Source organism: Lissotriton vulgaris, chromosome 2_2 (assembly GCF_964263255.1).
Source record: "Lissotriton vulgaris chromosome 2_2, aLisVul1.2, whole genome shotgun sequence".
Taxonomy (NCBI): domain Eukaryota; kingdom Metazoa; phylum Chordata; class Amphibia; order Caudata; family Salamandridae; genus Lissotriton; species Lissotriton vulgaris.
In genome coordinates this window covers 302,901,535-302,973,623 of record NC_141688.1, presented here as the reverse complement: position 1 = coordinate 302,973,623, position 72,089 = coordinate 302,901,535, and the positions used below count along the sequence as shown (strand labels likewise).

Genomic DNA, 72,089 nt, shown 5'->3' with positions numbered 1-72,089 from the left:
AAAAGGATCCTCAGTTGCCACAGTTGCCACAGTTTTTTCTCTGATTCTCACCGTTTGTTCTCCTTCTGAGACTTCCGATTCCTCAGTGTCCTCATTTGCAGGTGTTACATTCGTCTGTGCCATACGTTTTCTGGTGGCATCGAACTTTTTTGCGAATGTTAGGATTCTTCCCGTGAGGTAGTCTTGTTCGTCTCTGAGGAATTTAGATTGCTTTCTTTTTCGGATGGTTAGTTCATAGTCTTTAATCCTTTTGTTCATGGTATCCCTTAATTCTTCTTTTTCTTTGGAGTCTTTCTCTTTTGCTATTTGTTCTTCGATGTCTGCTATTTCTTTAAGACATTTCTCTCTGTCGCTCCATGCGTATTTGATCAGGATACGCACCATTCCTTTCGCGGACTCCACAGTATACTCTGCCCAGTCTTTGAGTAGGCCTGGATCCGGATTTTCATATGAAAAAAAAATAAAAATATATATATATATATATATATATATATATATATATATATATATTACCTACTGGCGGTCGCCAGTAGGTATATATAGTTAGGATTTTTTTCTTATGCGATTTTTGAAAATTCTATGTCGAATAACTTTGGCGTTTGTGGACGGAATTGGCTGAAATTTTCAGGAAAATGGCACAGTTTGTTTCTGAGCAGCCCCTGAACATTTGGGGGGGTTTCGTCAAGGGGGGGCCTAGAAAAAAGGGGGGTCCCAAAACACGTTTTTAACATTGAGTTTTCCATAGGGCGGTTGGACTCACTTTTAGCTCGAACGGCTGAATGGATTTACACGAAACTTGGCCAAATTGTAGATATGGTTTGTCCGACGTGCCTTTGCTATGTCTCAATATATGTGCTCCAGTGGATTTTGAGAAATTAATGTTTTAAAAAACAGATATATCTGTGACAGCGCTCCGGTTAGCGCTCCGGTTCGCGTACCTGACGCGTAATAGAACTTCGCGAAGCGAAGCTGATTGGCTCTCCGGTGTCTGTCAACATTCTAAACAGTCCAGACCGGCCGCCATCTTGTGTCTCGGTAGGATCGAGACACAAGATGTGGCAAAAACAAAGGGGGAAATGAGCATAAGGGGGCAGAGTACATTCTCCCTGACCCCCTAGGTTTGATGAGGGGGCTTTAAAAGGGCCTCGCGGAGTTAAAAAATAATAATTTTTATATCGTTTTTTTTTGCGGGGGGGAGCGCTCGGTACGCGCACCGGGAAGCGGTCCGGGAAGCGTAATTTTGGGAAAATAGGATGAAAGAATGTTCAAATATTGTATGTTTATTGATTGTTATTTTTTTTTATTATTATTTATTTTATTTAAGTACCAACATGTAGGTACAAATGCAGAGTCTAAAAATAAAAATACATTGTTTCCTTTGTAGATATCTTGCAGGTTGTTTCATAAGTTATTGTGGTATATGGAATTCATAGTGTAGTCTGTCAGGAAAGCAGAAACACAATGGAGGCAGGACATGATAAAGAGATGTTAAATACACATTGGAGATGATATAGTGAAAGAAAGGAAGTAACTATGAGCAAACTTAAGGTTGCACAGTATATTTAAAGTCTGATTTTACATTATAATCAATTTGCTACTAGTTTAAAAAATACATATAAAAATGAATAATGTCTCAAACAATTTTACAATTATTATATATAAATTTATTTTTCTGATTTGTTTTCAAAATTAAAAAGAACTTCTAATAATTCTTGGTCAGATTTTGTCTCATTTTCAATTAAGAAATCCACAGCTTCAACACATTGCAGAAGTTCTATGTCCATTGATTCATCAAAGAATTCTGATTCATTTTCTGTGTCTTGGTTGCATTCTGCAACAATTTCCACGTTATTTTTTTGCTCTCCTTCCATTTCTGTGCTGTAAAATGAATTTTAAAAAAATATATCAGTACAGATAGGGCACTGTTGGGTTTAAGTACAGACAGGTAGTTTGGTTTTTTAAACAGGGATTTTTTTCTTTGGGCAGTGTATGGTATCAGACTGGAAGTAGAAATATCAAAAAATGTATGTGATAACGTCTAAGTCAATTCCTAATTATACAAGACAAGCCTAACTCCATCCATAACTAAAACAGAGAAGTCTATCTTATTCTATAAGTATTACAGAGGGATAGAATATAACTATCAGAAAATGTTTTCCTAATTAACTTAAAGTACAGAACATACTTCAGTTTTTAAAATAACAACTTACCTTTCAAATAGAAGTTTAAGTTCTCAGTTGAAATGCACTTGATATGTACTTCAAGAAGTAGTAGTCAAAATGGCTGTGTTTCTCTCTCGTTCTTTATATATATTCAGGTACATAACCAATCAAATGTCATGAAATAATAGAAGATATTGAAAGTAGCATTTTGATTGGTTGACAATTCTAACACTTCATAAGTGTTTTGGTTAGGTAATTTTCCTCAGGATATTTAATCAGGCTTACAGCATAATTTTCTCAATGAAATTCCATCAAATTTGGGGAAATGGTAGGGACTGCTATGTAGTAGGGGCTATTCTATATTTGATGAAAGTGTCTGTAGTAGTTTTTCTGTAAATTACTTTCCCACCTTTTTTTATCGAGCGCTTACCGGTGCGCTCCCCGGTACGCGAACCGGCAGTGTTACGGGAGTCCTCCATTTTGAGTATTGGTAGAATTGAGACACAAAATGGAGGAGAAACAATGTTCGGAATGGGTAGAAGGGGGCACGGTAGACACTTTGTGGCCCTCTAGGTTTTCGGAGGGGGGATTAGGATGCTGATACATGCAAAAATAAAAAAAATAAAAAATTTAAAATTTCGCGGGGGGAGCGCCCGGTATGCGCACCAGTAAGCGAACCGGGGAGCATACTTTGGTGGAAAAAAAAAAGAATACATTTTACAGCTTTTGATATTTGCTATTAAAAAACCATTGAAATTCACTGAAAAAAACATAGGTTATAGACCATATATAGTTAGGAATTAGCATTTACAAAACCTTGAAAATTCACTGAAAAAATCATAGGTTATAGACCATATATAGTTAGGGATTAGCATTTTCAAAACCTTATTTTACTCGCACAAAACCATTGAAATTCGCATATATAGTTAGTTGCACTAACTATATATCGCGCGCCCGCAATCCACTGCTGATGATGTCACATATTACATCATTCATGACATGGTCAGTGACATCACTGATTACATCACTGATGACAACTCAAATGACATCACTGACAACATCACTGATGACAAATAAAATGACATCACTGATGACATCATCCAGTGACTGTATGTTTCTGTAAAGTTAAAATATGTCTTACATATTGAAGAATGAGTGGATGTATAAGTGTCTGGATGAAGGATTTAGTAGATGCATGACAGACTGTATGGGAGAGTGATTAAATGTGTCTCACTGAGTGCATGGGTTAGTGACTAAACTGTCTTAATTTGTGCAATATTATGTCTGTTGTTCTGTAAACTGCTGCATGTGTTGATCAGTAGCTATATGAGTAACTATATGGGTAATTGATTGGTTGCCCAAGTATTTGTATGGGAGAGTGAGTGTGTGTGTGTGGGTGGCTGGGAGGTGTGTGACTCTGTGCATAGATGTGTGAACAGTTGATTCACTAAATGTATGGGTTCAAAACTGCATGTGGAAACAGCTGTATGGGTGGTTGACTGTGTGTATGAGTGTATTGGTGAGTAAATGGATATCTCAGTGCTATATGTCAAAGTAAGTACATATGTAAAACACAGTACATGTGAGAGTTGACATATATAAATTACTGTGTATAATAGCTAGTGAATGTGTGAGTGGCTGCATGGATCATTGAAAACTTGTATCAGTGATTGTATAAGAGAGTAAATATGTGTTAGAATAAGTTTCAATAAGTAAGATGTGTATAACTGTATAGTTGAGGAAATGGAGGTGTGATTGATTCTTTGCATGACTGACTAGGTGTATGAGTAACTCTAAGGATGAGTGACAATCTGTGAGTGTCTGTTTACACTGAGTGTATCTACGGTTATAGTAGAGTCTGAACAGATTCATCGTATTATCACATGAATGACGTCATCAGTGATGTTAACAGTGATGTCATTTGAGTTGTCATCAGTGATGTCATCAGTGATGTCACTGACCATGTCATGAATGATGTAATATGTGACATCATCAGCAGTGGATTGCGGGTGCGCGATATATAGTTAGTGCAACTAACTATATATGCGAATTTCAATGGTTTTGTGCGAGTAAAATAAGGTTTTGAAAATGCTAATCCCTAACTATATATGGTGTATAACCTATGATTTTTTCAGTGAATTTTCAAGGTTTTGTAAATGCTAATTCCTAACTATATATGGTCTATAACCTATGTTTTTTTCAGTGAATATATATATATATATATAAATATATTACCTACTGGCGATAGCCAGTAGGTTATATATAGTTAGGACCTAGCTACCATAGGAAATTCTGAACATTCTATTGGAAATAACTTTGGCGCCGATTGAGGGATCTGCCAGTAATTTCCCTAAAATTTGCCTCGCTGCACTCCGCTCCTTCTCTGAAAGTTTTGGTGGAATTCGCCAAGCGGGGGCCGAGAGAAAAGGGGGGTACCAAAACGTGTTTTCCCATGTTAATTTCCATAGGGAAATTCTGACAAGGCTACAGCTCAAACAGCTGAATGGAATTACACCAGATTTGGCAAAATGGTAGGAACTGGTATGCAGCAGTGCCTTTTGTATGTTTGGTGAAAATCCCTCCAGTAGTTCTTGAGAAAATTGAACTTGAAATTTTTCAAATGGCATTTTCTATGGAACCTTTAGACACGGCTACAGCCCGAACGGCTGAACGGAATTACACCAAACTTGGCAAAATGGTAGGGACAGGTATGCAGTAGTGCCTTTTCTAAATTTGGTGAAAATCCCTCTAGTAGTTGTTGAGAAATTGAATTTAAGCAAATTATATATCTATATGCGCTCATCATTCTATTGGGAATAACGTTGGCGCCGATTGAGGAATCTGTGTGTAATTTTCCAGAATTTTGGCCAGCTCCGCTCCGCTCCTTCCCTGAAAGTTTCGGGGGATTCATCAAGCGGGGGCTGAAAGGGGGGTCCCAAAACGTGTTTTCTCCATGTTAATTTCCATAGGGACCTTTAGACACGGCTACAGCCCGAACGGCTGAATGGAATTACACAAAACTCTGCAAAATGGTAGGGCCTGGTATGCAGATGTGCCTTTGCTATGTTTGGTGAAAATCCCTCCAGTAGTTCTTGAGAAAATTTGAAATTTTTCAAATGGCATTTTCTATGGGACCTTCAGACACGGCTACAGCCCGAACGGCTGAACGGAATTACACCAAACTTGGAAAAATGGTAGGGACAGGTATGCAGTAGTGCCTTTTCTATATTTGTTGAAAATCCCTACAGTAGTCGTTGAGAAAATTGCATTTGGGCAAATTATATATCTATATGCGCTCACCATACGCGCACCGTACGCGTACGGTACGCGTACCGTACGCGTACATGCGCGTACCCTTACGTGCGCGAGCGAGTTTCTGATTGGCTGGCAGTCGACTGTCAACATTCCAAACTGTCCAAACCAGGAAGAGTTGGTCACCATCTTGTTTTTCAGAGAACTGAGGGACAAGAGAGGCCAAAACAAGAGTGGAAAACACAAAAGGGGGCAGGGTAGAGGCCCCCAACCCTCTAGCCCTTCTCATTGAAAAAAATCGTGGGGTACGCGCACCGTACGCCTACGGTACACGTACCGTGCGCGTATCCCGCGATTTAAAAAAAAAATGTTTTTGCACTTGGTGGTCCTTCTGGGACCCCCTGAGAAGGGCTAGGGGGTCAGGGGTCTCAGCCCTGCCCCCTTTTTGCGTTTTCCACTCTTGTTTTGTGCTCTCTTGTGCCTCACTTCTCCTGAGAAACAAGATGGCTGCTCAGGTGGTCCCAGAAGGATAATAACATATATAAACGTTATCCGCTAATAGAATTAGCATTGACAAAACCGTTGAAATTTATTGAAAAAAATATAGGTTTCACGTCTGATATAGTTAGGAATTAGCATTTAAAAAACCTTGCAAATTCACTGAAAAACATAGGTTTCAAGCCTTATATAGTTAGGAATTAGCATTTAAAAAACCTTACAAATTCACTTAAAAAACCATAGGTTTCAGGCCTTATATAGTTAGGAATTAGCATTTAAAAAACCTTGCAAATTCACTTAAAAAACCATAGGTTTCAGGCCTTATATAGTTAAGAATTAGCATTTTAAAAACCTTGCAAATTCACTTACAAAACCATAGGTTTCAGGCCTTATATAGTTAGGAATTAGCATTTTAAAAACATTGCAAATTCACTTACAAAACCATAGGTTTCAGGCCTTATATAGTTAGGAATTAGCATTTAAAAAACCATTGAAATTGCTCCTATATATATAGTTGTACTAACTATATTTCGCGCACCCGCAATTCACTGCTGATGATGTCACATATTACATCATTCATGACATGGTCAGTGACATCACTGATGACATCACTGATGACATCTCAAATGACATCACTGATGACATCTCATTTGACATCACTGATGACATCACCGATGACATCATCCAGTGACACACACACACAAATATATGATGTGATCAAGGGCAACCCCCCGAAACGCGTCATCTGCTAACGCTGCTGTAACCTTCATGAAATAAAGTACCTTTTGCCAGCATTCTTGGGATTCGTTGGTCTTTTCCTCGTGAGATTGCCGAGACATTGGTGATTAAGGAGTGACCTGTGCTGCTGATATATATATATATATATATATATATATATATATATATATATACATACATATATTACCTAATTCTATGTCTAATAACTTTGGCGTTTGTGGACGGAATCGGCTGAAATTTTCAGGAAAATGGCACATTTTGTTTCTGAGCAGCCCCTGAAAATTTGGGGGGGTTTCGTCAAGGGGGGGACGAGAAAAAAGGGGGGTCCCAAAACGCGTTTTTCCCATGTTAATTTCCGTAGGGCCTTTGGCCTCACTTTTAGCTCGAACGGCTGAATGGATTTGCACGAAACTTGGCAAAATTGTAGGGACTGTTAGCCCGATGTGCCTTTGCTAGGTCTCAATATATGTGCTCCAGTGGATTTTGAGAAATTATCGTTCAAAACAAGATATATATCTGTAACAGCGCTCCGGGCTGCGCTCCGGTCCGCTTACTTTTCGCGAAACGGAACTTTGCGATGCGAAGCTGATTGGCTCCCCGGTGTCTGTCAACATTCTAAACAGTCCGGAGCGGCCGCCATCTTATCTCTCGGTAGGATCGAGAGAGAAGAAGAGGTGAAAAACGAAGGGGGAATTTAATGAAAGGGGGCAAGGTATACCCCTCTTGACCCCCTAGGAATGTTGTTGGGGTTATTAAAGGGTCCCGTGGGGAAAATAAAATAAAAATTATTTTTCACGGTAGAAGCGCTTCACGGGCCGCGAACCGGGTCGCAAACTGGCAGCGAAACGGGAATTCGCCATTTTGTGTTTCGTTTTAATTAAATTACTAGGTATAAGGGGGTGCGGGAGACGTATCCTAATCCCTTATGTTTTCTGAGGGTGGCTGAGGAGGCTCATATATGTTGATACATGTCTTCCAGCGGCTGTGCGTGAGCTTTTTTTTTTTTGCTGCGTGACGTCTGTTAACGTTCGATTCGATGGAAATCAGGAAGTGTTGACCGCCAATTTGTCAGTGCGATAAAATATTTTGTTATAAATGAATCCTTATTGATAAACATTGTCTGCGCCATCTTGCCTTTTTTCCAATGCCACAATTTTGTCGTGCACGGCAGCCATTTTAGATGCCAGGCCGGTCCCAGGCTATCACCTAGCCCTGCGGATGTAGTTTATGGCCCCAGCTGTAGAGAATCCAGACATGCCAACCCTCCCGATTCAGGCGTGAGACTACTGATTTCAGTGCTAGTCTCCCGCCTCCCGATTTCTGCAAGCAAAAACCCGGGGGCATATTACCAACAACTAGCGATAATTTTTGTCTCTAACTTGTTTAGAGACAAAAATTATCGCCGCACATCGGCGATTTTTATCGCAGATAAACCTTGCTATTAGCAAGGTTTATCGCAAATGCGATAAAAAACGGCCGCAATGCATGAATATCGCTGAAAAGTCAGCGATATTCATGCATTATCGAGCAAATGCTCTTAGCCATGTTATCCACCTCCCATTGGATAACATGGCTAAGAACTGCTCAGGTCAGGTGTTAGCTTTTGGAGATATAAGCGCGAATATCTCCAAAAGTTGGTAATAGGAGATAGCGATGTTAGGGACTGTTTCCAGTCGCTAACATCTTGGCACGCCCACTTTGCATGTCATTAGTGATAAATATCACTGACATGCAAAGCGGGGCCCAAGATGGTTGCTATCTCCTTTTAGCTGTCACTAACTGGTGTTAGCGACAGCTTGGTAATAGGGAGATAATTTTATCTCCGCTTTCTTGGCTTTTAAAGCCAAAAAAGCGGAGATAAACCCCCTTGATAATATGCCCCACGATTCCTCGGGGGTTTCAGCTGACAAGGCTTGGTATTGTGTTACGTGGTAATTTTTCCAGGAAACGTCAGAGGGTCGATGCAAGGGTTCTAGAAGGGGTGATAAACCATTTAAGCCTCATGAACAAGCGCATGGTCTTTTAAAGATCTGTGAAGTACTCGGGGCGGCGGTGTGTGTGTGTCCTCTTTCAGGAGCGGGCGGGGGGGGGGCACTGCCAGCAACTTGCCAGGCCAGGCAGTGTTCAACACTTGCATCACCCTTTCTCTGCCTGCTATTGCGCTCCATGCTTCGGAAAGGTAAGAAAAAGAACGTGCATTTGAGTTTGAAATGTCCGATCCTGTAGCAGTACACTTGCAAAGCCCACACATGAAAATAACCCGATTCAAGGCCCCATTCACCCGATTTTTTAAAAATATATAGCACTCCAACAAAGTGGGATTATAAAACTTTATTAACTTTTAAATATAACGAACGGAACAAAAACTGTAACAAACATTTAAACATTTTTGACAAAAAAAAGCAACAATGGTCAGAAGCTGTCTTTTGTGCGAATAGTCTCAAGGCAGCACAACGTGCTGAGTTCTGGACGGCACCCAGGTGATGTCACCTGGGTGCCGCACTGGTTTTTGGGATCCTACAATGCAGCTCAGAAAAACAGCGTGGGGCATCCCGGGTGGTGCGGGGGGAGGCCTCGTCAGTAGCGGTCTGTTGTGCGAATAGTCCCAAGGCAGCAGAACGCGCTGAGATGTGGATGGCACCCAGGTGATGTCCAGTAAACTGCCGCACTGGTTTTGGTATCCTACAATGCTGCTCCGAAAATTGGCGTGGGGCGGCCCGGGGGGGGCGTGGGGGAGGCGGCGTGAACGGGCCTCCCCAAGTGGCGGCCATCCAGCTGAGTTGCGCCCGCTCTTGCGGCTACAGCGTCTCGCTCACCATGTAGTTGAGTTGCTAAAGTTTTTACTTTTAGTGACTGTTTTCGAATCAGTAAAAGGCAAGTGAAATAAAGCAGTCCAATTACATGACGGATAAAAGGTATAATATGTAGGAACGCAGTAAAGATAAATGGTCAAGGGCAGTTGTGTTTTTCATGTCTGCAACATAAAGTGATCGATAAGAATCTGATAATCAGGCGTATCGGCGACTAAGACAGCAGGCCGAATCTCTTTTACTCAACGGCTCCGTCATGGAACGAAGAAACGCCCTTTTTCTCGAAAAAAAGGAATATATTTTACTTGCAGGACAGTTGTAAATTTTCCGGGAAAGTACATTAGCCTGGAATATTATAACATATATGTTTAAAAAAAAATAATGTTCGAAACCAATAAAAAGCGTAATTTTTAGGTCATATGACCAAGCTTTTCATCATTAAAATAACAAAAGTAAAATGAACCAATGAAAAGTTTTATTAACAAGTCACATGACCTGTTATGCTTACGTTACGTGCTGCGCGCCGCGCCCCGGATCACTTCCGGGTGCGCTAACGCGGCGTGTCATATAACGCATTACGCGACAACGTAGGTCAAGAATATAGTCAAAATGTCTCCACCAACCAGCGTTCGGAACACAACCCCTTTCAGCAGTCCAAAAAGTTCTGTTAAATGACAACAGAGGGGACAGGCAACAAGAACCATCAGTCAAAGAGGGGAGGGCAAGTTCTTCTCTACCGGGTCATGTTGGGGCGCTACCGGAACTGATCGAATTGGTAGTCTACAGTGTTTCTGGATGTTTCAGACTAAAGCTGGCGTCAGCATGAGAGCACTACCATCTCGTAGCTCCGTCGTGGCCATTCCACGAGCAGACATGGCAGCCGCTCCCCACCAGAAGCCTGCGGGAGTCGGGGGCCCCCAAGACTTTTGTAGAATCTTCACGGCTGAGGGGACGCTTTCGAGAATGGGACCCAAGCCCTATCAGGGAAGCGTCCGAGTTCCAAGGTGTCCCAGGGCCATTTTAGTGGACCAGGCCCAAAACCGAAGAGCCGGCCGCCATTTTGAGAGTCCTGTGGCAGTCGCCTATCGCTGCACCACAAGAGCGGGAGCAACTCAACTACATGGTGAGCGAGACGCTGTAGTCACAAGAGCGGGCGGTAAACAGCTGAATGGCGGAAGAGGCACAGTGTAGCAAAAGCGGGCGGAATGGCAACTAAAACGGTAAAGGGGCGCCCCACTACAGCGTGTCTTCAGGTCAAACGGATTGTGGGACAAAGTCCAGAATAGAAGAGTCATCAAAAGGCAAAAAGTTCCGCCGGACCCCGGGAGCCGGCCGCCTATGTCGGGGGCGATCTCAGGCTACACCAGTGCTATAAGACTTGGGGAGGGGGTCGGAGCCAAGCGCCTTCTCCGAGTCCGTGCCATCACACCGCCCCTCGGGGGCCTCCGTCAAGCGGTTTAGGGAGGTACCATATAACATTGTTTTCAAATGCAGTCAGGTCCACAAACGACCCTCACTTACTTTGAGAATAGTGAAGCTGCAGTAGGTGGAAATAAGCTTCAGACAGTCTTACAAGCACTGCTTTTCTAAATTTTTTTTGATTTTTTTGTATTTTTGCACAGTTTTATATTTTTTTTTGTTTTTGATGGAGGGGAAACAACAAAGCACAGGCATTGAAAAAGGCTCAAACTCAGAACTCTGAACTATGGCACCCAACATCCAGGACTTGCCATCCGGATCTTGGCGCCTTGTGCTGCTTCCGACCTATTCACACATCGGTCCACTACTGACATCATCTCATAAACCAACGTAATGTAAATAGTTATTTAATAAAATGTTTTACCCTGTTACTTTGCTGGTGTGTTGTCTATATTTTTAATATTTGCATAGAGTTTATTGTTATTTTGGGCGGGGTGGGTGACGGAGCCGAGCTGTCTTGCAGCCCTCATGGTGTGGAGCTCAGTTCATCTCACTATTTTCGTATTTCTCATGAAGGGTTGTTCCTAATGTTTCTATTTTAGCGAGGTCAAAAAGAGATCCAATTAGTGGCCTACTGATTTTGCTCGATTACTTTTATTTTTTTACACGATTTTTCACGATTTTTCACTATCTGCAAAGACTAAACAGAGTATTGCGACTTTGTGCTTGTTTGTAAATAGAGAATGAACCAAAGAGAATCAATTGTAAAACAGTAAATGCTTGGATAACAATCAATCAAATGGAGAGACAATCAGGCACGACGGATTACAACGGGGGTAAAGGCCTGCGTTAACTACTCTTCACTATCTGCAAAGAGAGAGTACTACTAAGAGAAAAGAGGGGAGGGGGGCAGCGTTCAAAGCACATCAGCGTGCATAAACACGAAAAAGTTTTTACCTATCACGTACTTGACATTTTACAGCTTTTGATATTTGCTATTAAAAAACCAATGAAATTCACTGAAAAAACCATAGGTTATAGGCCATATATAGTTAGGAATTTGCATTTACAAAACCTTGAAAATTCACTGAAAAAACCATTGGTTATAGACCATATATAGTTAGGGATTAGCCTTTTCAAAACCTTATTTTACTCACACAAAACCATTGAAATGTCATATATAGTTAGTTCCACTAACTATATATCGCGCACCCGCAATCCACTGCTGATGATGTCACATATTACATCATTCATGACATGGTTAGTGACATCACTGATGACATCACTGATGACATCTCAAATGACATCACTGATGACATCTCAAATGACATCACTGATGACATCTCAAATGACATCACTGATAAAATCACTGATAACATCTCATTTGACATGACTGATCACATCACTGATGATATCATTCATGTGATAATACCATGAAGCTCTTCAGACTCTAATATAACCTTAGATACAATCAGTGTAAACAGACAGTCACAGACTGTCACTCATCCATGGAGTTACTCACACACCTAGTCAGTTATGCAAAAAATCAATCACACCTCCATTTTCTCAACTATACAGTTATACACACCTTACTTATTCAAACATATACTAACACATATTTACTTTACTCTCTTATACAATCCCTGATACATGTTCACAATGATCCATACAGCCACTCACACATTCACTGGCTCTTATGCACAGTTATTTATATATGTCAACTCTCACATGTACTGTGTTTTACATATGTACTTACTTTGACATGTAGCACTGAGATATCCATTCACTCACTAATACACTCATGCACAGTCAACCGCCCATACAGCTGTTTCCACATGCACTTTTGAACCCATACATATAGTGAATCAACTACTCACACATCTATGTACAGAGTCACACACCTCCCAGCCACCCATACACACACACACTCAGTTTCCCATACAAATACTTGGACAACCAATGAATAACCCATACAGTTACTCATATAGCTACTGATCAACATATGCAGCAGTTTGTAGAACAACAGATATAATGATGCACAAATTAAAACAGTTTAGTCACTAACCCATGCACTCAGTGAGACACATTTAATCACTCACTCATACAGTCAGTCATGCACCTACTAAATCCTTCATCCAGACACTTATACATCCACTCATTCTTCAATATGTAAGACATATTTTAACTTTACAGAAACATACAGTCACTGGATGTTGTCATCAGTGATGTCATTTGAGATGTCATCAGTGATGTCATCAGTGATGTCACTAACCATGTCATGAATGATGTAATATGTGACATCATCAGCAGTGGATTGCGGGTGCGCGATATATAGTTAGTGGAACTAACTATATATGAAATTTCAATGGTTTTGTGTGAGTAAAATAAGGTTTTGAAAAGGCTAATCCCTAACTATATATGGTCTATAACCAATGGTTTTTTCAGTGAATTTTCAAGGTTTTGTAAATGCAAATTCCTAACTATATATGGCCTATAACCTATGGTTTTTTCAGTGAATATATATATATATGAATCAAATTCATTTAATGTATATATATATATTTCTTTTTTATACATACACACACACACACACCCACACAAATATATATATATATATATCATATATATGTGTATATATATATATATATATATATATATATATATATATATATATATATATATATATATATATATATATATATATATATATATATATATATATATATATATATATACATATATATGAATCAAAGTCATTTCAAAATCAGTAAAATTGAATTACTAAATAATATTTCTATTTAGGCCGCTCTCAAAATGATGATGTAAAATTCGAGTACTGAAAAATATAAGCATCACGGGCTCTCCCTGGATATTTACCAACATTGTGGGGGTGTTGGGTGTAGTGGATAGATACAAGGTAAAGCGCTACATTAAATAACTTTGCAGAGCAGGCTCTTTGCTTAACTGTTGTACTGTATGAATCTACCTTAGCAGTGTCTGTACTCTCACGTGGTACTTGTAACACCCCAAGTATGAGTACCCCAGACATTCCTCCTCTAAGACTCAGAGCAGGCAGGTGGGTAGAAAGAAGCCCTGCAAGACAGACAGACATGGGCAGAAAGAAAAGTAGATTGATGGGGAACAGAAGTCAGGGACCAGTTCAGAGGATAAAGTGAACCCCCTCTTTTTTTATTCTTCTTCCTGCTTGGATGCTCATATCTGGGTCTCTCAGTCTGTCTGCTTGTCTATGGATCCATTCATCTATCCACACACCCTACTAATCCACCCATCCAAATCCATGTGCTCGTCCTACAGTCCATCCGTCTGTCCATCCATCCACACACCCTACTAATCCACCCTTCCAAATCCATGTGCTCGTCCTACAGTCCATCCGTCTGCCCATCCATCCACACATCCTACTCATCCACCCTTCCAAGTACATGTGCTCGTCCTTCAGTCCATCCGTCTGTCCATCCATCCACACACCCTATTCATCCACCCTTCCAACTCCATGTGCCCGTCCTTCAGTCCATACGTCTGTCCATCCAGCCACACACCCAATTTATCTACATAATCGCCTACCCACCTATTCAACTGTTTTTGTCCGTCCTTCCGTCCATCTGTCTATCTGTTCATCCAGCCACACACTCTGTTCATCAACCCACACTAACTCAACCATTCTTCCATTCCTGTAACCATCCATCTATTCATTCAACAGTCCGTGCAGCCATTAATCATGGACTCGACCGTCTCTCTCTGTCTGTACAATTCATGTCTATCTGCAGAAATTGAAAATGTTAATTACATTTTGTTTAGATGAATTCAATATCCCCCTCAGATACAGGACCTGTCAATCAGTTGCATTTCTTGCTTCACGGGCGATTTTCTCCGCTCCTCGTCGTTTGATGTCTCGAGGACTTTTGTTGCTGTTTGAGGAGCCAAACCCTGGGATGGGCGTCTGTGTCCAATCACAGACTCGCCCTCTATACAGAAGGAATAAACAGTGTGTGTGTGTGTTTAATAAAAGCTGTTATTACGGGGAAGGGTCTGTAACATCCAACATTTTACGCACTGCAAACCTGCCTATTATTTTATTGGCTTTCACTACTTCAGACGAGGTCCCGGGGCATATCTTCCAGCACAGACACACCTTGTGATCTACAGAAGCTCGTGTCATCCTTAGTCCTGAGACCGGATTGGAGGATGCTCACCCTCTTCAGGGTATATAATGGTTCAGTCTGAGGTCAATACAGCATCGACCTGAAGGACGAAACATTGTCTGCTGGTGACTTGAGCACTGCCCAGAACTGAGGATGGACGGGAGAGCATGGGCCCTGGTCGCAGTGTGTCTGCTGGGCACCTGCTGGAGCTCACCTGTACAGGTGAGACCTTTTCACTAGTGTTGTGTGCATGTTCAGTCGGGAGTCTAATTAACAGTGTCATATTGACCTGTGTGTAAGTGCAGGCTTACACATGTGTATCTCTATGAGTGCACCTGTACAGGTGAGAAGGGCATTAACAGTGTTATATTCACCTGTGTGTGAGTGCAGGCTCCCATTTGTGTATCACTGTGAGTGCACCTGTACAGGTGAAAGGGAAAGTAATAGTGTTATAATCACCTGTGTGTAAGTGCAGGCTCCCAGGTGTGTATCACTGTGAGTGCACCTGTACAGGTGAGAGGGGAAGCAAATATTATATTCAGTGGTGTGTAAGCGGAGGCTCTCAGATGTGTCTCTGTGGCTGTATCTGTACAGGTGAGAGGGGAAGTAACAGTATAATATATTTCGTGTGTGTAAGTGCAGGCACCCAGGTGTGTATCTCTGTGAGTGCACCTGTACAGGTCAGAAGAGAAGTAACAGTGTTATATTCACCTGTGAGTGAGTGCAGGCTCCCAGGTGTGTATCTCTGTGAGTGCACCTGTACAGGGGAGAAGAGAAGTAATAGTGTTATTTTCACCTGTGTGTAACTGCAGACTCTTAAATGTGTTTCTCCGTGAGAGCACCTGTAGAGGTGAGAAGGGCATTAACAGTGTTATAATTAACTGTGTGTATGTGAGGGCTCCCAGGTATGTATCACTGTGAATGCATCTGCACAGGTGAGAAGGAAAGAAACTGAGTTATTTTCACCTGTGTGTGAGTGCAGGCTTCCACCTGTGTATCTCTGTGAATGCACCTGTACAGGTGGGAAGGAAAGAAACAGAGTTATTTTCACCTGTGTGTGAGTGCAGGCTTCCACCTGTGTATCTCTGTGAATGCACCTGTACAGGTGAGAAGGGAAGAGACAGAGTAGTTATGCACACACTCCCTTATGTCTATTTTTGGGAATGTACCTGTCCAGGGGAGAAGGGAAGTAACAGTGTTATATTCACCTGTGTTTATGCACACACTCTCCTATATCTATTTTTTGGGAATGTACCTGTACAGGTGAGAGGGGAGGAAATAGTGTTATATTGACCTGTATTGAAGCTCAGACTCTTGGGTCTCTAATGCTGTGAATGTACCTGGACAGGTGAGAGGTGAACTATCAGTGTTACATTGACCTGTGCATAGACACAGGTGACTGGTGCAGTAATGGTGTTATGTAGAGCTCTGTGCATCTGTATGGGTGAGCCCATGCTAAACAGAGTTGGGTAGACCTGTGTGATGTTAAAGAATCCAAGGTGTGTATCACAAAGTATAGACCTGTAGAGGTGACCACTGTAGTACAGTGTGTTATAGACCTGGACACAGCTACAGCATCTCATTAGAGCGTCACTGTGTGTTTACCTATATAGGTGAGCTGAGGGACTCAATAAAAGAGTAAGACCTGGACGCATGTAAAGAATCACAGCTGTTTCTCATTGTGGGTGCACTTGTAGAAGCGAGCACTACAATAAGAGGGAGTTATAGATGTGCGCAGGTAAAGCCTCTGTCGTGCCTCACCCTGAGTGCCCCTGCACAGGTGAGAGACTCATTAATATTGTTATATAGGTCTATGTGCAGGTGAAGCCTCTCAGGAGAGCTGCACTGTGAGTGCACCTGTACCAGTGAGGGACAGTAACTATTTATGGAGACCTGCATCATATAAATACTCTCATGTGTGTTTAACCATGTGTATAGGTGAGAGGTGCAACAACTGAATTATATAGACCTGCAACTCATCTTGGTTGCAGAGCGTGGCAGTGATGAAGTTCTGGGCAGAAGGGCGTCACACCTATGTTCACCTGGTGTGTCCTGTAATGGCCAAAATGGCTGAAACTCTACAGTATTAAAATGATCTCCTCTACACCTGTCCTTGTAACTTCTACGTGGCACAAGTGCAGTTACATCTTCTGCAAAGTGTGCATAAATGTCAGCACCTTTCTGTTAGTGTGCAGATGGTGCTGGTGTACTTACTACTGGTTTCCCCACAATTATTTTTGCCTGCAGATCTCCTGTTTTTGCTTACTTTGTTTTTGCTGGCCTTAGGAATCTGCATACTTTACTACTGCAAACCAGTGCTAAAGCACTTGGGCTCTTTCCCTAAAACATTGCAACATTGGCTTATAACCAATCAGCATATTTAATTTACTTGTACGTCCCTAGTAAAGGGGCCCTACATTTGCCCAGGGCTTGTAATTTAAATACAATTAGTGGCCTGCAGCACTTGTTGTGCCACCCACTTAAGTAAAACTTTAACCATGTTTCAGACCTGACATTGCATTGAAGGGGAAAACCTTTTGCCAGGCCAAAACCTTCATGCCTAGGGTAGGCCCAGCATAGCCCAGAGGGCAGGGTGCAATGTATTTAAAAAGAAGGACATGTATTTCGATGTTTTATAGTCATGGTAATGAAACAATACACATTTCTTTTTCACCACTGCAAGGCCTATCTCTCCCATTAGATAACATTGGATTTTCCTTTTTACCATGTATTAGTGTTATTCCAAACGGGAGGAAATAACTAGTTCATGTTTGGTGTCTCTGAAATCACAATTGAAAATCCTAACTTAGGGTGAAGTCTTATTTTAAATTACATTTCTGTAAATGCCACCTTGTTGTAATTTTCTTGCCGTAGCCATTTGTTGCCTGCAGCCTGCCTCTGGGTACTCAACTGGATGGGGATTTGTGCTTTGTGTATTCCTACTAAACAGCCACCCACAATGGGAACTTAGGTGTGACTGGATGGGCCATCACTGGCAGGATGGAAGGGAGGAGCTCTGCACAGCCCCACATACACCTGAATACATACAAAGGGCTGTATACCCCCTGGAGTCAGGACCAGGAAGGCAGTGAGTGTGTGCACTTCAAAAGCATGCCTCTAGAAGCTTCTCCTCACTACAAAGGCACAACTGTGTTTAAAAGTAGAAACCCAGACACCAAATCTTCTGTACACTTCTGGACCTGTGGATACTCTGCCAGGAAGGAATGGTGTGCTGCTACAAGGACAGCCCTCTTGCCTGGGAAGGAAAACTGGACTTGCAACTTTATCTTGAATACAGGAACCCGGAGTGGCTCAAAGGGCTAGTCTGTGACCTCCTGATATGAGCCTAAGTGACATAAAAGGCTCCTGAACCAGCTCCTGGACCCAGCTACAGGTAGTTTGTGACCCTGTAGATGTGCCCCTCAGGTTCTGGACCATTGCGGTGGCTCAGTGGGCTTTTAAATCAAGTAGTTGGTGTCTTTCAGACTGCGAATGGTCCCGGGCTACTCCACTCACACTGAAATTCAGTGCAAGCCACCACCAGCCCGTCTCTCCACACAGCAGCATTGAGAGCCTAAGGAGATTTTCATGGTGAAGCTCCTGCCCGCTCGTGTGCGACACCCGACCTGATCTTAGCACCACATGGACTATCGCCTGTGATGCTCTCTTTGCTTCTTGTGACCCTTTCCAACCCAAACAGGACTCTTTGAACAAAAGTTGAGAAGGTAAAACTTCAGTTGACTGATCTGGGCCTGTATCCCACCCGCGCTCCTTCGCGGTTGGACTGAATTTTTGACTTTATGACTAGTCACAGTTGGCGTTTTGTGCTTAAGATGCTATTTTACAGTTTATTCTTTAAATAAAATCCATGACTCCAGTTTTACTGATTTGATTTTTGCCATTTTGGTCTTGATTTATTTATTAAGTTAAGTTCTGTTTTTCAAACCTGGTCTAGGATCTTTTTGTGCAGTGTTTTGAATATATTACTGTTTGAAGTGTGGCAGCAATACTTTACACATTGCCTCTAAGTTAAGCCTGGCTGGATAAGCTTCACTGCCCTGTGCCAAGTGACCAGGGGGATAAGCACAGATTAATTTGAGGTTTGCTTGTGTCTTAGCTTAACTAGGACTGCCAATTTCTAACATGCTTTGTAAACTTTGCAGATACACCTAAGCCTATCATCTGATCATTAATATAAGTTATTTTATGAATGCAAGATTTGTTTCTAATACATCCGAGACATTTTTTAAACATATCCTAATAATTAAACATTTAAAACCTTTTGTTCTTCAGGTATTCTTTGAAAAACCAGAGTCACATCATGGTAAGTAACATTATATTACTCATTACTGTGTAGGAAAAGTTTACGTGACCAACAGATTCAGTATTGATGGGGGATGGAAATGTGCCTTTTCTTCCAGATGCAGAACACCCTCCTGAAGCTGAGAGCTTGGACATCTTTGAGATCATCAGCAAAGAGAATGAGGGTAAGATAAAAACAGGGCATTCTGGGAGCCAGGGTAGGAGGTGCGCGCACATGGTGCCAGTTCCAAATGAGCCTTAGGACACACACATTTACCGTAGCTTGCCACACACATACACACAAATGTACAGTGCTGCAAACACACTCAGCCATAGGTACAGCAGAATAGTAGAGAGCATCTGAGTTTGAAAGCCATGTATCGCAACACGCCATCATAGCTCTGCTGCTGAGTAAGCTCATGTGCTTTATAAATCTATCATCTTTCTCCCAGTGCTCTTTCTGGTTCACCATGAGGTCTGCAGCCTGCTCAGTGCAAACCCTTTTAACCTCCTTGGGGCCATTGTTCCCTCTTTGTGCTCACACCAGAATGGCTGCCTCCCTGAGGGTCACAATGTTCTTCCTAAGTGTCTATAAGGTCTAGCTGTGTATGTGCCTCTACACCTAAGCAACACAACCACACCTTTATGCTCATATCAATGACACTTCATACTCTCTCCACTCACAAGTGCTGCTGTAACTTCCTACTTTGATTCTTCTCAATCCTGGGTCCCTCTATTTGGAAGACCCTCCAACTTTAAATCAGCTGGACCTCTGGTCTGACGCTTAGGAGAAGACATTGAAATTTGAAGCGGCCCATCCTATTGTTATGTTATTATGTTATGTTATTAAACTTATAAAGCACACTGCTACCTTGGGGTGTCCTGGCGCTGAGTCCTAGTTACCTGGGGAAGACCATGAGCTGGTTATTTGGAGAAGAGCCAGGTTTTCAACCCCTTCCGAAAGGAAATGAGATCTGAGGCATCTCTGAGGTGGAACGGCAGCTCATTCCAGGCTTTGGAGGCACAGTGAAGAAAGCTACGGCCTCCCCAGTTAGTTTTCGTAAACCTAGAAATCCATACTAGCTAAGACCCGGAGGATCGCAGAGCTCTGCCAGGGACATACCAGCTGAGCCTCTGTCTTAGAAACTCCGGCCCAATTCCATTCACTGCCTTAAAGACCACGATGAGCACCTTAAATCGTGATCTGAGTGGAATTGGGAGCCAGTGTAACCTCCTCAGCTCTCCTCTCACAGAGGCAAACCTAGCAGTGTCAGACAGTAGTCTGACTGCTGCGTTCTGCACCAATTGCTGCTTGTACACATGTTGTTTCTGTGCATTAGGATAAAGGCTGTTGCAGTAATCCAAGCAGGGCAGAACTAGAGCTGTGACAACCGTCCTGAGGTTGCTGTCTGAGAGGAAGAGCTTGATTTTTTTAAGTATCCTTAGAACCATAAAACAGGCAGAGGTTACCTGATTCACTTCGTCCCCCATGGTAAGTTTATTGTCCACCATGACTTTCAGATTCTTGGCTTTCGGAGAGGGTGTAGGACAGACTCCCAGCCCTTCCCTCCACCAATCCGGTGTCCAAACCTGGGGATTGTTGCCAAACTGTAACACCTCCGTTTTTGCTGAATTTAGCTTTAAACAATTAGATGCCATCCAGATGGAAATAGAGCACATATACTTCTGAAACCTGTCACTCACTTCTCTTTCCGCTCCCTGCGCCAGTGACAACACAATCTGATTGTCGTCCGCATACGAGGTAAGCTGAAACCCAAATGACCGGATGATGGTGGCCAGGGGGCCACATAGATATTAAAGAGTGTAGGTCTCAAAGAGGAGCCTGTGGCACCCAGGAGGGGAGTGAGAAAGGGTCAGAAATGCTCCCCTCCAGATCCACCGTCTGGGACCTATCAGTCAGAAACAAGTAAAACAGTTTCTGTGGTACACCCTTGATTCCGATTTCCGAGAGCCGATTCAGCAGGACCCCCATGGTGGACTGTATCAAAGGCCGCGGATAGGTCCAGGAGGATTAAGATGGTGTTTCCTCCTCTATCCACGGCCTCTCTGATTTCCTCAGTAGATTTGATCAATGCTAGCTCCGTACTGTGATACGTTCTAAACTCGAACTGTGAGGAGTCTAAAGAGTTGTTATCCAAAATGAGTTGTCTATTCATTTCTTTCTCCAGTACTTTCGCTGGCAGGGGGAGTCTGGAAATCGGGCGATAGTTGTTTGGTTCTTTGGGGTCCAGCAATTTGCTTCTTCAGCAGGGGAAGCACAAATGCCTTTTTTCAATCTCTGGGAAATATTCCGGTCTGAAAAATCGGATTTAGTAGGGGGGGTCAGAGCTTCTCCAATAGTATCAGGAATGGACTTAAGGATTCTAGGGGGGCAAGGGTCACTGGGAGCACCTGATTTTATAGTGAGTAACAATTTGATCTGGTCAGTCTTCTCAATGGAAGTAAAGTCATCCAGGGCGCCCTTGCTGGTCGGTGGACCCCCCTGATACCTTGGGACTAGAATCAATCTGTTCACTCGAGATCTGGCCAATCAGGGAGGAATAAATGATTTCATCTTTGGTTCTAAAATGATCCACTATCTTGTTGCATAGTTCTACCGTGCCCTGTTTATTAGGGGCAGTGACCGTGGCAAGTTTACAAAACGTTCCAAACAACTCTTTGGAATTTGATTCCGCCCGAGTTATTTGCTGGGAGAAGTACTCCTTCTTAGCTTCGAAAAGAGGTAGCTTATAGTTGGCAATACAGGATCTATACTTTTCCTTCCTCCCGGCAGAGTAGGATCTCCGCCAGTCAATCTCTACTAATTTACAAGCACGTTTTTTTGCCTTGAGCTCATCCGAATACCAAGGTGCAGTGGGCCAGACCCGTTTAGGGACCCATTTCTTAATAGGGACACTATCCAGTTGTTCCACGTCCAGCTTACCCCAGGATCTGGTACCTATCTCAATTCCCACGGGTTGGGCCAACCATGGCTTAATTTCATCTTGATCGCTGAGTGATCTGACTATTGCTGTCTTCCTTCAAAATATATTGACTACCCTTGTCACTCAGTGGTATCCTGGTCAGGAATACAACTTGCTGCTGCTTCCTACTGATCCAGCCAAAGCCTAAGAGTTTCTGCATAGTGATATGATAAAAAATGATGGGGCCCCCTGCAGAACGTGATTAGGGGCCCCTGAACCTTCAGTATCTCACAGAATGTCATATGCTTTGGGGTGAATAGTGGCTTCCTGAAAGCTTGGTGGCCCCAAGAAGAGTTGGGGCTGCAGTTGCTTGCGTCTCACCCTTGACCCTGCAACTGACCCTCGAACAGTACTCTTTGTTGTCTTCTGCCGGCACATGCACTTATGGGAATGGTTGATCTTCTCAACATCAGCCAGTTTCTGTGCACCTATGGATAGGTTTTTGATTCAAAAAGCTTTATGAAACAAATGATTGTCACAGACCCCCGGATTCAATCCCCAGCCGGCACGCCGATTCAGTAAGGACCCGTACCCCACACCAGGCCGATCGCTGATGCCCCCGTTGCTTTGATTTACCTGTCCCCTGGCAGATGCGGCACTCTTCACCATTCCTGATTGACTCCCAATTTCCAAGTTGATACAATCGGATTCACAGTGTCCCCAAGCTGATGGGGCACCCCCGCAGTTCCTGATTGATTCCTGTCCTTCCACGTGTCATTGCTAACTTTAGAGCACTGCCTAAACAAGACAACCCAGTCCTGATGACGATCCCGAGTCGTGTGGATCGAAACGCCGTCGACTCAACAGCTCATTACTAGGCGCACCTTCAATGTGGCTCAATACAAATTACAAAATCATTGTATCTAGTGATGTCACTGCGTCACAATACTTGAGCCACTCACTGTACATTATTTGCACTATTGTTCACTGTGCGCCGTCCACGCTGTTCAACCTATCACTTGCGTCGCCACGTCCTCCACAGAAACGTTTTTGAGCACCAAGTGCTATATGGTTGTCATAGAATTTTCTCTATACAGTGCTGCTTTAACTGTATATGCCCGACCACAAATATAATGTTTCTAAATATATGATGATTTACAATCTTCTTTCAACTAAATAGTGGTCTCCTTATTTCTGTCAGTGTAATGCTTGCTGCATATATGCTTATTTGACTTTTACTGTTATCTGTTGGGATATTATTCTTGTATCTACTGTCAATAGAACCAGGCACAAGACCATAGCAGGAAAAAAACACAAATATCATGTGGGGCATCGAGTGGTGGCTGGAGAGAAGTGTAAAGCCAAAGGGGATGATGGACGGAGTGTTGAACATTGCAAACACTCACCCCCAGTCAACTTATCTGGGTTTAATCCTTCATAATTTGTTAGCTCACTCCGCCACCCTAGTTCAGACATGGTCATATGCAAATCAGCCTGACCCTGTGCCTTATGGGAACAATCCAGCCCGAACTGCCAAGCTATGTCTTCACTGGACCGAAAACAGGCATCCTGGGACCGGTTTCTGGCTATTCAGCCGTCATCAGCCAGTCTAGCTTGAATCCAGTGGCAAAGTGAGCAAGGGACCCACGTATGGGCATAGCTTGCCAATGTAGGGCGAACAAAGCAAAACCAAAGGTGATGATGCACGGAGTGTTGAACATTGAAGCACTCACCCCCAGTCAACTGATCTGGGTTTAATCCCTCATCATCCTTTACCTCACTCCTCTACCCCAGTTCAGACATTGCCATATGCAAATCAGTCTGATCCTGTGCTTCATGGGAACAGTCCAGCCAAACTTCCAAGCCATGTCTTCCCTGGTCCGTAAACAATAATCCTGGCACCGGTTTCGGGCTAATCAGCTGTCATCAGCCAGGCTAGCTTGAATCCAGTGGCAAAGTGAGAAAGGGACCCACTTCTGGGCATACCCTACCAACTTAGGGCAAAGAAAGCAAAACCAAAGGGAGAGAAGTGTAGGCAGAATAGTAGTGGTTTTCATGGAGCACAGAATTAGCTTAATAAAGGTGAGTTTTTAGTTCTGTGGTAAAGGAGGCGAAGTCTTAGGCCACCATGAGCTACGTTGGTTGCCAATCACGAGCAAGTTGGCTTTTAAAGCACTCTTTATGGCGCATTAAACCCTGCATGGAGTGGGTCAGGCCTATCTGAGGGAAAAAAATGTCATGGCACAGCCCCAGCAGAAACCTGTGTTCTATCTGCTCTAAAATCATTGCAGCTCCTAAGATCCGTAGAGTGTCCTGGTAAGGCGGACATTTTGGTCATGCTACTTCCATTTTTTGGAACCAAATGCCTTTTTATTTAAGGTCACATGCAAATCTGATGAACTTCAGAAGGCATTTAAAAACATGCCTTTTTCCGTCACTGGATTAAACAATTCCTGTAGTGCTAATGTGGTCTTTTCCAATTTGTAAGAAGAGCGGACACAGAGCCAAGACACCTTAGGGTATACGCAGCGCTTTCCAAATGTAAATCAAATCAAAATCAAACCAGGACGCAGGTGCTACATTCTCATGTTTTATCAAGCGAGTGGCTGACATAGTGTCTACATTGCTTTAAAGTGTGACGTCTCCAGAGGTAGGAGGTTGATTCTAAAGCATGATTGGCTGTTACTGCTGCCCATCAGTGTTTTGGCGAACTGGTAAACTACTTTCTATGCAAGAATACCAACTCTTAAAAATTCCCTTGATACAACTGTCACTTTACTGTGTTGGACAGGTTCTTCCAAGAACAGTACACCACACGAGTGAAGCTTCCCCTTTTTCAGAACACCAAAGAAACCTTACATCACAGCAGTAGTCACCTCTGATCTTGAGCCTGTGTTACATATAGGGCACACTGTCCTTGTTTGCACCACAGTGCACCTTTAAGCAGGCATGCCAGATGCAAACAGGGACACTGTGTCCTAGGACAATAAATATGCTGCCCCCAGGGCAGCCGCAAATTTGTGCTGCAATGAGTGCAGCGCATTCAGTAACAAACAGATCAGCTGGTTCAAAACTGCTCTGTGTTTCAGACACAACCATCTGCATTTTGAAGAGGGGTTAGAGATCCCCCTGTAGGTGGGTGAAGTGAGTCACTGTCCTGCAGGAGGGGTGTGGGGGTGCATGTGGCCCCCTTTTTCCCACTCCCAGAGGGCTGCCCACAGGGGAGACACTGACAGTGCACCACATTAAGGGCATGCATGCCTGTGGGCCCGCATCAGGTAATACGACACGGGCACAGAGGCGAATTGATTCCCTCAATGCCTCTATGCAATGAGGGAACATCCTCTAAAGATAGCACTTTAGCAACTGAACCAGTGGTTTTAGTATTACAGATATCTGCAACCCCTTCTGTAATACCATAGTGCCCCGGAGGTGCAAACACTGGGTGCACATTCTGTTGCATTCCAGGGTAACTATGGGCAATGCAGCCCCAGGTCTCCCACTAGCAAGAGAGATAAAAAGGCAATAAAACAGAAATTTCACACCATTCTTCATTTCGCAGAACATCTCATGAGTAGCCTTAGCCTATTTTAACCCTCCCGTACATCCTTTAGGCCTGTAGGTGTATATTCTGTTGGAGGTGTAGCTCTGACTATTGGCCAGATCCTTTATACCTTCCATTATTAGGGCGTGTGTATGGGGCAGGTGCTCGCATGAGTGTACAAATGTCGGGCGGTTGGATTTCTATTTATATTCCAGGGATACCGCCTGTCACTGTTTGATTCTCCTCCCTGAGTGAGCAGCTTGACTGCTTCATCCTCCACTAGATGTGCCCTGAGTAAGTATGGGCGGAAAATCCGTTCCGCTCGCGGATTTTGCGGATTTTCGGTAAATTCGCAATCCGCGAGATTCGCGAATTTCCCGCAAAATCCGCAAATCCGCGAGCAGCGGATTTTATGGCTTACTCGCACTGTTCGCGTGAGTTTGCGGCTTCCCAGTTCAACTTCGCGCCCCGCGAATAAGCGCTAAATTGCAGAAATACGATCTTAGCAAAACTGAAACTACTTACCAGGTTCAAAAGTTCAAGCTCATCATTAGTAGCCATTTCCTGTAGTGCTTCCTGAGGGGCCCCTCCAGAGTTCAGTTGCCTACTTGCAACTATTATGTGACCCTGCTCTGACCCTCAGAATAGTCACACATATGCCACAAAGGTCCTGAATTACAGCTAAGGGAGACAAGCAGGAGCCAGGCTGGAAGTTCAAATCCAGTGACACATTAATCAGCCCCTAATTCATTATTGTCAGTTGGGGCAGGGCAGGTGTTGTAACTAATTTTGCAACAATGAAAGCACTTAGCAAGTGCAAAAGATCACTAATCAGGAAGCACTAAGGAAGCAGGTGCCAGCTAAAAAAATATTCTGTGACACATTAATCAGCCCCAAATTAATTCAGGTCACTTGAGGCAGGGAAGGTGTGCTTTGCTTTGCCACAATAATGTACACTGGACAACCAGAGGGTGCTGTGATGAAACAGAGGGTGGCATGGGTGAGCCAGAGGGTGGCATGGGTGAACCAGAGAGTGGCAGTGGTGACAGAGGGTGGCAGTGATGAAGAAGAGTGTCCCAAACAGGCTGGACACGTAGAAACAACAAGTTCGCAAAACTTGCGACCCGACAGGTAAGTTCGCGTTTGCGAAATTGTACAAAAACCCTCGCGACCTGGCAGAAACCCGCGCGAACACACAAAAAAAAAATCTGCAAAATCGCGAGAATTCGTGGATTTTGCGGATTGCGAGTTCGCAAATCCGCAAAATTTGCGAACGCGAGATTCGCAAAATTCGCCCATGGTTAGCCCTGAGTGTGCCTCATACATTTCTGGGTCTAGAGGTAGAGGGTGCGGTGAAGCATATGTTTCCATATTGTCACTGCCTTTGGCTACATCTTTCATCCAATTGTCTACTTTGGAAATAGTGCCCCCTAGCAATTCACGACAATTCTGCATTCAGCCAGTGATGGAGCAATCACGGTAAAACATTTAACCCAGCGTGGAATCAGTTTAACATGACCTAATAGAGCAGTTAATGGCTACAAACCGTGTAATATGGTTCACATGATCCTACACCCTTTTACAAAGATATGGGCATGGGAACTGGCCAAGTGAATAAACCCTGCATGAACTGCCTGACACCGCAGGCAGGTATGGTGTCCTGCTGGACCAGGTGTAAATTATTCATGATGCAGCTGGAAGCAGTTTATGTCTATTAATATGGGAGACCTTCTTGGTTTGCATACAACAATATTTCCATTTTATATCATTCAACACCTCACATGCCTGTCTACTGTGAGTGGAACCATTTTCTCTATCTGCTGTGAACATTGTGCATAATTCAGAAACCCATGGTGTAGGATCTGGGGATCTGATTACCCGGGTGAATGGTCTGAATTGCAGCAGCTCCTACAAGAACCCTGAAATACTTTCCCAGATAGTGTATTAGTCTAATGTGAGAAATTTTCGCTCAACATACAAGTAGCTCAGAGTTGTCACTCGGGCTCTGTACAAAGCCCTCACCACCATGTGTTCTTTGGTGAATGGGAGGAAGGGGTTTATGCCAGGGTATTGTGGGCAGTAAGTACCTGAGTCCAAAGATTTGCTCAGTGCACACCGCCTGTGCCTTCAATTTTCAATTTGCAGAAAACCAAGGCATAATACCACCATCCATATGCACACTACCTCTTTACCTCCTTCTTTAAGAGACAAACCTCACTGCTTTCCTACTTGTCCCTGTTTTTTCTGTCTTTATCTTTGTGCTTATTTCCCCTTTTTGTGTTTCACTCTCTCTTGCTCTGAATCAAAGTCTTTTGTGGAAAATAGGTGCCAGCCCGTACAAAGGCACTAGTGACATAGTGAAAGATAGCAGTAATTACAGCATAGTGGCCACTCAGGGCCCGGGCTCCAATGACATGGTACCTGCTGCACTAATGCTTCACTCATGGAAGGCTGGGTTTTTGTTGTTTCATCGTAGATTGTTTGCTATTGCTTGATGACTTGATCTCCAGAATGCTGCAGATTTCTTCATCCCACTTGCCCTGTACCTCTATCCTTCTGCTAGATGTAACTAGAGGAGCTTTAATTCTATCACTCAGTGCATCTACTCTCATTCCAGAAAGCAAACAGCTCCTGCATGCCGGAGACATTGCTGTGAAACCTGGCCGCAGTGCCATGATATGTAAGGACAACAGCTGCTTTTGGCCCAAATCCAGCGATGGGACTGTTAAAGTGCCCTACACTCTCAGCGGTTACAGTGAGTATCTGCTGTGGTGGTGGAGGTTGTACCTGGAAGAAGTAGTTCCACTGCTTGGTCTATCTGCCCTCATTTCTCCCTTCTAACAAACTCTCCATTCTTCTACAGGTGATACCGATGCCGCTAGCATCACTGATGCTATCTCAGAATTTACAGCAATGACCTGTATCCGCTTTGTGGACCGCACCACGGAAACGGACTACCTCCAGATTGCACCGGGAGATGGGTAAAGACAGGACCTGCTTCTGGGTCACCCCTATTAATACATCATCAGTTTGTAGCCGCTATCTCACCTGGGTGATCCAGCGCTCTCAGTCCTCTTATCTAACATTGTTACCATGGGGTAATTAAAACGAAGGTTCAATATTAGAGTATCATTAATGGTGGTGGGTCCTAGGTCCAGGAGGCACCAGTGTGTGATTCTGGACATACCCAATCAACACTTTTCACAAAAAACTCTTGTTATAGCGCAGTCTTAGCTTACACACCACGAGTCCCAAATCGTTGGCATTCCACTATTACATGGATGCCCAAGGTCTGCCTCTTATCAAAGTCCATGGAAGAATGGATACATTGATTAATCATAGATATAGATCTGGAAAGCAGTGTAGATAGAAACAAGCCCTGGTTCCTAGGATAGATTTGCAGTGTCTGCCTGTCCATAACTAGGTTGGTGAGCTGTTTAAGAGTGATAGGTAAGGTGGTAGATATTGACACCACAGCTTATCCTGTAGACACAGGGTTTGTCATCATTCCCCTGCTTGCTTTGATGGACCCATAAGTAGCTTAGTGATGCTTAGTGGTATACATATCAAAGAGCATTGGTAGTCACAGTTAATTCTAAAAAGAGAAAAACACAGGCTTCTGCAAAATTGTGTCTGTATTCATGAAAAAAGAATAAGGGGCATATTTATGGGCCCCCTAGCACTGCTCTTGCACTACGCAGAGTGGTGTAGGAGTGACGCAATAGACAAATTAGATTTCTGATGCTAAGCAAGGCTATGTTGAGTGGCCATGAGTAGGTTCATAAATCTTGGCTAAGGCAAAGCAGAACAAATTGTTGAGCTGCATTGCTGTGAGCAGGGAGGAGTTTCAATGGACCTTGCATGGGTGTTCCCACACAATGTCCATGGATTTTGAAGCATTCAAAAATTTACAAGAGGTTTTAAACCTGGTAATGCACCAAAAATCTACACCTCCCCAGCTTAGGTGTAACAAGGAGAAATATGTTTATAAACATTCTGCATCATACATAGAAAGAGGAAAAAACCTCAGGGGATTCTTTTTGTGCAAAAAGGTGCTGCTTATTTCCAAAAACAATCCTCCGTACAGCGCAGGTACCCTTGCACCATGGTTCACTGGTGCCTGTGTTGCCGCTAGGCAGCCAAATGGGTGCCAGTGCCAAAGAAAATGTGGGAATGTGCTGTATTAACTTTAATACTGTGCCTTCCTGCCCTCTCAGTGCTGCACAGCAAGGTAATTTGCTGCACTGCACTGCGTGTCTTGGCCACAAACATGGCCCTACCTCCATAGGATTTCATGCAGAGGAAAGCAATGTTATTTTCCATAAATAGCATCTAATAAATGCAAGGTCAGTAGCCACATGGCAGGTAAAAGCTTCAGCAGGGCCTTCTGACTTGTAGACATCCAAGAGGAAGGTGGCCACACTCAGCTCCACCCACATCGGCAGGGACCATTCAGGTCCACTGGGATCCATGTCCACAAAGTGTCCAGGGGGATGCAAGACAGCTCCAGCTTCTACTCGCAAAGTCGGGCAATAGACAGGCCGTTCACTGACAGTCTGTGTTACTGCAAAGGCCATCCTCTCACACTGCATTTATAGGTCTCTGTTTAGGTGCAGATGTGAATGGGGAGGGCTGCTACACTTTCCATGTGGCTGCTCTAGTGGGAAGCTTTGTGATTTCCCTTCAGTCTCTGAAACAAAGAGCAGCAGATGAAGAAGTAGTGGGAGTTGGGGGTGGAGTCCTCTGTGTAAGAATGTCAGGTTCAATCTTAAAACTGACATTGTTAAAGAAGAAATATTTGTGGTTGGCTATGTGTCACCCTACCAATATGTGCCCAAGTAGTGTTCATGAAGCATTTACTGGGGCCACACATTCCAATGATCAGTCATCATTATAATAAGTTATGTCCATAATGTTCACAATCTTTAAAAACAAGTCTCAAGCCCCGGCCCCTTAACTTATGTGACCAATAGATTGCTACCCTGGGAAGAACTGTGTACCCAAAAATAAAGCGACAGCACAACACAAGCCAGAACATGCACAAAGAAGGCAAATATACAGGATGCTGAGACTAATGGAGAGGTTGTCTCCTCTTCCTAGAACGTGCATAAGGGTGATCATAAGGAACATGGAGAAAAAAAAATTAATAATAATAATTTTTTGATTTGTAGAGCGCATGGCTGCCCGAAAGCGTCCCAGCGCTTGCTTAGGGAACCCCTGCGAGATAATCCATTACTGGGCATCCCCAAGGTGAAAACCAGGCATCCCGCTGCGAGGGGCCGTTGTGGGAGAAGGGACCCTACAATGTGCCAAATAAACAAAAAGGCAGAGAATCTTTGTGGACAAAAGTAAAAAGTATCAGAAATTGCACAACTGTTGTGGTGGGTCCGACTTTCATCCTTCTTCTGATACTGTTGTCTCGGGGGCATCTAGTATTCTGTGTTGCTGAGACTACTCTCTCAATGAGGTCACTGTTCTCCGGTTTCAAGAGTTCTCAGAACTGTCTCTCTTTTACTCCATGTCTGTCCCAGCTGCTGGTCTTTCATGGGAAGAACTCGCGGACCCCAATCTGTATCACTGGGAGTTGGTTGCCTATCAAGAGGAAGCATCCAGCATGAGCTCAACCATGCCTTGGGCTTTCACCATGAGCAGAGCCGCAGCGACCGTGATGACTACGTGAAGATCATGACAGAGTTTATTTCAAATGGTAAAGTAACTCTCCACTCTGACCAATCACTGCTACTGGACAGAGAGAGCTGTTTCTGTTGTTGATTGGATCATGTTATTAACTAACATTTTCAGTTAGAGAGTGATGCAAGGATCACAAACAGCCAACAAAGCGAAATTCTCCTATGTGAAGTAATTATGACATTATTGGCCTAAGTCAGGTAAAGGTCAATGACTGTAAACCAGACTGCTTAATGCATGGCATAATAGAGGGGAGTTACAAGTTGCACTCTTTTATCTCAGAACCCACCCTAGAGTCAGTGTCCTGTGCACCTGATGTGGGTCCTGTCCATTTACTGATCTCTGAAATCAGATCCACTCCTGTGTATCTGTACGAACAGAAAGGCATAAGAGGCAACAGTGTGAACTCTGTGCATCTGTAATGTTTGACTACAACATCAGGCACCAACCTGGCCACTGTGTATTTAGACTTACTGGCAGACAACAAGGAGATAGAAGTACATCTATACATATGCTAATGAGCAAGATTTGACTCCTATGTGAGTGTCGTCCAAAGCTATGAATGAGTCTCCCACAAACCAGAGTGATCTCTGAGCATTTCTGTTTAGTGCATGGTGTGTCAGATGCTATTGTGACTTCTATGCACCTCTGTTTGCTGAATGACATGTTGGGAGCCAGTGTGATAAATGCAGCAGCAAAGACCACTATTTCTGTGAAAAAATAAGAAAAGCCAGATCAACAACACAAAAAAGACATGAATGACTCCAGCTATCCCATATGCCTCTATTCTCAAGGACACAGGTTTCAATCTCGTCTTGATCGCCAGTCTGACTGACATCCTCAGTGCATTCAAGGCTACTTCGATTAAGGCAGCACCCCTTCAGAGAGAACTCCTCATACCTCTTATCAATACAGTCAATGCCTCCTCAGCTACTAAACATTTCCGGAGAGCCTCATACTAGGACACATCCTCTCACTGCTAAACAAACCTATCCTAGGCCCACACAACCTTACCAACTACTATCCTATGACTCACTTCCATTTTATTGGAAAGACCATCCTAAATGTTGTCACCCTACAACTTCAAGAGCAGATAACCAATAACAGCCTCTTACACTGTTTCTAATCCAAATTCAGATCTCGTTGCAGCATAGAAACAGCTACTATGCAAAGTTAATACCAATATTCACACCTCTCAAGACACACATGGTCTTTGCTGATACAATCTTTCAATGGTTCATCCCCTACCTCACCAACCTCAAGGAACCATCTGAATGACACAACCTCTCCTTTATAATCTCATCACAGGATAACATTCAAAGACTCAGATCTTGATTCAAGCTCATTCAGAAATAGATGTTCCTCAACTAACCAGAAGTCACCCCAACTATGACAGCAACCAAAGGCTGAAGCCTGGTGCAATACTGGCTAACAGAGATGAAGCTTCACAGCTCCTCCCCAGCAGATAACTAATGTGAACTCAAGCTTGACAGTAACCTTTCTTCAAATTAATGTATTGCCAAGAAAACAAAGAAAGTGTTGAAATAGCATTCACTCTTGAAAAAAGGGAACTCTACTTACCCTTACTGAAAACCAAGTCAACACTTTAAGTACTATTTGTATAACACTTTGATGGAGCCAAAGCCCTATTCAGAGATGACTCCAGACTGGCTGGCTCACCTGAAAGGCATCCCACATGCTGCAGCTCACCTGATCAAAGTCCTGAGGAAATTTGATCAAATCACCCTTCAGTAAGGAAATTTGCTCGCTCTTTCTACAGTTCTATATTCTGTTTAATACCAAGGAATGCCAAAACGTGTTAACCCCCTCTAGGCAAGTGTTTCGAGGCTAACACGGTGTGCATCATGACCCATCTGCAGGGCTTCAAATTCTGACAATGTTCATTAACAATTGATAGCTCCATGGCTTAATCTTGATAACAAATTTAATTATAAATTAAAAAGGCATTTGTATAGTAAACATATACTCCAAGGAGTGTCTCAGCACTGGCAGTGTAAAGGAAATCTGACATCTGCAAAAAAAAATGTGGTTGTATTATTTCTTTTTCTGAAACAGCCACATTTGAAGAAAAAAATCCTAAAAACAGGGAGCTTTTAAATGGACTGGAGTTCTTTCAGGAGGTTATTCCAGGTCTTTGGGCAAGGAAGAAAAGCAATCTTCTGCCTGTTTCTGCAAGGCAAATCACCACTTTCCCATAGAAAGCTTTAAGTGCCAGGACCATATTTGAAATAAATCCTCTTTTTGACAGGCAACCAGTGTAGTGCCTTCAACTGAGGAGTCGAGCAAGTTCTAGGAGCCAAAATATGAATTACTCTAGCTGCCTCATTTTGTACTACTTGTAGGTGACTGAGCAAGTAATCTGGAAGGCCCCAGTAAAGAGCATTTCCATCATTAAGCCACAAAGTTATCTGAGCTTGAGTCACTGTTTTCCTAGTCTCTAATGACAGCAAAAGGAATCATTTCTTTAGGGGGCGTGGGATCCCAAAACAGGAGTCCACCAATTACTAGATTTTTGGTTGGAAAGAAAGGGCACTATCCATATTGATTTACCAATGTTGTACTTACTTTTGTTGTACGACCCCAGAGAGGAGTATCGTATGGTTACCAGATTCTCCATATTGCAGCGGAGATGTCCCAGAGGAACAGCATCTCAGTTTTATCAGGGTTACATTTAAGTTGGTGAAGTCATAACTAGTTGAACCCATTGTAAAAATAATATTTAATTGCCTTTCCATCACATTCCGTTCCCTTTTCACAGGAAAAAAGCAGATGAGTGTCGTCTTCGTATGATATTACTTTCACCTCCAGAGCTTCTGCCAGAACAGCTAGGGGAGTTAGATATGCGGTAAATATTGTGGGACTCAGTGCTGATCCCTGAGGCACTCCTACAGATAGTTCTTCTTGAATAGGGGCAGCATATGGAGGGATTCATACCTCTTCACTCCTGTTGTTTAGGAATGAGGGAAGCCACTTCAAGACTAGACCATCGAATCCAATATCCTGAATGTGGGTCAGTACTCTTTCCTTTGGCACAATATTGAAGGCTGCGTATGAATACAGCAGTATCGGGGCATCCTTGCCCCCCTTGTCTAGCGTGTCTTTAATGTGTTCAGTTATTTCTAGGAAGGCTGTTTCTGTGCTACAGTTAGCTCTAAAATAAAACTAACTTGGGTGGAGGAGATTACAATTCTCCAGGTAACTTGAAATGTGCTAGCTAGCATGCTTCTCTAAGCTTTTAGAGAATACTGAAACAAGTGAGATTGGCCTGTATATAGTATGAACTTTAGAGTCGGCCGTGGGCTTTTTCAGTAGAGAAAGAATATTTGCATGTTTCCATTTACGAGCATTGTGCCAATCATTGATGATTCGTTTAACCCCCTTCCCTGCTCATGACGAGCTCAGCTCGTCATGCAGTACACTGGTTGTGTGCTTATGACGAGCTGAGCTCGTCATGAACAATGGGATTCAAGGGAGTTCAGCATCCGGGATGAATTGCCTTAGGATTCAAGGTGTTAAAACTTTGTTCAATACCTTGTTAATGGTCAGAACTACTTCGGCCAGAAGGCTGTGGGGTCACTGATCCACAGGAGCCCTGACTTAAGTTCCTCTCAAAGATCCTAAATCGAAATCCGAGGGAGAAAGACAAGCGTGGTCATCATCTGAGTTTTCCTGAGTCTGTGTAAATCTGCCACTACAATGGTGCTATCTGCTAGCTGATTGGTGTTTACTAAAAAAAAAAAGCTTTGACTGTAGTTATTTTCTTGGGGAAATACTCTTCCAGCTGGTTACACCATTCGCCTAAAGCATGTAGATGATTGATTATCGCCTGTCAATTAAGAAATGATTTTACGATTTTCAAAATTTCTTTTCCTTTTACAGAAATTATTTTTCTCTATTCCTTCCTGGAGATAGCATTCCTTTAATGCTTGTCTCTAGGTGTCCTTATCCAACACCTTATCATTTTTTTGCCACTTTCTTTCAAGGCATTTACAGTGTTTTTTGCAGGACCTCAGGTTCTCATTGAACCAGGGGGGATGATTTTTTGGCTAGAGAGGATTGTGTGTTGATGATAGGTACTAAGGGCCATAATAATCTAATCTAATCTAATTTTACTGATGCCTAAATACCACATTTTACCGATTCGGTATTTAGGAATCGGTAAATTGAATGTAGGTAATAATTCTGTAAATTTTACTGATTCGGTAATATTCGATATTACCGATTTGGTAAATACTGAATCAGTAATAGGGGGAGCATATTGAAGGGTGGCCGGGTTGCACCCCTGAATCGTGCATGAGTGCACATGTGGCACACATACATGCCCTAAGGGCATGTATGTCTTCCACATGGCACCTTGAAAAAAGCTAATTATTGCTTTTTCAAAGTTATTCGGTATTTATCACCAACTTGTAGTTGGTGGTAAATAACGAATCCTGAATGCAAAAATGCGCTCACTTGAGTGCCTCCAACATAGCATTTATGGATTGGGTAATTTACTGATTCCTTAAAATAAGGAATCAGTAGTTTACCGATTCCATAAAATAAGAAATCAGTAAATTACCGAATCCTTAAAACCTGCCTCCTACATCAGAAAATGCTAAATATCAGCCGGTAACAGGATAATTACTGATTTTCGTCCGTTACCGACCAGTATTTAGCTACCTACATATGGCCCTTGGTCATTAATATTTTTGCAGATTCAGTCTTCAGTGCGCTCTGCATCTGATTCAGGATTTTCAGACAAAGCAGAGGGGCTCGCTTCTAGAGCACTGCAAAATCTACCGGTGAAATTTTGTGAAAAGTTCTAGTCGTGGTTTTTGTTGCTTTCAAGCACAGCTGGTTATTCATGAGTTCCTCCCAACTGAATTTGATCAAGTAGTATTCCGTCCAGGCCATTAGTAATGGGTCAGCTGTTACAGTTATCATATTCGAAAAAATGTGATCTAGTCAATCAATCAATCAGATGTTTTTTAAGCGTGACTTCTCACCCATAAGGGTCTCAAGCTGCTGGGGGTGGGGGGTGTAGGTACCAGTCCATCAAGGAGGGGGTCTGTCGAATAGCCATGTTTTGAGGCTTCTCGTTAAGATCGGGAGTGATGTTGTATGTCTGAGGCTGAGCGGTAGCTCGTTCCAGGCACTGGCTGCGAGGAAGTAGAAGGAGAGGCCTCCCGATCTGGTCTTTCTGGTGCGGGGGAAAATAGCATAGGAGAGCAGGGCTGGTCGTAGGGTTTTTTGGGATGCGTGGAATTTGAGTCGGCTATTCAGGTATGCTGGTCCAGTGTCATGGAGGGCCTTGTGTGCATGGGTGAGAATCTTGAAGGTGATTCGAGTCTCGATGGGGAGCCAGTGGAGTGTGTGTAGGTGCTGGGAGATATGGCAGTGTCTTAATAGGTTGAGGACCTGTCTTGCAGCGGCATTTTGGATGCTTTGTAGCTTGTGGGGGAGGATGATATTTATTCCGGCGTAGAGTGCATTGTCGTAGTCAAGTCTGCTGCTGACGACATGAAGTGAGCATATTTCAGGGACTGCAAGGCTAATGCCTTATTCAAGCATCCCATAAACTGTTCGGTTTGTCCTGGGGGTCTCTATTTAAGGGCCCCTGCTACTGATTGCTGTGGAGATGGCAAACAGCAGAAGCCTAGACATTCCACATCTTCAACTTCATCTATCGGAATTGACGCACACTCATATTTACTCAAATGTAACGGCTACCCCTTCTTCTCCCCACTTGTCACAATCTTTCCTGAGAATTTTACAGCCCCTAAGGGATGGCATTAGCTATTGTTGGGCTCGAGAACTCAGTAGGCCAAGTTTCTGTAAGAAACATAAGGTCTGGCTTTTTATCCTCAAGTAACAGAGCAACATACAATTTGTGTTTCTGCACTGAACATACATTGAGAAGAACCGCTGAATTCTCATCAGTTCTTAACCCCCTCTAGGCATGTTGGTAGTGGACTTACTCGTGTTTGGAGCTTCCGTGGTCCAACTGCAGATAGTGCAGAGGAGATCATTCCTCAAAATGGAGGGCAGACAGTGTGGCCTGCAGGGTTAATTAGAGGCTAGGCTGTGCATAAGAGAGTTGGTATGAGTGATTTGAGGCAGGTGTTCTGCTTAAAAACTGGCACAGTAGCTGGCGCTGGTCGCTTCCGGGATTCTGACAGGTGTAGATGGGCTTGCCATAGGTGCGCCTTTGGCGCCCAGCTGTGTGCGTCCACTCCGTGTCCGCACAGTGCTTCTCCTTAAGTACCAATGTCAAGGGACCACAGAGCGCACTGCTCAAAATGGCACCTGTTGATGTTCCAAAAGAGAAAAAATGGATGCCACCATTCGAAAGATGCCCCGGAGTTTGTAGCTGCTCCCACCTGAACCCTTCCAATTCAATTCAAGACCGTTCAATGTGCAAATGATTAGCAGAATTGCAAGGTGTTCTGTTTTTTCACAATTTTAAAACAAGTTGAAACACGATGTGCAAATCAATAATAGAAGGGCCCAGGTTTCTATTACTTCACAGTTTTTAAAAACAGGTTAAAAAATCATGAAACGAAAAAAGAATTTGGCAGAGGAAAGGCGGTGAGCCTTTACTGCATCCACGCAGCGCCTCTCTTTAAGTACCAGAGTCGAGAGAATGTAGAGCGCCCTTCTTAAATTGGCACCTCTTGATATCCCAAAAGAGGAAAATGGCTGCTACCTAACAAAAGATTCTCCAGAATTTATAGCTGCTCCTATGTTTCTGAATCTCTTCAAATTCAATTTAAGACCGTTCTATGTGCAAATGATTAGTAGAATTGCCCAGCATTCTGGTTTTTCACAATTTTAGAAATAGGTAAAACACGATGTGCAAATGAATAATAGAAGCGCCATGATATGGATGCAATGGCTATGATAATAGTAAGATAGTTTCTCCATCAATAATTTTCCGAAACGTACATATCCATAATAACGAATCAATTAGGGGATGCCGGAGCTCGTAATAGTATCTTTCTGCATTCAGCGCTTTAATGGATTCCCCCCAATAATTTCTGGTGGTGGTGGATTTTTATGATATTTAGGCGCTGAACCCGAGCCAATGGGTGTTGGGGGTAGTAAAATACTCCAGTGACATAGTGGTGAAGTGAGAAGGTGTAAATGTGTCTGGAGGCATAGAAGACAGGGGGGAGAGTGTCAGGGGAGCTGATAAGCCAGGATTTGACCTTTAGGGAGTAGAGACCATCCAGGGTATGACAGTTGTGCTACAGTTTGTGGAGGAACAAAGGGTTAACAAAGGGTTATAAAAATGTGTACATCACGAGCATATCAGTGGTATGAGAAGCTGAATGAGAAGATGATCCCAAATGGAGGGAATAAAGATGTCCCAAGCCTGGACCTTTGGTATGCAGAAAGACTGACTGATCAGGGCAGTGATGCTAAAAAAAACAGGAGACTGAGAACAATCAGAGATATGTAGATCACATTTCAGTGTAATTACCCAGGGTGCCTAGGTGGGATAGGAACACAAGCAAGATTTCTGGCTGATCATGTAAAACACTGCCGAGAAGACTAGGAGAATGAGGATGGTGGAAAAGTGTTTATGATGGTGAGAAGTAAGGAAGTATGAGACATGTGTAAGGGCTGTTTCCTGGGAGCAAAGTTGAGGAAAGCAGGGGGCAATGTATTATGTAGTGTTAAAAACAAGAGTTAATGGTTGAGACAAGGCAGTCCCTCAGGGTTTTATAGAACAAAGGGAATGCTGTTGGGATCAAGTTTTAGCAATTTTAGAGGCAATAGAATAGCCAAATATTTAAATTATTCTGCATATGGCCCATAGAGGTTTGGGTGGTAAACGGTATGGAAAGACCGATTAAGACACTAATTGCCTTTGGGCTCTGGTTCTTTTGGTTAGAATGAGAACAAGTTAGCCATAACACCCATTAGGTTTGCCAAATGGAGTTTGCAGATTGGTTCTGTAGCAGATGTTGGGGTAAAAGAGTCAAGTTAGATCACATGAGTGGTGAAGAGTGCTGTATGGGCAGAGTGCAGAAGTGAGAAGGAAACCACCTGGTTCTTATAGTAGAAAGTTTGCAAGAAAGTTAGGGTTCTGTTTCCCTAGCAGTGAGACTGAACTGATGTGCATTACTCAATGAGGAGAGATGATTGTTGGACCTCTTTATTTTGTCACCAAAAAAGCTTTATTCCACTATACAAGTCATAAAGCACATACAGATAAAAGTTTAAAAAAAGGTTTAAAAAGATCAACAATGCAAAAATTAGAATCTGTATTAAAACATTTGGGTAAAGAAGCAATCAGAGCTTTCATTATCAGACATTACATAATGCAAACAGTCTCGTGCACCCTAGCAGACGCGGTGGGCCGCACAAGTCCTGATGTGCCCACATGCACCTCTTCAGTCTTAAAGGATTTCATCATGAGCATTTACCAGCCCTGATTATAACGAATGTACCACATCCATCTCAAAAATGTTGCCACCGGGATTGCATAGCTAGGTGATGGATCAAAGCAAAGGAATCGCAGGGCTATGTTGTGTGATCTTGTGCCCAGATTATTACAAAAGTGGGCCAGCCAAGCTTTGCACGGGCTAGCGTTTGCAGGGCAGGCAAAAAGCACATGTGAATATGAGTCTATATATTTGGCGCACACATGACATTTGATGTCCCCGGTGGGTAACCATTTGGATGAAAAACACTTCAGGGGCAAAGTTCCTGATCTAAATTGGAAGTCGAGTTTTCGATCCAAAGGCTTTTTAATAATATCCCATTATTGCTCTAGACTCGGACATGGTTTTGTCTTGGAGAAAGAGCCCAGAGAATGAAGTGGGGTCATAGTGCTTAAATTCTTCATGTGCAATCATTTCCCAGTAGGTTTCTTTAAGGCTTTTTTTTACGGGAATGTTGAGGTAGAAGGGGAATACCACAAGTGTGATAAGCCCATTTTATAGATCAAACTTCTCAGATCTTGCAACCACCTAATTTTGTGAAAGCGATCAAGATTAATGATATCCCCATAAGCCCTCTGTATATACTGCCAGTTCCTGAGTGCACCATAATCTTTGCCAGAATAGAATTGGCCATAACCTGGCTAAATCCTTCAGGGCTTCCTTACCTAGGTAATTCATTAGGGGGAAGTTGGGTGTCCTCTGTGGCAAACTAGTAATCACATGAAAAAATACATTCTCGGCTAGTGTTACCTGGTTCAGATTTTCTAAACCCCACAGCTCAGCCTCATAGAGGACTGTACTCACGACACGTTGTAAATTTCAAGTGACAAGCTAACGGGCTTTGTCAGGGAAGTTTTAACTTCCTTTCCAAGGGTGCCAGCTAACTGCTGGTGCTTTATTGCCATAACTTCAATATGTGACTTCCATCTCATATCCTTTTGGAGTTTGATGCCCAGATAAACCAAAAGCATCAACCTTCTCCAGGGGGAGCCCATCCATCATCATTTTCCCTTTGAACGATCTCTGCTGGTTGAATGCCATAAACTTGGTCTTAGCGGCATTCATTTTAAGACCTCTCAGAAGACAAAACTCTTCGTAGCGATGGAGGGCATGCTGCAATCCTCTCTTTAAATGTGATCCAGTGGTCTTGCAAGAGTACTGTGTTTGTCAGCCCTGTCTCTTTTTATCTCTTCCTCACTGCAGGAAATCTGGTCAACTTTAATAAAGAGAACACCAATAACCTGGGCCTGGAATATGACTTGTCCTCTATCATGCACTACGGAAGGTGAGTCTGAGATATCCCTGCTGATAGCCATAAGGGACCTTGAGATGTTGCTGCCAGCAGTTGAAGGAAGGGTCTACTGGCTGTTTCCTCGTGCTTTTCAACCTGACAAATTTAGTTCATGTTCTCTGTCTCACAATTTGGACTGCCAGCTAGTGGTTCGAGACACACTGTAAGCTGTCCCAAGGAGTCCTAAATGCTCACTTACAAAATACAATCACACATTGAAAAACAGAGTGATCTGATTGGTTAAGAAACATTTTTTCTTGTTGCTCTTTTTGGTCTCTCAGGATGGGTAAAAGTGCCACAGAACAGAGCAATCTGTCAGAAAGGGAAGATGAAGAATAACATTGTAGCCACAATTACAGGACACAGGGATTCAGTTTGCATGTCCTGAACTGTGTAAAAAAGGAGGAGCAAGGAAGGGGGGGGCAGGGAAGGGACACCCTCAACCCCTGGCACTTCTGAGGGGACTCAGAGAAAATTCCCCCCACGCCCAAGTGCCATTTTGTTTTCGTGCCACATTTCCCCTGCTACTCTTGTGGGACTTATGTGCAGCCCAGTGAAGTCATCAATGATGTAATTTGCGATGTCATTAGTGATTTCATTAATTATTTTAGTTAACACGCCATCATTGATGTAATATATGAGGTCATAAGCAGTAAATGGTGGGTGCAAGTTATAGTTGGCTCAATAAACTATAACTGGTAAATTTCAGTGATTTGTTTAATTTTTTTTTTAGGGTTTATAGTTTAACAATACCTTTTTATAATTCCACTTTAACTGTAAAAATACTTTTATTTGATCTGTTAAAAATCATAAAAAAGAGTGGAACATACCACCATGATGTAAACGTCATAATTCAGATATAGAATTAAAATTACATTAAAACATTTTTAGTTGTCGTAACCCTTGTGTGGGATGGAACCAAAGAGCAGCAGATTATTATAACAGAAATGTAAACATGTCCATGATTTCTGTTGAAATTAAAGTGCTAATGCCAAAGGAATGGGGAGGGAGCAAAGTTTAAAACTGCCATGAATAATTTTCTATCAAGTTTCTTAAGTCACTATAGTTTCATATCCTGGAACATTTACTGGTAAGATCATATTTATGCCTAGGGCTTGTCATAGAAAGGGGCTTTGGAAGAAAGGGAGTACAGAAACTGGTCTGAAAAAGACTTAGGCCGGCTACTTTATACCCTACTGCCAAGTTCCTATTTTTAAGGTTTTGTGCTGTTTCTTTCTTTTCTAGTTCTTGTGCTGCTAGGGACAAACTAAAAATTTGACAGTGTTACAAGACAGTTGAACTGAAGAACCGCTGGGGCATTTCATGAATGCCGCTCTGCAAGTCCCAATTTGAGTTGCTCCTAGGATTGGACTTAAAAGTGACGTCCTTAGGTTATGAAGAGCCGGACAGATGCACAATAGATGTAGTAGTGACGCCGCTCCGTTGCCACAGAGGCGGCAGTCTAGGGATAGCCAGGTCTGTAGCCATTTTAGGTTGAGATCTTTATTTGAAAACTAACCCAATCTCAGTAAGGTCAATTTCCGCTTGTAGTGGTCTCTGAAGCATTCTTGCAGATTGGGATGTAGTTTCATATGCTTATAGGATAGGATCACCAACCATGCATGACTATTACCGGCAAATATGGTTTTATCAGTTTGAAACAATAATTTTTTTATTGATTTGTTTGTGATTTTTTTAAATACAGGGTATGACATGGGAGTTTGCCAGGCTTCCTCCAGATTTAGCGTTAGAAGCGCTCGTTTTAAAATTTGGCATATAGAATTTTTGTTCCTTGATTGTGTTTCTACCTCCTCCCAACAGTGATGGGCAAGCGTGGTGTCTTCCGCAGCCCTCATACGCTATTAATATTTGGCCAGGACATCTTGTCTAGCCTGCGTCTGGTTCGTTAATCCATATTCCAGGCGTATCTGCAACTGAGAGATGTGTTGTGGGATTAGAAACAGTTTTTTATAAAATCTGGACTGGGCTAGATTTAGCATTTGGGAGTCCTTAGTATTCAGCATTTCCGAGCCATATGTTATCAATGGCAGAGATTTTACAGCCACTACCTTTAGGAGATGGTTTGTTGAGCTGCCATTAGGCTTCTCTGTAAAGTTTTGAAAGTAAAGCATAATTGTTTAGTTTTTGTGTTGGCATGGTCTAGGTGTTGTTTGAAACTTAAATGGCGATCTAAAAGAACCCCCATATATTTATATACTTCTACCTGGGATAAAATACTTACGTTTATCCTCCAGATGAATTTGGGGCGTTTTTTATGAGTGCTGGAAAAACATTAAACATTCGATTTTTTTGGATTGATTATCAGTTGTTCTTTTGAAATGTATATTGCTAGTTGAGAGATCAGGTGCTGTAGACCAAGCGGAGTTTGAGATAGTAACACGATGTTGTCCGCATATTTCAGACTTGCTATTGGTGTCTTTCCCAATTTGGGGTGGTCTCCATGAATGAGACTAAGGTTGTTTTCTAAATTAGCCGTGTAGAGGTTGAAAAGACACGGCGCCAGAACGCATCCTTGCTTTAGCCCATTTTTTGTTGGAAATTTCTTGGTTAAACTCAGGCCAGCCCCTTTTTTTATCTGAAACTATCCACTTTAACTGTGTTTTTTTTCAGTGAATTTCTACAGATTTTTAAATGTCATCTAAAATCTTATTACCTACCCTAACTATAACCTTTGGTATAAGTGAATATGCACACATCTATATATATGCATGGGAAATCTATGTATGGGATAGGGGGTTTTAGTAAATGGTTCTGGTAACATTTTCAAACCACAAGAACGTAGGGTGGAGTGGTAATGTCAAATGAACCTTGAATTTGAGTATTCCACTATCGAAATAATTACAAAAATGTAAGTTTATTTGCACAGTTGCCTTAAATAACGTATGCTATTGGGCAGATTTATTTTCCCTGACAATATGTATATACTTTGCAAAAACAGTATTATTTAACACCATATGACAGATGGTAATGGTGTAATGTTCCAGTCCATTTATTTTTGAATATTGCATTGCTGTTTTTCAGTATAAAAATCAATGTTTAATCTATCTATCTATCTATCTATCTATCTATCTATCTATCTATCTATCTATCTATCTATCTATCTATCTATCTATCTATCAATCTGGGGAGAGCCCGGAGTGGCAAAGTAAGAATGGCTCAGGAGAGCAGCTGCCTAGTCAACATGGCGGCTGGGCACCCGCTACAGATAGTTCCGCTCCGCTTCCAAAAGACATCTTTTACCTGGCAGCTGGCGGGGACGACAATGCGGCGATGGCTCCTCTGGTAATTTGGAGACCGGCAGTTTGCTGGCACACAGCGAAGAGGAGGTAGCGGTGGCTGGAGGACATCGCGGGGCTGCGCCTCTGCCAATGCAAAATGGCAGTCTCCTTTGAGTCACGGCCCGGAGATGATGGGAACCCCCAGGAGGAGCATAGAGCACCGGTTGCCAGCGGATGATCGTGGTGCGAGAGACGGAGCCCCAGTGACTGCGATCATTGCGGGAGTGAACCTGTAAGCATCTGTGACCTCCTTGAGCCCAGGTGATAGCAACCGCCCCCACCCCAGCAATGCGATGGCACCTACGCACTGCACCACAGAGGATTCCCCTGCTCAGTAGGCACAATAGGGATATAGACTGCCTGGGGGGACATTGTGGGATCCTGGGGTGCACCAGATGAAGTGGGATCCCAAGAGGGACCTGCCTGATCCCATGCCTGACCTAAAGATTGTGCCCTGGGTCCTAGTCACCAGCACACTCTGAGAGATCTGTTTACCTCAGTGCTCTTTACCAACGGGGCAACCCGCTGCCGAAGAGTTCCTGAGAATCAGGTGGCCTACTCACAGAATAGGGGGGAGTCTGAGTCCGGTAGCCCTCAAAGCTATCCATATGACAATACGGCCCATCCTCTCCAAAGCAGGAGACACGTGCGTGAAAGGAGAAGTGTGGGGCTGGGAGCTGACCATATGCCCCCCAGAAAGTGCAAACCAACAAGGTATCCAGCTACTTTGGGGCCTCCAACACAGGGGACAGTCAGAAGCCAGAGCGCAATCAGGAGGCGGGAGCCTCGGTGAGGCTGCCATTTCGTTCGATGTAAGGACAATGCCAGGCAAGATGGCCAGACAGCCGCAGCTCGAGGGTGCTCTTCAGCCTCCAACTAGTGCCTCATCAGGCACGAACCAAAGCTCCGAGTGGCGAGAGTAATGCCTTGCAGTACTAGTTATGGCCGACCTGCCTCTCTGGAGACTCTGCCACCCTTGAGGCCTCACGCCCTGCGGAGCCCCACAGGCTCCCCTAGGAATGCAACAGAACCGGTGACTGCACAGAGTACGGCTCATCCGGTGAGTTCAGCTGCGCTTTCTCCTGTGCTCCCCCTTTACAACTGGAGGCCTTGCTGCTCCCTACCCTACCATGTCACCCCCAGTGGGACTTCTTTTACATCAACCCTCGTAGCTAATGTATCTATTAAAATCTGTTTTTACTGAATGTTGAGACCTGAGAAAAATGGCTGATGCCCGGTGGAGTTGCTAGACAACTAATGAGGAGATTGGCCCTGGTTTTCCCCCTCGACCATCACCTACCCAGCCGGACATTGGACACAGTTCTTCCTCGTCTCACTGTTAAGGCTCCTTCTTCCCCTCCTTTCCCATAAATTCTCTCAACCTCGTTGTTTATTTACTGTACCTTACTAGGCTATTGTAACTGTTGTAATTGGTAGCGCAATGTTCCTCTGTTATAGCGTTATGATATCTCCGGGTCTAGCCAGCACTACATAATCCTTTTTGATGTACCCTGTAATGCAACAATTCTCTGGTTAAGCACTCTGATACCTCCAGGCCTAGACAGCGTTATATAACTTCCAAAAATCAAATTAACTGAAAATTGGTTTTCCTGAACGCTGAGACCTGAGCAACATGGCTGATGACCGGTGGATCTGCTACACAGCTAATGAGGAGATTGGCCTTGTTTTCCACCTTGACTGTCACCAACCCAGCCAGACTTTGGGCACAATTCCTCTTTGTTTCCCCGCTATTACTCCTTCCTCCCCTCCCTCCTACGAAGTCTTGAAACATTGTTTATGTGTACTGTATATTACTATGCTCTGGTATCTGATGTATATTTTAACGCAACGATCCTGAATGTAAAGCGCTCTGATACCCTCTTGGGTAAAGTTTGCGCTATATAAAACTTTATAAATAAATAAATAACATCTATCTATCTATCATATATATATATATATATATATATATATATGAATATATACATTTATATATATTATGCACACACACATACTATATGTACAGTGGAACATTACTCCCTTGCCTTATGTCACATGGTGTTAAATAACACTGTTGTTCCATTTGCCCTCACAGGGGCTGTACTTCAGAATGCCCTTTTCCTAAATTAGCAGGTTAAAATTATGGAGAGCTAATCCAGAATGTGTACCATTTCAACTGGGCTGCAATATGTCCATAGAGAATGGGAATCAAGCAGGGGAGGGAAGAGAGAGATCGGTCTTAGAGCAGGACACATAAGGATGTGTGTCAAGGAAGAAACAGGCATAGCAGCAAAGATGTATTTTATTAATTTGCAGAACTGTGTGATATATTGGCACTACAGAACATTAGAATCCAATACATTTTACAACAAGCAGGAAAACTCGTTTCTATTTGCTATGCCAGGCAGAAACAGCTTCACAATTTGATATCTATATATCACTTTTGGATATGGAACTATGCAGAAATTCAATAAGAACTTTTCTGTGAGTCACATTCAAATATTAGTAGAAGAGTATTTAGTCTGTGGAGCATCTTACTGATATTAAAGTGAACCCATGTTTGTGAACTCAACTGTCTATGAGGCCAGAGGCCTGAGTGCTACCCAAAACTGTCCAAAATCGATGTATTTGTGAAAAAGGCAATGTTCAGGTAAAAAACATCCCACCAGTCAAGATGTCGAAACATGGATTAACTATAAATGTTATGTATTTTAACAAGGCTCAAAATAAATGGTGTTATAACCGCATTTGAAAACTTAGGATATTTGGAGCCAAAGATTCTGCAGAAATGTTTGAAATGTAGAAAGTTCAGATCTGTTTTTCTTTGAACCAGGATTTCTTAAAGACTGATCTATTAGGGTGTATTAGGTCCAGACTCCAGGCCTGGACAGGAAGAGGACAACAAGTCTGCTTGGTGCTTGGTGCTAGTAGGATTACGTTTTTATCTTAGTTAGACAGTAGACGAACGTCATGTTGGATGTGTTCAAGTCAGTAAAGAATAGAAGCTTGCAAAAAGCTTGATTTTTCTACATAAATCACAATAAACTACACGCAAGCCTATAGCAGATCACCAGCATGCATACTGAATCTACATAATGTGACGCTGAGGGTATAGTGATTGTGCCTTTATTTCCCCCAGGTATGCATTCACTAAGACCAGCGGACAGGCAACAATAGTTTCCTTAAAAAACCCTAATGCAGACATGGGGCAAACAGTTGGTCTCAGCAACTTGGATCTTGCTAAAATCAACCGGCTATATAACTGTGGTAAGTAGCAGTTTTCTGTGATTAAATTGCATATTTGTGATTTGCTCAATATTCTTCTTCACCTATGGCATCCCAGGGTCATTCCTACTGCTCCGGGGTGGTATCCACCCATCCCGGAGATTAAATAAATACCAGCATTCTCATTTACTATGCCTCACTACCATCATAGATCAGCATCATTCCCTTTATGTGATTTCTGTATCCTCTTCTCTTTGTAGTCACACCTTAACTAAACATTCTCTATGCCTTCTAATCTCATCTAAACATCCTCTGCTGCAAGTAATTTAATATCACTTCCTTTCATGTGATCACAGAATCTTCCTTTATGTGATCCCAACTTCCACTATCTCATGTGCTCCCAATATCATCTTGGCCTGTCTGTCCACATTATTCTCTCCAAAGTGAACCCAGTATCACCATTTCCCCTTTATATCAGAATCTTTTGCATGCATCTACTCCTTCACAAGATTCTAGCATCGACTCATTCATGTGATCGTAGCATCATCTCCCTTCATGTGATCCCACCATTTCTCCTTCATGTGATCATAGCATCCTCTCTCTTCATATGATCCCATATTCCCTTGTTCATGTGATCATAGCATCTTGTCCCTTCATACGATCCCAGAAATCTCTCTTTCATGTGATAATAGCATCTCCCTGCCTTCATGTGATCAAAGCATTCTCTCATTTATGGGAGGTCATCATCCCCGTCTCTTGTGGATCCTTTCATCTGATCTCATCATATGCTCCTCCAGGCGATCCAGTATCACTTTGTTTCATGTGATTGCAGAATCCTCCTTAATATGATCCCACTTCTGCTGTGAATTACCTGTGTATTCTCTCCTCTGTTCATTCCCAGCATTCCATTGTTGAAGCAATGCCAACACATTCTGCTCGCTGTGCTGTATGTGATCCCAGCGTCCAGTCCTGAGAACTGAGACCAGTATCTTCTCCATGTGATCTCGCTATCCCATTCTCGCTATTTGTCCCAGCATCCTCTACTTCATATGATCTCTCTTTATCATAGAATTCTCTTCACTTATTCTCTCTTTTGTGGGCCCACATCATGCTGTGCTCCATGTGTCAAGAGCCCATCCTTCACTCCATGTGATCCCATAATCTAATTTCAGTATCCCGCACTCCAGCTGACCCTGACATTCTCTCATACTCGTGAACTAAGCTTCCTCTCTTCTTGTGTTATCCTTGCAGCCTCTCTTCCCAGCAGTGTCCATAATCTCTTTTCTAGTGATCCTGCACCTTCTCCACTCTCCTTTACATGTTACTTGAGGAACCTTTTCCCCACGTGATTACAGTGTCCTCTTCTCCTTGTGCACCGTGTGAGTTGAGCATCATCTCCTCCATGTGATTGCACCATCCTGTCCTCCATGTGATCCCAGCAGATTGTTCTTTAAGTAGCCTCAGAATATTCTCCTCCATGGGCTCTCAGCAGCATGTTCTCCATGTGATCCCAGCATCCTTTCCACCATATGAATCCACTATACAAGTGATCCCAACACCTTGTCTTCCATGTGAACCCAGCATCCTTTCCACCATGCTACTTGAGTTCCCGTGATCCCAACATCCTCTCTTCCATGTGATTCCAGCTTTGTGGTCTGCATTTGATCTAACCATCCTGTCCGTTGTTTCTGTTCTCTGTGTTATCCCAGCAACATCTCCTGCTTGTGATCTCAGGATCCTTCTCACCAGGTGATCCAAACATCCCAAACTGCACATTACCCCATCATATAGCCCTCAGATTGTTTCCAATAATTTTCTCTGCTCATGTGAGCTGAATATTTTCTCCTTCCATTTTATCGCAGTATTTTCTTTTATCATAAGACTTGATCGTTTTGCCCTTCTAGTGATCTCAACATTCTCTCCTACCACTTGTTCGCAGCACCGTCCACTCCTTGTGACATCAACACTCTCTTCTGTCAGTACTGCTAGTGCTGTGTCCCCCAACTTAGGCCTTTTATCAGAGTTTCCTCTGCGTTGCTACAGAGTCTAGGTGCTTCTGCTGCCCTGATATTGATGATAGTGTTATCATGGTCTCTATCTGAAATACCTACATCAGGAAAATGTAAATGTTCATTTTCCCATGTGTTTTACTGCTTTTTCCAGGACTTGAGGCCTGCTCTCTAAAGGCCCCTTTTTCTTGATTTGCCATTTCAGATATGTGCAGCACAATCTCGAGGGTGGGCTTTGGATTTCTGAACTCTACCAATTACCCTTCACAGTACCCAAGCAATACTGACTGTTCTTATCTGATTCGAGTTAATGCTGCAAAGGTAAGTCTGCAGTAAGTTCTTTCTTGGTTAATCGTGTTCGACCATTAAACTCGCAGACGGTGGAGGTTTGCACCTTTAATATGAAAGGCTCCCTTGATATTGAAGACTCAAGGACAGTGTCCTGATGCCAAGCCACTTCTCTGCCTTGTCTTCCAGATTTTGCTCACATTTAACGCCTTCGATATTGAATCCTCTCCAAACTGTGAGTCTGATTATGTCAGGGTTTATGATGGGATGACCAAAGACTCCCCTGTCTTACTCAACAAAGCCTGTGGGAGGGGAAGTGTGCCCCCAGTGGTGTCTTCAACAAATGTCATGCTGCTGCAGTTTGTTACCAATGGAGCCATCTCTGCCAGCGGGTTTAACGCCTACTACCAGAACGGTAGGAGACTTTCTGTTTTTTATCACATAGTCACTAGGTGATCGAGTGCTTGAATAGAAAACTAGCTCATGCCACCTTCATAGACTAATATTTGAATCACTTTAAAACACATTGTGATATCATTGGCCCTATCTAGATCTGAATGCAATGTTTTCATTGAATGAACAGATACATGTAATAAAAAAGGAATGAAACGATCAACGAGGCAAAGTGCCCATCCAGGATAAGCTATCACTATGAGACTATGAGACATGATGGAATTTACGTGTATGGAATTTATATGTGTATGCTATTATCATGGGTCAGATACCAGAGTATCTCTCACAAAATATCATCTGTAAGAAATACTGTGTCTTAATGGAATTACATAAATATTGACACTTTGGAGTTCATAATAGAAAATCTCACTCAACTGGATGAAATGTTTGCAACAATATTCAAGACACAACATATATGTCAGACTGTAGATTTGTCAATGGTATTCTGACAGGCTACCCTTATAGTGAGTAGACAATGCCTGCCACTGCTGTCACCAAGCAGCACTGTGCAACCTGTACTCCTGTTAAAAAATTGGTTTGGTGGGAATGAATGGATGAATAAATAATGTCACTTCTTACAAGCACTGGTGAATCATACTGCATATTGGGAGAGTGTTTGGAACAAACTGGTGGAGCTGGAACATAGCTGGTGGTTGCACATAGAGGTATCTGGATGTTTGATGGTGTGTCTCTCTTTGTTTTCCAGTCGTTTGTGCCCATGCGTACAGCACTTCACAAGGTACCGTCACATCAGAAAACTATCCTCAGAACTACCCAGCCAGTTTAGACTGTGCCTACTACATATCGGCCCCATCAGGGAACAAGGTCAGTAGCGCAACACACTCTTTACTTTTGCACTGGAAGAGCCTATGATACCACGTCAATTGGTAGGAGATTGTGATGACACAACATTACTCCTGAATAAGACTCCTCTTCTCTTTTGTTTCTCATATTGTAGATTTCATTGACGTTCACTTCCTTTGACTTGGAGCCCAGCGTGACCACCTGCCGCGCAGACTACCTGGTCATCTTCAACGGCCCTACAAACAAGGACCCACTGATTGGACGATATTGTGGATCAGGTCCAGTCCCATCAGTGGTATCCAGTGGGAACTCATTGCTTCTCCAGTTCCACAGTGACAGTTCAGACCAGAAGAAAGGCTTCCAGGCTACCTACACCTTCGGTATGTGCTAAATGCTTTGGTGTGCTAAATTGTGTTGAGTTCTGGTATGTTGTATTGTATTGTGTGGTACTTTATTACACGTTTCATGTGAGAATGTTTTCCGGAACATTTGGAACTTTAAAAAAAACAGGCCAAGCTAACCACAAATGGCCACAGAAGCTGCTCAGTTACTAGCCATGAATTCAATTTACTAGTTGGGTGACCCTACCGAACAATTTTCATACTTTGGTAACCCACAAAATAAAATACAACGATTGATGTTTGATAAATAATGTGACAAGAATCACTGGTGCAAACTCACACAGCTAAACTTGCCTTTACAACAGAAGGTTTGAGCAAAAGAAACTCACCTTAAAGTCACTATACCATGTTGCAAGTGGGGTTTAAAATCAAATCGAGAAAACTCCACCACTCACCAAAAATATTTTAACACAAAGGACAATGATACTTGCAAACGATGGACTACCACTGCATAGCAACTCCTTTTAGGCATCTTACAAAAAAACCTTTGAACTAGATCTCTGATGACAAAAGGACAGGCCAGGGTCTTCAAGGAGCATGGCTCAAGGCAATGGGACATGTTCAACCATCCATGAGAACCATAAACCATGATCGAGGATCCATCATATCCTTCCTGGCCTTAGTTGCTCACCTCTGGCTACTGTCCATTACTTCTCGGTGAAGGCTTGAAGCACCATGATGTGATTGTGAAACAGTGTGAGAACCATGCATAACCATCACTGAAGTGACTGTGGCACTTCTTTGCATTCCTTCTCTCATACCCTCAACTCATACTCACTATCATGTTCCGATCCATCCATTGTTCTAATCTTTATCACGACTCCGCTACAATTAAAAGACCACTTTATAGTCACAAAGATAGCCATCTTGCAGATGAAAAGTTTACCTACAACTGAAATGCTCTTATCTAAACTTGGTTATTCAACGAAGATGGTGAACTCTTCAATGTGCTCAATTCGTGAAGCCGTGGTTCCATGTGTCGGTTTTTGAGCATGTTTGGGTTCAGTTGACATGCGGTGGTAGTAAAAGTGAGTGAAGGATACAAATGGGCAAACTGACTGTCAGTAGGCAGTCATCAAGGCATGGTCAATAAAAATACCTTCACAAGTCCAAGATCAAGGTCGTGATGGCATGTTTGTTTCTTAGTTGGAGAGGAATTCTCTTTCCGGCTCTAGGAGCTGGTTGCTGTATGGTAAAAAGAACATTACCATGAGATGGTTGATGAGGGCAAAAGTGCCGGGGTTGAGGGGGTAAGGATTGAGGCTTACCTGGCCGCACTTTGGGCAGCCGTGGGGTGGAAGTAGAACACGATGGTTTCTTCCCGTTTTAAGAGTAGGGTTGACTCCTTTGTTTTGATCCGCAGACTCAATACTAAATGACAAGGATTAAAATTACAACAAGCCCCCTGATTGGCAATAGGGTGGTGGTTGAGCTGCGTTTGGGAGTGGGCTTACCTGACTTCTCGGTGGAAGTGGCGGTGGGGTGGTGGGAGAAACTCGATGGTCTTCTCCCCCTTCAATGGCAGCGCGAATCCGCTGTGCAGAGGTGTCTGTGGGCTGTTCTATTTGAAGCCGGAAATTGATAAAGGAAGGACTAGGTACCACTTCCTGTGTTGGCGGCCATCTTGGAGTGGCAAGGTCGGGATGACCAGAGTGCAACTTGGTTGTGTTTACAGTGGCCATTTTGGAGGGGCGTGGGTGATAACGAACAATTAGAGTGAGTGGATTGTGCAGTTTTGTGCTCTTTACCGCAAGTAGTGAAGGCCGTCTGTGCTCCTCATTCATACACATCAGAATTTGGCAGCAATTTAAGAACACATTGTTTGAGTCTTCACATTTCAGACTCTCAAAGACTTTTCAATTTGTAGCGATACAAGAAAGTCACTTATGTACATCCAGTTGAGCATTCATAGTAGGGATGTCCAGTCCTCTGTTCGATTCAGTCCTTTGTGAATAGAGTCTAGCAATATGATACATTTCAGCTCTTCTTTGTTCAGGAGACTGGTCATGCTCCCTCCTCTCTGGGGAAGTTTCAGTGCCTTTAGTACTGTCCAACGGATGTCATCCTCATCATGGTTGGTCTCCAGGAAGTGTTCCACCAGAGGGGCATTTTGTGTGCGGCACCTGATGCGGCTCCTATGTTGGCAAATCCGGGTCTTGATTTTTTTAGATGTTTGCCCAACATAATTTTTGTTGCACGGACATTAGATCAAATAAATAACATTGCTAGTGTTGCAATTTGTAAGTGTGTTGCATTTAAAGGTGACATTATCAAATACAAAGCTTTTCCCTTCAATTGTTAAGTCGCACACTGTACAACTACCACATTTAACGTGTCCGACAATGGGGGACAGACCCCATGCTGACTCAAGAGTGCAAGAATTGGTGGGACTGGGTAGTGCTGCACGAGCCAGATGGTCCTTTAAGTTCCTGCTCTTTTTAAATGCGAACAAGGGACGTTCGATCTCTAGAATTCCAGCGTTGATTACTGGCCAGTGTCTTAGGATCATTTTCCTCAGGTTATTGGAAATGGGAGAGAATGTTGTCACGCAGGCTATCCTTTCCATATTTTTCTTTGGGTTTGGGACAAGGAGTGTTTCACGTGGGCGGTACCAAGCTCTTTTTAGGGCGTTTTTGACTATTTTCCTTGGGTAGCCCCTATTCCTTAGTTTGTTGGCCAGGGTAGAGCTTTCTCGAAAATAATCCTCCTTATGGGAACAATTTCGCCTGATTCGCAAGAATTGGGAAAATGGTAAGGAGTCCCTCAGGGCCCTGGGGTGATTACTTGAGTACTCTAATAGGGTATTTCTCTCTGTGGGCTTTCTATAAAGCTTTTTCAGTAGTTCGCCTTCCTGGTGGAAAATAGTCAAGTCCAGGAAGTTTATGGAATTTTCGTCAGATATTGAGGTGAATTGGAGTCCCAAACAATTGTTATTCATCCAGTGTAAAAAGTGGCGCAGTACATTGACGTCTAATCTCCATATCATGAAGATGTCATCAATGTATCTGCGCCACCTTGGTAGAGTGTAAATTACCGGGGTTCTAGGACTTTTTACGTTTAGGTAGTTAAACTCTTTTTTGGTCAGGAAGCCTTCAGATACTGCCTCGGTTGTTATTTTCCGTATTAGTTCTTGGATGGTTTTGGTCGGGTTGGATGCGAGCCTAAGGTAGTGGTCTGTATTGTTTAGTTGTCGTTGGATTTCAGTTGTGTAAGAGTCAAGCTCCTGTATCACAATTCCACCCCCTTTTTCTGCACTTTTGATCACTATTGAATCATTACGTTTTAGAGAGCTAATGGCCTCTTTCTCTTTCAGTGTGATATTATATGGTATGAACTTTCTTTGTTGTTTCATATTTGAGAGGTCCTTAAGTACTAGTTTTTCGAAAGTAGTGACCTCTGGTGGTATCATACTAGACGATGGTAAAAAGGTCGAAGGGGGGCGGAAAGGAGTCTGAGCATTTATTTCAGGAGATGGGTGGATTTGAAAAAATGCTTTTAGGCGTACTCGTCTGAAGAATCTTAAGAGTTCGGTATGTAGCTCCATAAAGTTAGGTGCCACAGTTGGAACAAAAGTAAGGCCTTTTTTCAAGAGAGAGAGTTCGTCTTGTGCCAGCAAGTGAGTTGATAGATTAAAGATTGGGATGGTGTCTACTGTGGAGGTAGTCCGTATTACCATTGGTAATAGTTGTTCCGTGTCCTCCGTTCGCCTGGTGGATTGACCCATCTCTGGGGTTTTTTGACGCGCCCTCGTTGAGGTGGTTCTTGCTGGCCTCTCGGTAAAAAAGTACTCGAGTTCTGATGTGCTCCACCACGTCTCGATGTACTAGATCCTTCACCGGCGTCTGAGTTGCCAGACGACTCAGCCGAAGTGTCGGAGAAACCTACCAGGTTTTGTCTCCTATTAAATCTGCCCCACGGTCTATTTTGTTGGGGGTTGTTGTAAGCCTTAGTCGTATAGAAGTCCTTTTGCAAGTAAGGATAAGTTGTTTCAATATTATAGGATTTTATATCCTTTTTCACTTTATTTGGTTTTTTATTCTGCTCTATTCTGTAGAACTCTGCAACAGTTTTGTCTACTTGTTCGATTAGTTTTTTGCTGTCAGCGATAGTGTCAGGAGCCTCAAGCTGTTTTAGGATTTCGGCAATCTCTGTCTCTAGTGTTTTTAGGGTTTCAGACGCAGTATCAATGCCTAATGCCAACCAATGGCGGGAGCAAGTTGTCCCTATATAGCTAAATCCTGATATATATTTTGGGTTGTCCGTAAAGATGCCTGGTATATTTCGAACTTGGAGGCCTAAGGGGATTACCTCAGCCTTGAGATAGTCAGTTAACATCAACACCATTAACTGTAGGCGGACTTGCTTTTTCCTCAATTTTTCTAATTGTTCGGGGAGTGAGGTATTTATTTGGTTAGAGATGTCTGCATTTTCCGAAAGCAGCGAGGGTCCTGAACATAGATGTTTTAAATAATCGTCTGTGTGGAGTGGGGCCAGATTTGACATAGTTATCCTGTCGAGAAAAGTAGGAAAAAAGGGGGAGGGGATTCTCCGTGTGGGATTGAGTATACGAACAGTGGGGTATAGAAGTACTAGGTACTAGGGGACCCAAACTAATTAGTTTGGACAGGATGTGAGACCTTGCAAACCAGCGTTTGCGCTCAAATCATTTTGGAACACAAGGAAACCTGTAGAGGGGCCTTCGGACCATGGGTTAATTCAATTATTATAGGCAACAGGGGTCCTAGGGATTTAGGATGTAACAAGAGATGCTAATATAGACCACAATCAGTACTATATTTTTTATCGCCCAGCCGGGCGTAGAGTAATTTATTGAGAATAACATAGAATTACATTGACCAGGAGAAGGTCAAAATATGAAAAACAAGATAGGGTACAGTCCTGTACCTATCCCGCAAGGTTGGAAAACCAATAGAGTCAAGCAAGGTAGAAAAAAAGGAAAGAGGTTTTTCAGGCAAGAAAAGATTTTTGGAGCCAAAGGATGGCTTGCGATTTCAATGGATAGTTTCGAAAAATACATCCAACAGTGTCAACAGTAAATTATACACATTAGATCATATGTAACACTGTTCAGAGCGTCGACGTTTCGATCCCTAAGGGCTCTCAATAAAATGGGATCATCATCAGGACAATTTACAATCATAGCCTGAATTACAATGCGAATGCCTGTAAGGAAAAAAGTGGGGGGAAAAAATAGAAACATAAAATAAGGCATCCGCCTGAATTAATAAGAATTTAAAAACAAATCGACAGGGCACTAGTGCTATTTTTAAGGCCATTGCCGTGTTGCTACTCGCGGACACTTGAATAATGTGAAGGTGAGTAGTGCTATTCAGAACGTTTTAAAAACCGGGTTAAAAAACGGCGCAGTGGCATGGTGATAGATCTATATATCTATATCTTTTATCTAAACTTGGCCACAGATACTTGGAGCTACAAATCACTATGACGACTCTGGCAGGGTTTCAGTTTACTGAGGTGGGAAAAAAAGGAAAGAAAAAGCACCTCCCACTAGGGAATGTTGTCTAGACACAACACTGTAGCAACTAAATATTTATTCCCAAACCAATAAAATATCAACATGAATTTTACTATTGTGATGCAATGCAAATGTTAAGACACTATGATGCAGTACTTCAGTTGCACCTCTAGCAATGGCTGGTGCTTCGGACACACTCTTGTCCTATTCCAAAGCAAGATGTCTCGCATTTATTTACGGAAGAGCTCACACTGCCCTCACATATCTCATTAGGTCCAGAGAGAACCTCATTGGATGTTAGTCAGAAGTAGCCACCTGGATGCAAGTGCACTGTTTAAATCTTAATACAGGAAAGACGGAGGGGCATATTATCAAGCCTATTATCGCTGCTGTAGCTGCCGTTTTCAGCCGAAAAGCGGCGATAGAGGCATACCAGTATGAGTAAGGACATGCTAGCACAGGTTTCCTTGTCTAAGCTCCGGTTTCCTTACGCCTTGCATCGCATTTGTAATAAGATGCAAAGTAGGCGGTCCCTAGCAAACAACACTAAATATATCGCTATGTGGCCTTCGGGTATTTACAAGCCCGCCCAGGACATATATAGCGAAATTGAAAGCCACGCTAACTGCGTTTATCACCGGTATTTTACGTCTGTGAAAATCCTGACTTGACTATCTTTTGCATGGGAGGTGGATTGTACTGCAAAATCCACATTTCCCATCACTAAGGATTCCTCTATCGGTGCAGGTTTATCACTGGATTCACAGCGATAAACCTGCATTTCGCCACTATTGCCGGATTTTTCATCGCTGTGGAGATAAGCATTGTAAATAACGCAATATCTCCGAGATGAAATCCGGCAATAGCCGGCGTTAAACAAAATCACGCTACGCACGCTTTGCAATATTTATCACTGAACGTTGATGATATGCCCCGGAGATCTTACTGTTTGGCGCAGCTTGTAGTATATGGGACAATTTGTGACAGCCTTTAACCACGGGCACTGTACCAGAACCAAGGAAAGCCGCAAAGAATCTGTGATTCCTGATTTTCCTTGCTCTTGCTTTGGGAGTTTCCCTTTTCCATGCAGGACCAGGTAAATGCTAACTGTGGCAAATGTTTTGGTCTCCTTACACATTTTTGTAATATATTTCGCTGGATTCCAGTGGAATGATGAAGGACAGAAATCGAGGCACTGATTATAAATAAGCTGGATTATGACAATGCTCTATCTTTTGGAATGGCTGATTTTATATTTAACTGTCTGCAGTCCATTCAAAATGCAGCAGCCAGACTAATCTATAACAGGGCCCAAAAAGGCTGAGCTGCTCTTTGCCTACATTCACTTCATTGGCTGCCTGTTGGTAAGAGAGCTACATTCAAGGTGGTGTGTCATGTCCACCAAACTATATATGACACTGGACTGACTATTCTGGCTTTCCATAAACCTTTACAAGCTTTGTTCTTGGTTAATTTAGTGTTGGTTAACGCTAAACACATTAACAAAAACAGGCTGGGTGGTCACTCTTTCACCCATTTGTCTGTTGAACTCTGGAGTTCACTGCTTGTTGATCTTCGTCAGACCTTGGACCATGCTACTTTCCGGAAGAGATGAAGACCTAACTATTTCCCCTATAACTGAGTGTAAGGCAAGTTGCAAGGTAGCAAACGTTCTAACGCTGTGATATCCCTTTGGGGATGAATGTTGCGCTCTAGAAATACATGAAATAAATAAATAAATGAGGTTTGCAACTGTGCCAGGTTTCAGCAAAGATAAAGAAGACAACATTTTGCAGCAAAGCCTTACTCTTCAGTCTTCTTAGAAACTGCACCATGTGTTCTGTCAATCATCTCACAGCATGCATGTCTGTGCCCCAAAAGCTGACTCTCTCATTTGTCCTCCTCGGTCTCACAATACCGTTGAGTAGCATAGCTCATACACTGGGCTTACCACATGATGCAAACAGTTAGCTGGTTCTGTAATAAGAAGACATGCCATGTGGGCAAGCAGAGCACTGTTTGCAAAATCCAATCAGACACATATTAAATAGGAGAAGCTGACCATTGGTTGCGATAAGCAAGACATCAAACACAAAAACCTAATCTTACAAATGAAAAACCAGAAAAAGACAGGAGTCTGACTGCAAAAGACAACCATAAAAATGTAAAGCAGGACAAGCAGAGTATTGGTTGGCACATGCATAACACTGGTTGCAGAAACCTGCTCTTACAAACAATAGGAAGTGCAGTACAATGATAGGTAGTGCAGTAATATTATAGGCAGTGCAGTACAATCATCAGGAGTGCAGTACAATCAAAGGCAGTGCAGTACAATCAAAGGCAGTGCAGTACGGTAACAGGTAATGCAGTACAATCATAGGTAGTGCAGTACCATCATAAGCAGTGCAGTACAATCATAGGTTATGCAGTACAATCATAGGTAGGGCAGTACAATCATAGGAAATGCAGTACGGTCATAGGTAATGCAGTACAATCATCGGTAGTGCAGTACAATCATAGGTAATGCAGTAAAATCATAAGTATGCTGTACAATCATAAGCATTTCAGTACAATCATAGGTAATGCAGTACAATCATAGGTAGCGCAGAACAATCATGGCAGTGCAGTACGGTCATAGGTAATGCAGTACAATCATAGGTAGCGCAGTACAATCATAGGTAGTGCAGTACAATCATAGGTAATGCAGTTCAATCATAGGTAATGCAGTACAATCATAGGCAGTGCAGTACAATCATAGGTAATGCAGTACAATCATAGGTAGTGCAGTACAATCATAGGTAATGCAGTACAATCATAGGCAGTGCAGTACCGTAATAGGTATGCCATACAATCCATGGCAGTGCAGTACAATCATAGGCAGTGCAGTACAATCATAGGTAGTGCAGTACAATCATAGGTAGTGCAGTACAATCATAAGCAGTGCAGTACAATCATAGGTAATGCAGTACAATCATCGGTAGTGCAGTACAATCATAGGTATGCAGTACAATCATAGGCAGTGCAGTACCATCATAGGTGTGCAGTACAATCCATGGCAGTGCAGTACAATCATAGGTAGCGCAGTACAATCATGTGTTATAAAACAATTCATATTTTTGTTCTTCATAAATGTATTAGGTGCTGCATCGCAAGGCACACACCAACATATCTATATGGCAAACTGTCAGATGTATTAATTCAATATAGTGCAAAACGTATATACAGTAGGAATCTAAGAATCTCTGTTCTATTAATGTTATTATTAAGGCAGGAATCCACTTGTGAACCCCACAAAATGGTTGAGGCCTGCGAGGCACACCAGACATGGCGTCCCCTGTCACTTAAAACCAAGGAGCTGTTATGTGTAAAAAAAGTCATTGGCAGGCGCTCCAGAGGAAGCTTCTCTGGGATGGAAGATCCCGCATTGCATTTTCTAAGCTCAATCTCCCGTGGTACGGCAGTGGGATTGGGCTGCCAGACCTGCGGAAATACTATTGGACTTCTCAGCTCGTTTCCGTAAACATGTTATTTATGGACCTCCAGGGGATCCGGGATATGCCATGGACCCTGGGCAGGCGCCAGGAGGTGACTTCACCAGAGCGCTGTATGCCAGACCGAAGCGGTTCTCCCTAGTGGGTCCAACGGCGCAAGCGGTCCACGTGTGGTATGCAACCAATAGACACCTGGCCTGGGAAGGGAAACTCACCTTGGCCACCCCCCTATGGAGCTCAGAGGTACTAGGGAGTTTGTGGAAGACCAAGGGATTTGACAAATGAGACCTTATTGGGATTGCACAGATTAAAGATATGTGGGGAGGGGGTGAAATACATAACTTCGCTTCTCTCAAACAGCAATACAGCCTACATGATAGCAAATTCTTTTGGTACCTCCAGGTTAGACACGCACTCCTCACACACATACCTAGAGACACCGCACTTCCTGAGGCCTCCCCTCTGGAAGACCGTGTGCTAGATGGCTACCTCCCCGAGAAGACAATTTCTATAATATATAAAAAACTCATTAATCATATGGAGGACCCATTGGGGCATGTTAGAACGCAGTGGAGTAATGATGGGGCGGAGTTAGATGATGAAGATTGGACTAAGGAGATCTCCTCTCCAAGAGTGGTTGCGATCCAGATGCGACTTCGCCTGGTACAATTAAAGATGTTGCATAGGTCATATGTCACAGGACCTCGCATGGTGAGAATGGGCTTACTAGAAAGTGGTGCGTGCAGAAGGGGATGTTAGGAGCTAGGCACCTTAATGCATATTCTCTGGCATTGCGCAGAAATACAGGAGTACTGGATTAAGATTCATGATGAAATGAGGGATGCTTTGGGGGTGGAGTTAAGGCCAGAGCCCCGAAGATGTCTTCGGGGTGAGAATGGGCTTACTAGAAAGTGGTGCGTGCAGAAGGGGATATTAGGAGCTAGGCACCTTAATGCATATTCTCTGGCATTGCGCAGAAATACAGGAGTACTGGATTAAGATTCATGATGAAATGAGGGATGCTTTGGGGGTGGAGTTAAGGCCAGAGCCCCGAAGATGTCTTCTGAATTTGTGGGAGCCTACTGACCTGAATGCATACGGGAAACAATGGGTAACACTGGCTTGTATGATCTCGAAACAAAATATTGCCCAGTTGTGGGGAGCCAGCCAGCTGCCCCTGGTTTCCAAGTGGGCGGAGGACCTGGATTAGTGTATGTTCCGGGAGAGTTCAGTGTATGTGGCCAGGGGTTGTCCTGAGAAATGGGGGAAGGTGTGGGGGATCTGGAATAGTCACCGAGGAGATGTATGTGAGCCCCCGGCGCGACAGGTAGTAGTTGATGCGCTTGAATCCCCGTGACCTGATATTTATATATTGTAATGTTATTTGGTGTAAACAGGACTGTGATTTGTCCACTGTTGTAATCGTATCTCACCTGATGCTTTTGTTTTGTTTTGTATATTTTCTTTTTATTGAATGTTAATGAAAAGATAAATACAAAAAAATAAAAAAGTCATTGGCATAATACAAATTGGCTTTTGGAGACACATGCAGCAGGCTCCTGAACCCCTGTCGGCTCTCCCTCTCCTTGCCCCAATATTAGCATGTCTCATTCACAAAGTGCAAGCACCTGTTATGGTCAGGTTCTACTTTGTGAGTGGACACCTCTCCTTTGTAGTGCACATTGTGATTACACAGCACTGATACAACTCCTTCCATCAGTGGTGGCTCCTCCGCTATGGCAGAGGAGCATCGCCTCAATGCTTTCTCGCAGTGCGAGAAGCAAAATCATAAAATGGTAACAACTTTTAGTTATTACCATTTTATGTTTTTTTATGGTGGGTGGGTGGGTGGGGCTGCTCTGCTCTCAGAGCAGGACAGGGGAGGAGTCGTTTGCCAACTAATGAGTGAGCAATGACTGTTTGGTCGGGCCTCTCGGGCCACTCAAAAGAGTCATGCGCACTTTCCTGTTCTCCATGCAGGCTGCATTGCGGCCTGCAAGAGAAAAATGCCCACCCCTCCAGCCCCTTGGTGAGCGCTGTGTCACTGCACTCAGACCAATCACAATGCTCCATAGAGCATAGTGATTGGCTTAGGGGTGGGTGCCTGGCTGCCTGCTTCCTGTTCCGACCTGGAGTGGGACACAAGTGAGCAAAAAAGAAGACGGTGGACCAGGCGGTGGTAAGGTAAGTTTTATTCATTCTTTTTTTTTATGCAGCCCGCTTCTACCCCGCCCTCCAGTGCACGCCGTTCCCCACACACAAGCCGTTCCAGCCGGCCCAGCCTTCCATCATGTCCCCGTCATGTTTCTTTCATGCCACTTCCTTCTTGCGAATCACATGGATTCACACTATGGGCATTGTAATTCACAAACCAATTTGCTAAATCATATAGTCCCAGTATCCTGAGGGATTTAATTTCCGATGTTGAGCTCTATCAATATCAGGAAGCGTCTGAATACCCTCTCAGGTGATTAGATTGCTATACAAATCAATATACCATAACATAACATGAAATATACGGAAGAAGTTCCACTGTAATAAAGTGCAGAATGCTACCAGGGTCCAGTTAGCAGGGTTCTTGAGTGAGTATGTTGGGTACTAGTCCCTTACACGTTTTTGGAGCATAGGTAGCTTTTCATGTAATGTTCCACGAAGCCAGCTCTTACAGTGCACCGACAGGAGCAACCCTTCACCACTTAGTTTTGCTTTAATTCTGCCTACATTGGATCATTGATCGTTAACTTGGACTGAACAATTTTATCTATTTACTTTACCTCTCCATCGCTGGATAAACTCAGCATTCTTTCTAGTGAGTCTACATCAGCCATTTCCTTCTCCACCAAATTACTTCACCTGTCATGAGACACAGGAAAGTGATGACTAAAGAGCATAGATCGAGGCTAGGAGGGTTATAACACTGACTATAGGCGCTAGAAGAGTATCACTGAAATTAGTAGTAGAAGAGCATAAATCACTGAGTGTAGAGTTGAGGGTCATATAATAGAATATAGAAGAGGGTTTTAACACTGAGTCTAGAATTAAGACGTTTGTTGCCCTGAGACTAGAACTCAGAGGAACATAGTACTAGGTCGAGAAATGAAAAAGTTATAGCACAAATTCTAGAATTGAGGATGTAGCACAAAGTCTACAAATAAAAGGATTATAGTAGCACATCTAGAAATAAGAGGGCAGTCGCTCTCTCTTAATCTTAAGATCAAGAGTTTTAGCTCCAAGTCTGCCATTAAGGTGGCTGTTACATGGAGTCTAGAGTCTAAAAACTCACTACCAGTCACATGACACATTGCAGTGCTTTATATCCCACCCTGCACCTTACATATTCAGCTGCCTGGTCTAAAAGCCTCTAAGGGTCACCTTAGTAGTTTTAACTGCACACGTGTGTTTACCAGTTCCAGGAGGGTCTTTGCTGCACCTGGTATTTAGGAGCTACATATAACTTCAGTCTGTGCCTGACTGGGCAATGAATCATCCCCTTACAACTCCAGTGCTTGTTGACATACCCTGACCCAACTGCAAACAGCCTAGATCAGCTAGTGAATCTATTTTTCTTAAAATGTGGTCGAACGGCAAACATCATGGCTGCAAAGAAGCAGTTTCCCCATCAGTGAAGTTCTGGCAAGGGGATGAACCTGGGGGGTCTGTAGACACCAGCTTTACTGAAGTGGAGGAAAGGAGTCCTTCTTCAGGCTGGAATGGGTCAAGACAACCTTCTTACACTTGCAACACTCTCATAGGTGAGCTGTGGTGTTCAGATACATCCACTCAGCAAAAATCAGTCAAATAACTGTGGACAGCCTGTAATCAACATAAGCCTAATGACTTGAATGTTGCATAAATCTGAACTGATCGGGAGGAAACAATGTTTTATGTCAAATAGATCTAAACCTGTACATACGTGACTAGCTCTCTGACCACAACTATGAACCCTCTCCGGTAAGGTGTACCCCTGACCAACTCTACAACTGACATTTCTCTCCCTCTCTCTTATTGCAGTGTAAGCCTAAGAAGAGATGCTGCACACATTGACTCAGAGAAGATTGAATCTGCCAGAGCCTCCATCTCAAAAGAAGAAGCCCCTACATTATTTTATGTTACATCGTCTGACACGTCACATAGTTTTGACTTTTCATCCTGGTGTTGTGAATAGAGGCCCTCATTTAGAGTTTGTTAGAAGGGATACTTGATCAAAAGAATTGGTGGATATTCCATCCCTCAAAACCTGAGTTTCCAGGCTCAATATAGAGTCACAGAACTGCCATGTTTCCATTGGTGGACCGCCCACTGGCTCCCCAAGCAGAAACCTTGAACAGATGGAAAATAGGCCATTTCTTAAAGTGTCTCAAACTGTCCACTCTTCATTTAGGGTGATCATTCTAGTCTCAGAGATGAAACCAAGGACATGACCTCAACATCCCAGAGTGCTTTGTTTTTCAAAAAGAAGAGCTTGCTTTCGGAGTTTGTTTTTGAAGAGCAAATATATTTTCCTAGCAGTTGCATTAAAGATGGCACACACTCAGCAGAGCATCTCAGCAGAGTGTCAGTGCCTTCAATGGAGCAACAGCAAGGGGAAACAAGCCTCTAGTGGTTTGATAATGTGTGCTGTTGTGCTATTCCTCTTTTGTAGAGCTCTGATCACCCAGCTTGAGATATGGAGCCCTGGCCTGAAATGTATACTCTGCTTCACTGTATTACATGAGTGTGAGAAAGGAATACCCAAATAAAGTTACATTGACATGTGAAATAAGACTGGTTGAACTATGTTTTCAGAATACACAATACAAATTACGTATCATGTCCTATAAAGGGGAGGGTAGCAGGGAGGAGGGTTTAAGACTCTGGCAGCTTCCCAGGGTGCCAGCAGAAAGGGCTCAAAATTACTCACATAAGGATCTACATTTGAGTCTCTTGTCCTATGATTGTTGGCATTGTGTTATAACTGCCGTGGAGTGGTGAGCGAGGCTGAGGGAATGCATGTTGTCTGATGTGTTTGTTTGGGTTACTCAACCCACACCAGGGTGTAGGAAGGGGAGAGCTGTACCGATGCGCTAATCTACAGTAGTGTTAGACCTAGTAGTGTGGCAGGCTGATTCAACCCCTCATGGCCTGGAGGGGTTCAGACAGACAATGAACACTAATAGGTTCCCCAGCTATGTTCTTTTCATGCCATTTTTTCTGTTGGGTTCTGCCTATGGAAGCATAGATACATGGGGACGTGAAGTAAAGCTACTCTCTTCTCAGTGGAGCTCGGGTGTCATTTGATAAAACACACAAGAAAAAGCACAGCCAAATTTGTTACTGCCGTACAGTAGTATAACAACACAAATGCAGTTTGAAGCTACTTCACACATCTATTCCCAAGCCAATCCACAACTCAGCATTAGCACAAAGTGCATGCATGCAGCACACATGCAGAAAATAATAACATAATGTGCATTTGTAAAGCGCACACTCACCCACAGGTATCTTGGTGCTGAATGGCAGATGTTTATTGTTACCCAACTAATGATACTCATTTATAGACCTCAGAAGAGATAGGAAGGGTTGAGTGGACCTGCTAGGAACTTGTGCCCAAGATGTTGAACAAAGGACCGCATTGGTCCACCAAGCCACCAGACACGGCTCTGCCTCCCTATTACCAGGCAACATGTAAAGAAGAATATTTTAAAGATACAAAAAGTAGGATATATTTAATCTTATCTCCCCTTAATCAAAATGTTTCAATTAAACAGTCTTTAAACCTGGAAGGAATACCCACATTGTGAGATTCGTGACTCATACCTACAACAATCAACCTACATACATCCCGTTTCTCTGATTTTGGGAAACCACATTACCATGAATATTTTGCCCAGATACATTATTCCTGGATATGCTGTCACTAGCATGGCTCAATACTCTTGTGCTGTTATGATAACAGCTTACACAACTGTGTATGTGAGCAGTGTTTAGGGCGCTACATGATCAGGGTCCTGTCCCGCTACAAGAGCTTTTCTCCTGGTACTCTACCTCCAGAACCTTGCGCTCCTCATCCGCACATTTGGTTACAAGCCCTAAGATTCAGAGGATACGGATGGGAGGCCGCTCCTTTGGATATACTGCGGCCAAACTCTGGAACTCTCTGCCAATGACCCTAAGGAGCACAGGGGAATTCTCTTCATTTAAAAAAGGGCTGAGGTCCCACCTATTCCCCAGGGCAGTGTAGTCATGTGTTCTGTGTTGGTCTGTATAAGTCAAAGCACCAGGATACCCTTTGGGTGACAGTCTGTGCGATACAAGTACGCAATACATACAATACATACAAGACATGGACTAACTTTGCTCACGATGCATTACAGTACTGTTCAATTTCCAGATGTGTAGCAGACCCTGGCACTCCTACCTCAGTATGAAACAGCTGTTTTCTGTCACAGCCCTTGCCCAGAAATGATAAGCAGTACCGGGCCAAAGGCCATTTCTCTTTGCTCGACTGACTGACCCTTCTCTTTGCCATTACTGAACCGACTGGACTAATTTGCAGCAAGCCTGGGGGACCTCTGGCCCGATAAGTCAGTTGCGAAGCCTATCCAACGAATGGTCAGCTCCTGGGCTTGTCCTTGTCCTACCACCTGCCTCCCTATTTCATCTCATATTGATAAAGTTTGATACTATTGAATGAGACACAATAAGTATGGCGATAAGTGGCTCATTTCAATTCAGATGCAGACCTTTTAGCTCTCATTGTAAACATTCCTATAAACATGGCAGCGACCATAACATATGTCAGCCTGACTAGGAGAGGGCATGATGCTCACACTTCTGCAGGTGTCTAGACTTCACACGCACTAATAGAAAGAGCTATGAGTGTCTGCAGGGAAACACATGATGAAAAGAGAAGAGATTTAATGGGTACTGTCATAGTGTTCATGACAAGCAGCAATCAGTGCTTCATCACACTGATGGGACACCTTGATCATATCAGGGCGTGAATAAATAAACAGATCTCTTCCTTTCTACACAGATGTTTTGAATAGCTTCAGTACTGACTGCTTGAGAAGCACTCTTCTGCTAGTCTTTACAATGACGTAAATCCTCCTGACATGGCACATATCAGTGTTCCTCGTTTGACCACCCAGTGGCTGTCACTATATTCAAGGTATTTATCAGCAGTCTGACAGCCCAAATGAAGGGTGATTTTACTGTGGGTGGTGGGCTTCTGCCCAAGGTGGAATATAGCTTGCTGTGGTTGGTAATGGTGGGATATGTTGCACATATGGGAAGTAGGTAATAAAAGGGAAAGCCAACTACCCACATGACAGCAAAGCAAAGGATGTTATTGGCAGCATTTCAAAGAACTCTTGTTCTCGGTAATAGCTGAGTTAAAGGGCCTAACCTAGATAAAGTATTAAGGGGTTAAACTAAGATAGAAGAGATATTTAGGTACATATATACAAGCACCTATCACCACCACAACGTCTCTTTTAGTGATGTTGTGATGGCGCTAGGAGTTTCTCCTTATTTACAAGGCAGTGTTAAGCCATTTAATGTGGCTTAACACTGCCTTGTAAAAAGGCCTCCTTTCATGCTACACTTAGCGTGAAACTGTCAGACAATGGGTGTTGTGGTGGGCGTTCCACTGCACTACCCATTGATGTTGAGTCTGTTCCCTTTTTACAATAGCAGCGTATATAGGAGGCCGCACCAAAATTAAGACCAGGAAAAACCTGGTCTTAACCAGTTTACCGCGGCGGAAATTCCACCGCGGTGCAGGCGTTCTACGCAGTGGGCGGGGCTGCATCAGCTGTTGGTTGTGCGCAGCACGCCGACGCGAGCAGGGAACGGGTTAACAGGCAAAACGAGGAGTAATGCTTTATTTCTGCTTGTTTTTGCTGTTTCTATGTGTGCTGCCTTTGGCCAATGATCATTTATGTGCAGGAAGGTTCTCCTTCCTGCACATAAACAATAAACAGTCACTTTAAAAAAATGCTGTTTGCAACTTCTATGTGTGCTGCATTAAGCAGAACACATAGAAGTTACAAAACTGCATTGCAAGTTGTTTATGTGCAGGGAGTGGGACCTTCCTGCAGATAAACAATCTTCCCCTCAACACAGGCACCCTTGCACTATGGTGCAAGGGAGTAAGCATGGGCGGAAAATCCGTTACGCTCGCGGATTTTGCAGATTTTCGGGAAATCCGCAATCCGCGAGATTTGCGGATTTCCCGCAAAATCCGCAAATTCGCACGCAGCGGATTTTTTTGGCGGCGCGCGGCGTTGGTGATACAATTTTTGCGGCGCGCGGCGTTTAATATCGTTTGCCGAGTTGTTTTTTTCGATAGTTTGCGAGTGCTGCGCCATTTTGGATCTTGCTGTGTGATCCCGCGGGAATTGGCGAGCGCGATTACGTCATCGCGGCTTGCCAGCGATAGTTTGTCAACGCGAGTACGGCGAGATCACGTCTCGCGGTACTTCGCAATTGCGAGATTTGAGATGCGGCGAGCGAAAATATAAATTTGCAATTCTGCACAAGAAATCCACCAGCAAGCAGCATAAACCTTCTAGAAATGATGATTTTTATGTGAATAACTCCTTAGTTTGACATTTGCCTGCACTTTTTTAGCGAGGAGTCCATTTTGGGGAGGGGGGCAGGGGGGTGGGAGGAAGGAAGTGCCCCATAGTCTTCAACTTCCTGTTCCTGTTCAGCAGGCTCCTCCCAGTGCTTTGTCCATCTCCTGGTCACTTTTCATTTGGATGTGGACCTGGAAGGATTACTTTTTGTGGATGCTGCTGGATCTTTGGATTTGAGGCCTTTTTGACTTTCTTTGGATCACTGTTGGATTAGAAATTTTACAAGTAAGTTTGTTTGGGGCATTACAGTTGCTGCAACTAAAATTTTGGGATTTTCGATTTTTGGGCTGTTTTGGGGCCTTTTGCCCAGGGGTACTCAGTGGTGGGTGGACTGATTCTTTCTGTGGGTTGTCTTGAACTTAAACATCATGGAGGCCATAGATGAATTGGGATTGTGCTGATTTTTCTGTGTTTTTCCATTTTTTTTTTTTGTAAAATTTTGTGTTTTTCGATTTTTGACCTGTTGTTGGGGCCTTGACCAGGGGTAGTGAGTGGTGCATGGGCCTAGTCTTTCTGTGGGCTGTCTTGAATTTAAACATCATGGAGGGCATGGATGGAATGGGATTGTGCAGATTTTTCAGTGATTTTCGTTTTTTGGGCCTGTACTTGTGGCCTTTTCACCAGGGGTATTTGAGTCTAGCATGGGCCTAGTCTTTCTGTGGGCTGTCTTGAATTTAAACATCATGGAGGCCATGGATGGAATGGGATTGTGCTGATTTTGCAGTGTTTTTCGATTTTTGGGGGTGTTCATGGGGAGGGACATGCCATGTGGCTGGTGGCCATTTTGAGTGCAGCTACAGGCACTGGCCATGTGCTGGCAGGCAAGTGGCCATTTTGAATGCAGGCTTTGTTGTTAGGCCTCCAACCATTTTGCCTACTTTTCAACCTTTATTTATGCCCAGGGGTAGTGAGTCTTGCATGGGCCTAGTATTTCTGTGGGTTGTCTTGAATTTAAACATCATGGAGGCCATGGATGGAATGGGATTGTGCAGATTTTTCAGTGATTTTCGTTTTTTGGGCCTGTACTTGTGGCCTTTTCACCAGGGGTATTTGAGTCTAGCATGGGCCTAGTCTTTCTGTGGGCTGTCTTGAATTTAAACATCATGGAGGCCATGGATGGAATGGGATTGTGCTGATTTTGCAGTGTTTTTCGATTTTTGGGGGTGTTCATGGGGAGGGAGATGCCATGTGGCTGGTGGCCATTTTGAGTGCAGCTACAGGCACTGGCCATGTGCTGGCAGGCAAGTGGCCATTTTGAATGCAGGCTTTGTTGTTAGGCCTCCAACCATTTTGCCTACTTTTCAACCTTTATTTATGCCCAGGGGTAGTGAGTCTTGCATGGGCCTAGTCTTTCTGTGGGTTGTCTTGAATTTAAACATCATGGAGGCCATGGATTGAATGGGATTGTGCTGATTTTGCAGTGTTTTTCGATTTTTGGGGGTGTTCATGGGGAGGGACATGCCATGTGGCTGGTGGCCATTTTGAGTGCAGCTACAGGCACTGGCCATGTGCTGGCAGGCAAGTGGCCATTTTGAATGCAGGCTTTGTTGTTAGGCCTCCAACCATTTTGCCTACTTTTCAACCTTTATTTATGCCCAGGGGTAGTGAGTCTTGCATGGGCCTAGTATTTCTGTGGGTTGTCTTGAATTTAAACATCATGGAGGCCATGGATTGAATGGGATTGTGCTGATTTTGCAGTGTTTTTCGATTTTTGGGCCTGTACTTGTGGCCTTTTCACCAGGGGTATTTGAGTCTAGCATGGGCCTAGTCTTTCTGTGGGCTGTCTTGAATTTAAACATCATGGAGGCCATGGATGGAATGGGATTGTGCTGATTTTGCAGTGTTTTTCGATTTTTGGGCCTGTACTTGTGGCCTTTTCACCAGGGGTATTTGAGTCTAGCATGGGCCTAGTCTTTCTGTGGGCTGTCTTGAATTTAAACATCATGGAGGCCATGGATGGAATGGGATTGTGCTGATTTTGCAGTGTTTTTCGGTTTTTGGGCCTGTACTTGTGGCCTTTTCACCAGGGGTATTTGAGTCTAGCATGGGCCTAGTCTTTCTGTGGGCTGTCTTGAATTTAAACATCATGGAGGCCATGGATGGAATGGGATTGTGCTGATTTTGCAGTGTTTTTCGATTTTTGGGGGTGTTCATGGGGAGGGACATGCCATGTGGCTGGTGGCCATTTTGAGTGCAGCTACAGGCACTGGCCATGTGCTGGCAGGCAAGTGGCCATTTTGAATGCAGGCTTTGTTGTTAGGCCTCCAACCATTTTGCCTACTTTTCAACCTTTATTTATGCCCAGGGGTAGTGAGTCTTGCATGGGCCTAGTATTTCTGTGGGTTGTCTTGAATTTAAACATCATGGAGGCCATGGATTGAATGGGATTGTGCTGATTTTGCAGTGTTTTTCGATTTTTGGGGGTGTTCATGGGGAGGGACATGCCATGTGGCTGGTGGCCATTTTGAGTGCAGCTACAGGCACTGGCCATGTGCTGGCAGGCAAGTGGCCATTTTGAATGCAGGCTTTGTTGTTAGGCCTCCAACCATTTTGCCTACTTTTCAACCTTTATTTATGCCCAGGGGTAGTGAGTCTTGCATGGGCCTAGTATTTCTGTGGGTTGTCTTGAATTTAAACATCATGGAGGCCATGGATTGAATGGGATTGTGCTGATTTTGCAGTGTTTTTCGATTTTTGGGCCTGTACTTGTGGCCTTTTCACCAGGGGTATTTGAGTCTAGCATGGGCCTAGTCTTTCTGTGGG

General features: G+C 43.3%; 1 protein-coding gene across 1 annotated transcript; it reads left to right on the top strand.

The window, feature by feature from the left end:
- Positions 1-15,192: 15,192 nt before the first annotated feature.
- Positions 15,193-64,891, top strand: LOC147729355 (astacin-like metalloendopeptidase). Its single transcript, XM_086959627.1, has 13 exons — positions 15,193-15,261; positions 19,333-19,363; positions 19,461-19,526; positions 28,427-28,564; positions 28,673-28,790; positions 31,341-31,516; positions 41,154-41,235; positions 47,677-47,804; positions 49,977-50,092; positions 50,249-50,474; positions 51,219-51,337; positions 51,471-51,696; positions 64,717-64,891. The coding sequence occupies exons 1-13, from the start codon at positions 15,193-15,195 to the stop codon at positions 64,719-64,721; spliced, it is 1,500 nt and encodes a 499-aa protein (XP_086815753.1). The 3' UTR covers positions 64,722-64,891.
- The last annotated feature ends 7,198 nt before the right edge of the window (positions 64,892-72,089 follow it).

What these genes read in the sequence shown, in the direction of transcription:
- LOC147729355 (XM_086959627.1), top strand. Translation starts at nt 15,193, where the DNA reads ATGGACGGGAGAGCATGGGCCCTGGTCGCAGTGTGTCTGCTGGGCACC. An exon ending in GCTGGAGCTCACCTGTACAG is followed by an intron (nt 15,262 to 19,332) that starts GTGAGACCTTTT and finishes TTTGTTCTTCAG; the next exon opens with GTATTCTTTGAAAAACCAGA. An exon ending in TCTATCATGCACTACGGAAG is followed by an intron (nt 41,236 to 47,676) that starts GTGAGTCTGAGA and finishes TATTTCCCCCAG; the next exon opens with GTATGCATTCACTAAGACCA.